At 37.3% G+C, this 72,089-nt stretch overlaps 1 protein-coding gene and 2 pseudogenes across 1 annotated transcript; 2 read left to right on the forward strand and 1 right to left on the reverse strand.

Moving 5' to 3' along the window:
* Positions 1-25,629: 25,629 nt before the first annotated feature.
* Positions 25,630-26,451, reverse strand: LOC110739697. The gene has a single exon (XM_021920155.1). The coding sequence runs from the start codon at positions 25,961-25,963 to the stop codon at positions 25,754-25,756; it is 210 nt and encodes a 69-aa protein (XP_021775847.1). The 5' UTR covers positions 25,964-26,451; the 3' UTR covers positions 25,630-25,753.
* Positions 26,452-51,870: 25,419 nt separating this feature from the next.
* Positions 51,871-53,245, forward strand: LOC110739632 (annotated as a pseudogene).
* Positions 53,246-58,988: 5,743 nt separating this feature from the next.
* The window catches only part of LOC110739699, a 13,299-nt pseudogene continuing 198 nt past the window's right edge, over positions 58,989-72,089 (forward strand).

Raw genomic sequence — 72,089 nt, forward strand, 5'->3', positions numbered from 1 at the left:
ATAGTATTACCTAGTCGCCAAGGAATTAAGTAAGTAGGATAACAAGCGGCGGGTACCGGTTGTTTCCCTTTATTGCCAATGTTGGCTTTTAACTCGTAATTTGTTAACCTAGCAAGAGTAGTGGTTGAGAGTCCCTGTTTGTTAAAAACAGGCGGACGACTCATACCTTTTAGGCTCCATACTAAGTTTGAGTGACGATTAAGTTAACATAGGAGTTACTTAGTCTTCGTCACACTCTAGATTGAATAGTAGAGGTACCAGGCGGCGGAGGCCGGCTGATCCTCTTGATTTGCCAATGTTTGTTGGCTATTAACTCAATAGGTTACCTAGTAGGAATAGGGGTTTGAGTGCCCTTGTTTGTTAAAAACAGGCGGACGACTCAAACCTTTTAGGTTCCATACCAAATTTGAAGGAGTGACTATGAGTTAACGTTGGAGCTACTCAGTCGCCGTCACTTTTGTTTGAGAAGTAGAGGTACCAGGCGGCGTAGGCCGGCTAGACCCCTTGATTCGCCAATGTTTGTTGGCTATTAACTCAATAGGTACCCCCTGCATTTATCCCAAGTAATACAGGCGGTCATCTGGCTCAGATGTCAACTGCTACCACTGGTTTGGTTAGTGATAGAGTTATCCTTGTCTCAAAAAACGGCTGCGTGGTTGCCCTTGGGGACAGTCGTATAGGTGTCGTGTAATTAGTTTATAGAACAATGTTCCACCCAAAAGGGAGCTGCTCTCTGCGACGAATTTCATCCGGAGGGATGCCGTCGGACGCCTGCTATGATGTTGGGACAGGTCGTATTAGTTTTGTAGATTTGATCAGTTGGCTTGGCGCCTGGTCTGATCATTCGGCCGGTGGCCTTGATAAGTTCTTGGTGAACGTAGGTGCTAAGTAAAAGAAGGGTAGCCGCCTGTTAGGCACAGGGTCGGCCAGGCCCTAATCTTTTTAGCTAAGTACTGTGAGTAAAATACTCAATGGAGAGTAGCCGACTGTAAAGGTACAGACGGCATGCCCCTCTGAAGATAGAGTGAAAAACCCAATGGAGAGTAGCCGACTGTAAAGGTACAGACGGCATGCCCCTCTGAAGATAGAGTGAAAAACTCAATGGAGAGTAGCCGACTGTAAAGGTACAGACGGCATGCCCCTCGTAATACAAAATTGAATAGTAAGTGCAAACTTTATTAAGTAGCTCTTTACTTTACATCATTCAGAAGAAATATTTTTTAAGATTATCTACATTCCAAGTTCGAGGCAATGGTTGTCCGTCTGGTGTTTCCAGACGGTAGGTACCGTCCCTGACTTCCTCATAGATTCGGTAGGGTCCTTCCCAGTTGGGAGTTAGTTTGCCAGACTCATTAGCCCTACCAACTACTTCCATTTTTCTAAGTACAAAGTCCCCTACTTTTAGTGGACGCCTGTGTACTTTTTTGTTGTATGATCTAGTCATTCTCAGGCGATAGATCTCATGGCGCAAAACAGCATTGCCCCTCTTTTCAGGAAGTGAGTCTAATGCCAGGCGCATGGCTTCCCAGTTTGCCTCTTCGTCATATAGCATTACTCGAAGAGTCGGCTCGTAGTGTTCTATTGGAAGAACAGCTTCCGCACCATAAGTTAGGAGGAATGGAGTTTCTCCAGTCGCCCCTTTTTCAGTCGTCCTAATGGCCCAGAGAACATGTGGTAGTTCATCCGCCCATAGGCCGCCTGCTCGTTCAATCTTTTTCTTGAGACCGTCCGAGATAATTTTATTAAAGGCTTCTACCTGGCCGTTTGCTTGTGGACGGCCGACAGATGCAAAGTAGTGTGCAATTCCTTGGTCTCCCAACCAGCTTTTGAGAACAGGCGTCTCAAATTGGGGACCATTATCAAAAACCATAGACATGGGAACCCCGAACCGAGTGATGACATTTTTCCAAATGAATGAAATTACATCTTTCGTCTTGATTCCCTTTACAGCCTCCGCCTCTACCCATTTAGTGAAGTAGTCGACGGCAACAAGTATGTACCTTCTGCCGCCTGTAGCAGGCGTATATGGACCCAGAATGTCCATGCCCCACTTAGCAAACGGTAGTGGGCTGTGAATGGTAGTGAGGTCAGTAGCCGGACGGTGAATTAATTTGCCAAACCTTTGGCACTTGTCACATTTTTTCACCATCTCCATTGCATCTGCTTCCAAGGTAGGCCAAAAGTAGCCCTGCCGCCTTGCCCTTTGAGCAAGCATCCTACCACCTATATGAGAAGCACAGTAACCAGAGTGAAGATCATCTAGTATCTCTCGTCCCTTTTCAGGAGTAACACACTTTAAGAAGGGTTGAAGGTACCCCCTCTTGTGAAGTTCTCCCTTAATCATTTCAAAACAGGTGGCTCATTTTTTCAGTGCTGCCGCCTGTTGAGGATCATCCGGCAGTGTACCGTTTGTTAGATATGCCCTGATTGAATCCATCCAGGTTGAGCTTCTGTCTAGGATTCCAATAGGGTTTTCCTCGATGCTTCTCTTCTCCATTACTTCCCAAAAAACAGTTCGAGGAGTATCGGAGGAGGCGGATGATGCTAATTTTGACAGTGCATCCGCCTGGTTGTTTTCTGATCTCGGCACTTGGATCAGATGGAAATCCTCAAGGGAGCCGACTGCTTGTCGGACCGCCAGTAAATACTTGATCATGGCCGGATGGGTTGCTTCGTATTCGCCATTGTACTGACTCACTATCAATTGTGAATCAGAACAGGCGTCTATTTTTCTTGCCCCTGCCGCCTTGCACATGCGGATCCCGGCTAGTAAAGCTTCATATTCTGCCTCATTGTTTGAAGCCTGAAAACTGAAGCGTAGAGCATACTCGAACCTGTCGCCCTCTGGAGATTGACATACGACGCCTGCTCCACAACCATTTGAAGTAGAGCTTCCGTCCACATATACCTTCCATACTTGGTCTGGAACTTGAGAGTCAGGAGGACGAGTCATCTCTACAATAAAGTCAGCAAAGGCTTGCCCCTTCACTGCTTTTGTAGGCTCGAAAGTAACTTCGAGGCTCTGTATTTCTATGGCCCATTTGATCATTCGTCCTGACGACTCCATGATGGTAAGGGGCCGCTTGATTGGTTGGTCTGTATACACGACGACTGCATGTGCCAAAAAGTAGGGCTTCAATTTTTTAACAGCCATGAAGAGTGCAAGACCAAATTTCTCCACTAGGGGATACCTCAACTCGGCATTTTTCAGTACGTGATTGACAAAGTAGACCGGGAGCTGACAGCCGTCCCTTTCAGCAAGGAGCACAGCGCTTAACGCATGATCAGAGACGGCCAGGTACATGTAGAGATCCTCTTTGGGCAAAGGGCTGACCAGCCTCGGCAAGGAATGCAAGTGAACTTTTAATTTCTGGAAGGTGGCCTCAGCATCCGGCCCCCATTCAAACCTTGCCTTTTTCTTAATTGCCTGGAAAAAGTATAGGCATTTGTCGCATGATCGGCTTAGGAATCTCCCCAAGGCCGCCAGACAACCTGTTAACTTCTGAACCTCTCGGATGGTACGAGGCGACTGCATGTCGATGACCGCCTGCACCTTCTCAGGGTTCGCTTCTATTCCTCTCTGATTGATAAGGAATCCGAGAAATTTCCCAGACTCAACTCCAAATACACATTTCTTGGGATTGAGCATGACATGGTGCCGCCTGAGTGTGGCGAAAGTTTCTCGGAGGTCCGTCAGATGATCTTTCTGAAATTTAGTCTTGACAATCATATCATCAATATATGCCTCGACGTTTCTCCCAATCTGATCAAAGAACACAGTGTTTATCATTCGTTGGAAGGTAGCCGGGGCATTCTTAAGACCAAACGGCATGACCGTGTAACAGTATAACCCCTGATCAGTGACGAAGGCCGTCTTCTCCTGATCTTTCTTCCATAAGGGAATTTGATGGAAACCAGAATAGGCGTCCATGAAACTCATCAAGGCATGGCCGGCTGTTGAGTCGACCAGATTATCAATTTTAGGCAGAGGGTAACTGTCTTTGGGGCACGCCTTGTTTAAGTCTGTGTAGTCTACACACATTCGCCAGGTGCCATTCGGCTTTTTAACAAGCACCACATTTGCAACCCAGTCTGGGAAGTAACATTGCCGAATGAACCCTGCATCAAGTAATTTTTTAACTTCGGCGGCTGCCGCCTGACTTCTTTCTTCGCCATGGTTCCGCTTCTTTTGCCGTACCGGCTTCTTTTTCGGATCCACAGCGAGTTTATGTACCGCCAGATCAGGACTAATGCCTGGCATTTCATGGACTTCAAATGCAAAGATGTCCTTGTATTCTTTCAATAGGTTGTGAAAGTCGTCACCAAGGTTTCTCAGAGCAGTCGTCCCAACTTTGACTGTTCGGTCTGGACGTGAGTCGTCTAAGATCAGGTCCGAATGCTCACCAGCCGGCAGAGGGCGGAACTCATCCGGTCGCTCCTCTGCCAATGATTGCTATTTTCTCGCTTTTCTTGCGGACTCTGTCTGGGACGCCTTTCTCTTTTTGCCGCCTGCTTCTTGAACAGGCGCACTCTCCTTGACATTGTCAAGGTCTGTTTTTTCTCCACTTGACCCAGTGGCCATAACAGTGGGCTTGACATCCGAGAGATAGCACTCTCGGGCCATCCTCTGATCTCCCCTTAGGGAGCCGACTGTTCCATTATCCCTCTCAAATTTGAGCAACATAAGAGACGGGATTATAACAGCCTTGGATTTATTCAGGGTTGGTCGACCCAGAATCATGTTGTAGGCCGAGAGTTCCTCTACTACTAGGAATCGGACTACCATGTGTCGTCCTTCCCCTTTTTCGCCAAGGCGAATGGGCAAATCTACTCGTCCCAGTGGGTGAACGACTCCTCCTCCAAACCCTATTAAAGGGTGGGAGGCCGGATGTATGCAGTCCGTCTGATATTTCAGTTTTGACAGACATTTGCTGCTGATGAGATCTGAGGAGCTCCCGGTATCTATGAGGATTCGGCCAACTCTCTGGTTGGCCACTTTACATTCAATAACGAGAGGGTCGTCATGCGGCCCCCTTATTCCTCCTAGATCCTCTTCAGTGATGACAATCTCAGGAAATGTATATTTGGACGGCCGTTCTTGGTGAACGGAATTTACATCTAACCGCCTTATATTATCTTTGTTGCCCCTAATAGTGGGGCCGCCTCCTGAGAAGCCGCCTGCAATGGTGTAGACGACTGCATCATCTGTATCGGAGCTGTCGGCCTGTTGATTCTTTTTGGCCGACTGCTTTTTTGAGGAAGTGTTCCCCGTAGATTTCTTGACATAAGTGTCAAGATCACCTTGCTCAGCCAGGCGGTCTAGGTACCGCATGAGACTGATGCAGTCATTGGTGTGATGACCAACATCATCATGATAAGCACAGAATTTATCTTGGTTCCGGTTGTTTGCAGAACCCTTCACGGGGACCGGCTTCTCAATTGAGATCCGTCCCTTTATTTCTTTTAGGATAAACTGGTTATCCTTGTTAAACACATACTTTGGGGAGTATGGTTTGAATTCTTTTTTCTTTTTCTAGGCCGGCTGTTTAGAGGAATCAGCCGCCCAGACCTCTTTTCTTTTCTCATCTTTGTTAGACGACTGTTTCTGTCGTCCTTCTCTTTTGTCGAACCTTTTCCCGTCCGACTGTTTTATCGTACACAGATCAGTCGCCTGTATATAGGCTTCTGCTTCAATCAAGGCCTCTTGAAGAGTCGCCACCCTTTTTCGAACCAAATCAAATTTGAAGGTAGACCCGTCTTTGAGACCTCTAAAAAATTCAGTATAAGCTACCTCATCCGGTAACCCTTGAATCTGTATTCTCATCAGGTTGAACCGCCTGATGTAAGAACGAAGCCCCTCCTTCTCGCCCTGCTGAATTGTTCCCAAATCAAGGGTCGTTTTCTTCGCAGGGATGTTCATGGCGAAGTTGGAGGCAAATAAGTAAGCAAGCGTCCTGAAGCTGTTTACACAACCAGTCGGCAGGTTGCCGAACCATTGCTGTGCGATTCCCTTGAGAGTCGCTGGGAAACACTTGCACCAAGTGGGATCATCCAACCCTTGAAGGTACATCAGGTTGGTGAATGCCATCAGATGGTCTTCTGGGTTAGTAGTGCCGTCATAGGCGCCTACTAGTACATTTTTTACTTTGGCCGGCTGAGCGGCTTCAGTAATTTCCTTGGAGAAGGCCGACGGCTGTTCACCAAGTCTAAGCAACCGTAGCTGCCAGTCCATAGGTTGGACGTTTTTTGCTGCAGGTCCACCAAATGGAGGTGGCTGCATAAAATACTGTTGTTGCGCCACAAATGGTAAGTTTGGTACCGCCTGGGCACTATGAAAGCCGGACTGACGGGAGGTGCCGCCTGACTGACTCTCATGGTACGACTGAGTATGCCTCATCGAGGCATTTCGCAAACTGTCTTGAAAGTCTGAAGTAGAAGCCGACTATGACAATCGGTCACTCTTCTTCTGCTCTAGCAGTAGCCGAGCATCTGTGAACGTTTGCTTTGACCCGTCCGCCTGAATATGACGAACCGGTTTCCTATTTCCTGTAGGATAACGGAATTTTGTGAAATCAAGGGCAGGTGGCTCCCGCTTCCTAGATTTAGGATGAGGAGTCGCCTCTCGCCCTTGAACTGGCTTCCTCTTTAGTGAAGTGGAAGGTTTCTTGGCCGACTACTCCTTGACTGAAGCAGGCGGCTTCTTGTTGATCAACTCTTGAATCTCTCCCTTGAAGTCCCTCATGAAGGTCATGAGTTCGTTCCTTGTGATGGGAGCAGACCCATCAGTCGGCTGTTGCCGAGCAGGCGGTGCGCCTGCTGGCTCGCTTCCTGTTTGAAGATGCTCTCGTTCCCTCCCTTCGGTATGACGGGTACGTCGGGCCCTTAGGGTCCCGTCTGGAGCTGTATGAGTTTCAACTTCAAATTCACTTTCGGTGTCATGGTCCGACTGAACTTGAGGGTCGTTTAGGGGACGCCTCTCTTCAGGAGTCGGTACAGACTTGGATGCCATCTCTGAAGTACTCTCCCCACAGACGGCGCCAAATGTTTCGGGGCTTTCTGATGTCTTGCGGGAGAGTTACAATTCCGAGACTGGAACCGGACGCCTGTACCTGCAAAATAACGGAGACTCCTGAGAGCTCCGCCTCCAACGGTCAAGTTAGTACCTGATTAAGGAGTAATTAATGCGGAAATTAAAGTAATAAGGTCTCTCTAGGTGAGAGTGTTTAATGTTGGTAATCTGCTTTGTTAGCGAGATTAGCCGGTTATTAGTGTTCCGTAATGTTTCTGTTCTTCTCTGTTCTTCATGTGAGATTAATTGCTTGCCCAATTGCCTCCTCTCCTTTAATGAGGATTAATTAAGTATTTATAGTCTTGAGAAGCGTGCCACTCTCTAGGTTTAGGGTAAACCTAGGGCTGACCGGGCCTCTAAACAGGATTGGGCCTTGTTGGCCGGTTTTCCCATTTGGCATGGGTGGACACGTGGCGTGTCTCAATTGGTCCGTAGAGGACGTATCTGTGATTGACACGTGGCAGGCTCCTATTGGCCTACGTGAAGGACACGTGGCGGAACCTGGTTGGTCCACTTGTCAAACGGTGATTGGAGGATAAAAATCCCCTAATCAGAATGCATTTGTATCTTTCGTCATATGTTTATTTACTTGTTTCTTTGAGCAATCTAACTTGTTTTACTTCCTTTGGAAAAGCTTCCTTATTGTTTTGTTTTACGTTAACAATGTTATCAATCTTTGAAACCGGTAACTCGAGGGGCAGCCCCCTAATACTCTAGAACAAGATAGAGTATTTAACTTATTGGTAAAGAGCAATATTTACCTCAACAAGTTTTTTTGGCGACCACAGTGGGAGAAGACTAGATTTAATCCATTTAACTTTGTTAATTTGGAAGTTTTTCCCATGGCTCCTAAGCGTTCAGCACGTAAAGGAAACACTCAAGAAGATGTTAATTCAGTTGAACACAATCCTAAAATTATTGTAGAGGATCAACCAGATCTAGAGAATCAACTGCCAACAGAACATCTGGCACACCCTTTAGAACCATTCGAGGCTCATACACAAAGGCAAGATGAATCGGTTTTGGAAGGAATAGAAAGTCAGTCTCTTACCAGACACTTACTCAACATAATTTACACTAAATATGTGGAAATCGTGAAGAGTCTGATGGAGGATTTAAAAGAAAATAATAGAGAGCAGTATGATAACTACTATCATGTCATGGTGGAAGAAACCGCTAGAGTGGTAACTGTCGAGTTGAAAACTTTTGACTTTATTACCCAACAAGCGGTTACCAGGTAGGTAGATAGAATTATTCTAGATATTAATGATACTCTGAACGCTACTAACGTGGCATTATCAAATAGTGTAGCAACCGAAGTGGTTACAAGGATTGAACCTTTAGTGGAGAAACATCAACAACTCAATGAGAAGTTGATGAATGTTTTAACCGTTTTATGTAGTGGGAATACTGAAGTAAATCAAAGGGATAACGTCCCTCTGGGGTACCCTAGAGTAGAAAATATGAAAAGATATCATGCAAATCCGCCCCCTCTAGCCAAGGGAGAGTTAATGGTTCAGGGCCAGGTTATGAGTCAGGCTATAACCATAATGGCTAGGGTCCATCTTCTTCTTCCTTTCCTCCACCGATTACCACACACCCATTAACCTCTTCAATGGGTAACATACCTCCACTAGTAGAATAACACAAATGCGCAGCGGTTCAAAACCCCCCTAACGCACCGGTTTTGAATCGGTGCAGATTTGAGGGATGCCAAAATAAAACCTTTAGCACCGGTTTAACCGGTGCTAAAAACTTGTTATTCGCACCGGTTCTTACTGTGAACCGGTGCGAATAATGGCCCAAAAAAATAAAAATAAAAACAAAAACTTTTAGCACCGGTTCTGTTTCAAAACCGGTGCCAAAAATGCCCCAAAAAAATTAATTTTTTATTTATTTATTTTTTTTTTTTGCATTTTTTTCACTTAAATTGATATAGAAACACTAACATATATATAAAGTTACATATTTTCATTAAAAAAGGTTGTAATATTACAATTTTCGTCCAAAAAAAAAAAAACAAAATACAAGGTGACACACAAATAAAATAAAATTGAAAAAAAAAACAATTTACAGTAGATTCAGCTTTAAGCTTTTCATCATCATCACAATCATCCCCTCCATCTCCAACAGAATCAAATCCAACACCAAGAAAATTTCCCAATGCAAAGACAGCAGCAACTCTAACCTGAAGAGTAGGCAAATAGGCAATGTTTGTCTTTATACATGGAGAAGATAGTATATTTATTTTAGAATGACAAAACACATAAATTACTATGGTGTACGATAGGCTTACCTAAAATTGGGGCTTAGACAGTAGAGATGCTGATATCACAGCATCACCGGCGTGTAAACCTACTATCTGAGCCTCTTTAAAGCCCTCCCACATTTTTCCAAGACAGAGACAAAGCCACTGAAGAAGTAAGGGCTCAGATTGAGCACCATTTGGGGTTGAACCTTGAAGCACACATCAAGTAAATCGGCTTCCATACAAGCCTCTTGTCCTCGTTTATGCCCATCTACAATGATGGCTAAAACAAATATAGCCATAACACGATGCTCAAGTTGGGCTTCTAAGCTGTCAAGATATCTAACAAAAGATGTATGACCTTCAACTTTCACTAGATCACCCTGACAAGACTGACATTCCAGCAAAAAAAAAACATCTTCTGTAGTACAAATCCAATATGAACAGATAACTCAGACAGAAGTACAGAACCTTCAAACGTATGTAGAGGAAAGAAAAATGAAGGCTGTGAACAGTGGCGAATCAAGGATTTTCAATTCGGGGGGACAAAAAGCTTAACTTAAAAAAAGCTTAACAAAAAAAAAACAAAAAAAAAAAAACTCAAACACGCAAATTGGTTAATACTTAATATTAAAATTTCAAAATAAAAAACATACTTAGTCATACAATTCAAAATGATGAAAAAATTTCATGGAGTTTCTTTCTTTTAAACATGAATTGTCGAAGATCGGGTTGTTTTCTAGTAGCCTTGGATTTGTTTGAATTAGGTGAATCATTTGACATTTCCTAATTAAATTGAAAAATATATATCAATTTCCACAATTCACATCATTGCATACTAATAAAACCTAAGATTAAAATTGCAATTAAAATTAAAATTCAACAAAGATTGCAATTAAAATTAACAATAATTCAACAAAAATCTAGAAATTAGGGTTAACAATTGGGGATTTCGAATTAGGGTTAGCAAGACATACCATTGATGGATTTGATGAAGCGAAGACGACCGAGGCTCGACGGTCAGACGATGAGGGCGTAGGCAGCGCGCAGGCGGCACACGCAGCTAGTGAAGTGCCGAACTGCCGATTTGCCGAAGTGGTGACTGGTGACTGGTGAGGAACTGAGGAGCAGCTACTGGTGAGAAACCCACTCACCCAGGGCGGTGGTCGGTGGAGCAGCGACGCATGCCTCGACGGTCTATCTCAGTGGACTAATGGAGGCAATGGCGAATTGGAGGAGTGAAGACTGAGTGCTGCTTCAGTTCTTCGTTCTGTCGCGTTTTGCTTTTTTCTTTTTTTTTTTTACTTTTTTTTTACTTTTTTTTTAAATGGGGGGATAGCTGTCCCCCATGTCACTTAATTGGGTCCGCAACTGGCTGTGAACAGTTCAAGCACAACTCAAGACTAAAATACACAACTCATCCAATCTACCAGTTCATGCAAAGAAGGCTTATTGTATTATAATTATAACAAAAACACTACATTCCTGATGAAGTATTCTGTACAACGCGAGCAAAAAAAAAACAGTCACATAACTTAAGACAGCCATATATCTGCTCACACAATCTGCGATCAAGATACATGAAGCTCATTACATTTGCAAAATAAACAACACATTCCTGTTGTACTGTCTTCACCACATAAAAAAAATTTCCCACCCTCCAAGTTGACAATTTATAAACAAATCAATCATTGATACGTACAAGAAGATTACTTAGTGTCTTGGTTAGCAAGTTGTTCTCATGAAACAGTCTGAAACTATTAGTAAAGTGTGTGCTTTGATGTTTCTTTTTTATTTGATCATCTTTGGCAGTTTGGCCAGCATAATATATGGGATATATAATTCTGAGAAAAGATGAATAAATAAGATAAATATTAAGATGCCAGAACTTTACAAACTAATGCAAGAAATTATGTATGAGAACAATGTGCACATTTAAAGGTCTCAGATGTCCTTATGCATCATTAATAATAAACCCATAAATCAGTTCACAAATCTGCCTAAAAGTCTCATCAAAACTGCCCAAAACTCAGGCCACACACCAACATCAATAGCAACAACAACATATCACAATCATACATCCCCTGGCCAGCAACAGATCACAGTTGCTGGCAACCATTTATCAACAAGCAACACACAATCCTCCATCTCAGTCAACAATAAATCAGAACAACAACAATAATCCAGCATTTCATAACCAAAACAAGCTAACTTCATCACACTCCAACATTTCATAACCAAAACAGAATAGCCTCAACAACAAAATCAGAGGAAAAAACCAAAAGCTACCTGCATTGGTCTTTGCTGGTGAAGATCCGAAGGAGGAACCCCACCAGGCCGTATCTGAGAGCCTATTATCCCCATGCTCGGCATTCCAAGCATTATAGGCCTTGCCTGCAAAACATTGCCACAAACAACTGAGCATATGGTGATCACAAAACATGAAATGAACACAATTAAGCATGATCAAATATTCCTTCATCAATTTCGATTTCTAACATACAAACCAATTCTAGCTCGAACTACAGCAATCTGTAAACATCATATATCTAGGCTTTCCTCAGCAAAATATCAAATTTCAACCAAAAACCTAAATCAACCTTCAACTTAAAATCCCACACAAATCCAGCATCGACCCATCAACAACAGAAACCCGAATTCCAGTATTCGACATCGATCAATCAAAAACAAATCAACCCAATTCATGAAATCACAAAACATAAATCAATCAAAAACACAAACATGAACAAATTACCGGAGAGGGGAGGAAGAGGAGACAACAGAAATCACAAACCCCAGACGATGAACAACAACAACAATAGCGAGGAACCACAAATCTCTTTGAATTTCGAATATCAACTCAACAAATCAACTTGATTCACAAACATTAAAACCCCCAAAATCAGAATCAATTCCGAATCAAGCTTCAACTCCGCGTAACCCAACGTAAAATCAATTCGTGAAAACAACAAATCAACAGATCTTGTATGAACAGAGAATACAAAGCAGCAGATTAAAGAGGAAGAGATAGTAAAAATGGTGGGATTTGAGCCCTCAAAATCGGTTCAAAATCGCAGCCCTCATAGAAGATGAAGAAGAATGAAGGAGGAGAGAGAAGCTAAGGTAGGGCAAAATAAAAACAAGTACGAAACAGAAAGAAAGAAGAGGGGAAAGAGAAAGAAGGAAAAGGAGATCGAAGGAGAGAGAAGGAGTTTGAGGCTCCATTGTTGTAGATGAGAGAGATTGAGAGAGGTAGATGAGAGAGGAGGAGATATCGAGGAAAGAGAAATAAAGAAGATATAAAAAAGACCGTTTTTTTTCTTATAGCATTCGCATCGGTTTGGATCGAACCGGTGCGATTAACTCATTTTTCGCACCGGTGTGGTTCAAACCGGTGCGAAAACTCTTTCCCTCAATCCTGCCTAATTTTTTTCGCACCGGTTTTTAAAAATCGGTGCTCATTTATTTTTTCTACTAGTGTTCCTTCAGGAGTTGAGATTTGTGTCAATTATGCCAACTATAGTGTTGGAAATCTGCCAGATCCAGCATGTCATACAAAGGATATCCTCTCAACCTATTGGCATGAATTAGAGTTCGTGTCTATCGTCCAAATGGGTTTGTCCTTTCCTATCAGGAATAAGCTTGAAGGACAGTACTTCCCTAATTTCGTTGCTTTGTCTAGCACCGTAATGGCTTATAAGAGGTGTTTAGAAGAAGAGTCTACATCTAAACATAAGTATTATGCTAGTATGGCTAAGGAGTGTGATTAGGAAGATGACATGTATGAGGCAGCGATAGCTGAATTTGTATAGGGTCTTTCATTTAAATGTCCTCCTTTAACTAACAAGAAGTTCACTTATAAAAAAGATTTAAAATCTGATCAAAAGAGAGAATACACCTTCGACATTAGGAGATGTGATGAGATCTTTGATTGACTTTTGAGTCATAAAAAGATTAAGTTAGCAGGGAGGCATAAAACTAGAAGTCTCGATGAGGTTAAAGGAAAGAACTATTATAAATGGCATGACACTTTTACTCATAAGACTAGCAATTGCATAATATTTAGAAATAAGATTCAGGATGAAATTGATAAAAAACACATAAATTTCCCTGATGAGAAAGTTAGCTCTTGCGAAGTAGAGTCAGAGTCTGCGTTAGTTACTGAAGTCTATGAAATGAATTTTTTTATGGTAAGCGCTGACATGGATATTGTGCAGGATAACATACAAAGACTGAAAGAGGTTACTATTGCAATCAGATTGTATGAGAGGCTAGTCAAGGATGGAGTAATTGTGTCACTTCAATGTCAGGACGATGATTATAAAGATATGATGATATGTAGATGGCACTTTAGTTCTGCTCATGCTACTAATGAATGTTTGGCCTTCAAAGGGTTTCTGAACAAAAAGATCAAAACAAATGCAGGAAACATTTCAGAGCCAGAATACCAGGCAATGAATCTTGCTGAGTTCAATCCTAAAGGGAAGAAGGGTAAAACTAAGTCCTCTGAGAATGGTCAAAGGGCTCATAGGTCACCTAACAAGACAAGCAATCACAAACAAAAGGCACAGTCTTACAAAGAGGCAATTAAGTTATTTCCCTTGCAAGTTAAAGTGATATAGGGACTTAAGAATTTGCGACACAATCTTTGTCATTCTTATGCTGATTTATTGCATTTCGAACTGGTCAAGACTGAGACCATCCCAAATGATCCTGATTGGATACCCAGACGCTAAAGAATTCATAACAGGAAGAGGACGGAGTAATCTGACTCCTTCTATGAAAAGCAGGCTGGGTTATCATAAGGTGAATGAAGGAAAAGAGAACCTTTTACCCATAGCCAAAAGAGACAACTATGTGAGCCTGAAAAGGAGAACAGAAGGGGTGTTGAAAGAAAGAGTGACGAATAATGATAATCTGAGCTTAAGGAGAAAAGGAAATCCATAAAAAAGGCGAAATCATTCAAAAGAAGTTTAAGCAGCCAGATTCAAGCGATGGCAGTTCAACTGGATGAAGATGCTTTGAAGAAAGTTATCCTCAGAGTCGTTCCATCACCAATTGTTTAAACTGGAGTTGACACATCCCAAACTCCAAATTTTCCTTTGGCTAATTTTTCATAACAGTATAGGTGTTCGAGACACTCTTCACAAACGAAACATATTCCCGTTCAACATATGCCCTTTGTGCAATCAGCAGAATGAAGTAGTTGATCATCTTTTCTCAACTGCACTAGAACCAAAGAGGTTTGGAATCTCCCCTTATCATAAAAGTGGTTAGATTGCTCAACCTTGTTTCTAAAACTAACAGAAACATTAATATATTTAAGAAAACACCCAAACACTTTAAGAAAATTTATCTTCCTCATTTGAAGTATTTTGAAAGAGCGTAATGCTATTATCTTCCATAATGAAACTTTTGACATTTTTAGGATTTACCACCGAGCACAATTTGTGTTCAATGAGCGGCACCAAAGAATTCTCATAGATACCTTTTCCTCCATGGGATCTCCCATTCCGAGATCCCATAATCATTCTTCTCATGCTCAAACCCATCATCCATTCTTATATCATGGAAGACGCCTCCCAACAACTTCTTCCAGCTCAACTTTGATGATTCACGCGGTTCGTAACAACTCAGCAACAGCTGCCGGAATCATCATCAGAGATTGCACTGGAGCACTCATCATGGCATCTATGGTATTACTTTTATCCCTACCTTTTTAAAAATATGAGCAAACTTTATGAATAGTGTTGAGACTATTATGCTCCTAAAGATGTTTATTTACATATTTACCCCTTTTAAAAGTATGACCACACTTTATAAATAGTGTTGAGACGATTATGTCCCTAAAATGTTTATTTACATATTTGCCCTCATTAATGTTAATTGTTTATTTTATTTTATTTATTTAAACTTTTAAGAATAGCGTGTGGATTTTTATACCCCTAAAAATATTTGTATACATATTTTCCCTAATTATAATAAATAATATATTCCTTCAGGTGGCTCCGCCCTATCTATTCATCTGTTTTTTCAAATGAATATATTTAATTAGGGGTCTCTCTTGTTCATAGAAATAGATCTTGAAAATAGAATCTAAATATAGAGGAACCAGCAGTTAAAGGGCGCAACCAATGGAAGGTTTCCCCCTGTCCCAAGGTTCACCGACGATGTCCCCTGGACGGAAGGGGCCACCATTCTCTTTCTTTCTTCAATCGTTCCGATCAGGACAAGTGGGTTGTTCATTTCCTCCTCCTATTTACGCTATTTTCTGTCTTCGTTTATGTTTACCATGATTGGTACGTTAATAAACTTGGTAGTTTGGTTCCTTCCCCCATGGAGCCCCTATTAAATGACCATTTTTCTTTATATATTATGATAATAATCCTTATTATGATAGCTATTCTATGTATGTGTATATTCTAGTGCAAACAGAAAAAGAATAGAAAGAATTTGAAGTGTGCTACTCACCCTACTAGGAAGAGTAAGAGAAATGGATTGACAAAGAGGGGACTCGAATTTGAAGTCAGAGAGTTGCTTACTTGGGAAGAATTCCCAATAGAAAGGAATTCTTGAGCCAAGAGGCTGTAAATTGATTACAATAGTTCTTAGCTGGAGTGTTATTCGCTGACTGAATTGATAAGATCTAATTGTATCGATTACAAAGACTTTTCTAGGGAAATTTTTGTGGTGCGTGCGCCCGAATACATAAGCCGACTGCTGAGCCCACTTTGGCTCAGCCGCACCACCCTGGGTGTAATGTTCAACCTCGGCAATGCCAAAGTATTTATAGCGGAAGCTAAGGCTCTTCATAAAGGAGTCCAACTAGCTCTTCAACGCGACATTCAAAACATTGAAATTGAAGACGATAACCTATTATAGTCATCAACTCAATAAAATGCATTTGGGCAATGCTTTGGCAAATCGAGCATATTATCAAAGATACTCGTTCTCTCCTTTCTCGATTTCACAATTAGAGTATCCAACACGTTTACCGAGAGGCACTACTACATTTTCTATCAAATGCAACGCCAAAAAATAAGCTAATGCGACGCCTTATTCAATACCGTCGCAATAGATAACCTGATGCAACGGTAGGATTAACTAATACAACAGTCAATTATATATCATATCTAATGCAACGGTCCCTTATATGCCATTGCATTAGATTGGGCCAATACAACGGCAACAAGAGCTAACACAACGGCTGCTAAATTTTCAATATTATATTCTTTTCCTCCGTATTTTATACCCAAAATTTTGAAATTCGAAATTAAAGACCCCAAATATTTTAATCCTCGCCATTGTTGAGTCCCAGTTTTCTCACCCTCTTTCTCTCACGAATTTAATCCCCCTTCACATTGCAATTTTCGCGACAAAGGATGAGATCGAGCAGGGGATTATTACTGCATTCTTGGATGAATTTGAATCAGACTCGTTCTGGTCTTGTTCTTTGTACAATTCCGGCAAAAGGTGAGACATTATGAGTCCCAAAATATGGCAAGCGCTCGGTTTAGTGGTCAGATCTATGGCTTCTGGGTCCTCCTTTGTCGTTTCCGGTGAGGGTGAAGTTGAAGGCTTTGTTTCTGAGGGTGAAACATCACGCATAGTGGTGTTAGGGTTAGGGTTCCACCACGAAACCACTCCAAAACCCACCTCCGTTGACGAATTAGGGTTTCAGCGAAGAAAATTGGGCGCAAACGAGGAATTAGGGTTTGGTTCCGGGTTTGGGTCATCACTTCCTATCTTGAACAAGCCCAGATCTGTGGCCAAACCCCCTCCAGTCCGTAGGGTTTCATATCTATCTCAATTTTGAAGGATTCGAGGTCCTCCTAACAAAATCACTTGCGATGATGATGATGTGAACGTGGAGTCCCCCCTCTGAGCTCGTTAAACGGGCTTAATTTTGCCGTTGGTAACTGTTTCTATGAAGCCCCAACTCAGTTCATTTTATATCAATTTTTTTTAGGATCCTGTTTAGGTGGTGGAAGAATTAATCATGCTTGTATACCAGTAACCTAGGTTACTGGCGGAATGGATAATTATTGGTGAAATGCGTGTGGTTGTTGTTGTTGAAACAACATTTGTGTTATGCTGTTTAGGCTATAGTGGGTTAGTTGTTGTTGTTGTTGATCCAGCATGTTGTGGTTGTTGATACGTGTGGTTAGTTGTTGTTGTTGTTTATCTATTGTTGTTGTGTATGGCAGGTTGGGTTAGAATTTAATTGGGTTGAGGTGTTTTTTGGGGCAGTAGATAGTCGGTTAGGGTCGTTTTATGATGATTGTTAAGCTATTGTCGCTGTGATGTTTTGTGTGTTGTTTTGTTATTGACACTACCTCTATAGTGGTTGTTGCCCTACTGTTAGTTATTGTTGTCTTTCCCCCTCCCCTGCTTGCTGCCCTGATGTCTTCCCCCTTAGCTTGTTGGTTACTGCCTATGGTTTCCTTTGAAATCACCCCTTATGCATTGGCAGAGATAAAGACATGTACTAGCAACTTTTCTATGAGTTAATTATTCGAAAAAGGACCTATTGAATGTGTTTATAAAGCCAATTATCTAGATGGCAAGGTATCAGTAACTTGAATACTAACTCACTGCAAATATGCCTTATAGAATTAACATGAGTTTAATGCTCATCAATCTGATAGACATACATCCTACTAACATTTTATTTAATAAGGATAAGACATCTTAATATCCTCAAAATGTTGGTCCATTGCAGATGATATGTTGAGTTCTTGTATCATACCATGTGTCAAGCTTTCTTTTGGTGATGTTGTTGAAGTTTGGACAATATTCTTTTACCAATTTTCTTCGGGTGTTAGTGACATCAGCATTATATGATTATGAGTAGTAAAGGAGCTATGTTGGCACATACTGCTAATGGATGTATAAGCTATGTAATAACATGTATAGACAGGAGTTAATGCATTACCCTATATAAGTATGACTTTGCACCTACACGAATTAAACTTACAAACATCATTTTCTCCTATAACCCTCTTAAGGTATAGTTTTTGCTCCAAATCTAGCAGCCATTCTCACACATTCAGACCTTTCTTTCGAAAGTATAGTAATTGATATTCCTCACCCTACATAGTTTATTATATATAGATTCTTAATTGACGTGTTATTAACTTTTCTTATTATACTCATCTCAAAGTCGTAAATGCTTTTATTGCTACTCTATATGTGTGTGCAGGCTGCTGGTGTTTAATAGGCTTGTGCATATGTTTTCACCAAGACTAAATACCATATATAAAATTAGAAACACCTAAATTTCCAAAACATAACTAGTTTGCCAGATTTGAACACTAATAATGTATTTTCACTTGCTAAAACTAGCTAATTCAACTGTTGCATAACATTATGAGTGATAATTGTTTGCGTTTTTATGTGACTTTTGAGGTTAGAGAATTGGTATGATGGACTTATTGCATAACATTATGAGTGATAATTGTCATTCTATTTCCTCGAGTTTGCATATTTTGATATTTATTATATTTTGCTTGTAGGAAGTTAGCATATACAACGCCATGTCCAAGGCGCAATCTCAATGAACAAATATTCGGGTTGTATGTAAAATGCATCGTAAGCAATTTTGAATTCTGCAGGTATCTACTTTGCATGTTAAGGCCCTTGTCTATATATATCAACTGAAAATTTGTCAAACTAGTTCTTTCTTTCTTACGAATTTTGAATGGTAATGTTTTCAGTCCCTGTGGTGGTGATTGTTGGAGTAAAAAAAGATCCGAAATTTGTAGCCTTAATGAAGTAAGTTTTTGCACTTTCTGAATATGCACACTGCGGTAATGTTTAGCATATGTTATATCGTTTAATATTGTTGTTTTTTTTTAGGATTATTATGTTAAAGAGTTTGCTAGGAAATCCCTTGTGAGATACAATTATTATTTCAAAGAATGGGAGATCTATATTCGGGTATTAGACTAAATATTACTCATTTAGGACATTTTATTCAATAATTTTAAAACTGCCATTGAATTTAGATCTCTTTCTTGTAGTATAGAGAATCTGCGCTTGCAGACTTAATGTTGTTTCAAGATATGCAGGTAAGTATTCTTAGCAGGCCATGTATCTATATATATACTTGTTTGTGCGGTAGCTAATAATCATTTACTTTGTGATTTTCTCAGTTCAATTTTTGTGTGGCATATACAGCCTTTCTCCAAAACAACTTGACTTTCTTGTTGAAGCACTACTATAACTAATATTATATATGTTCTGGTGGTTTTTCTTAGGTTGTCGATTGTTGGCAACTCTTGAAATTGACATATGTATATGGAGACTTTCTGCCCAACGATGAGCACATCAAGAAGTGCCTCTTTGAGTTTATGCAAAGTATACAAACTTTTGTTATGATAGATTGTTAATGTTATCTTGTTATTCCTATACAAGTTAAAATTGTTCTTAGTTGCATCCTTATACCTCAGTTACGATGATTTTGTACCACAGAAGATAAATAATCAAAATATTGTTGATTTTACCGTGCTAGAGGTGGATAACACTGAAGTTGAAGAAGATGCTTCACGAATTGCTTTACGAGAAATTGGAGAAGCAGGAGAAAGAAATGATAATGCGGTCCAAAGAATTGCCGAAAATATTGTTTGGCAGACAAAATGATTTAGTTTAAACTTTTAATTGTTTTTTTTCTTAGTTTAACTAGTGATAATTTAATTTAGTAATTTTCCTTATAGATAACAATGTACAAACTTTGAATTCATATTAATAAAATTCTAATCTTTTTTTTATTATTATTATTATTGGTTTAATGATAAAAATTTTATTTTTATTTGTACTAACGAATAATAAGTAATAGCTAACTAACAATATATATATATATATATGCAAATGTTGCATTAAGTCTCATTATGATGATATTTATTAGAGAGTAATCTAAGACAACGGATAGATGATGTCGTTGCATTAGGTATTGCTCTAATGCGACGGATTATATTGGCCGTTGCATTAGGTCTAAGGCAACGCCAGCAGATGCAACGGTACGGGGCCGTTGAATTAGGCCTAACACAACGGTTTTTGGTGCCTAATGCAACGGATTTAGGGGTTGCATTAGATCAAAAATGTAGTAGTGAGGCAAATTGCGCAGCAGATTGAATAGCTAATGTAGGCCATTTCATATGTAGTAGTATGGATATTGATGTTTGTAATAACTCTAGTTTGTTTTCTATTCTTTCTTCTGATACATTAGGAATTCCCCTCGTGAGGGCTTCCTAATGTTTATTATTATTTTTTCTTACCTTAACCACACACACACACACACACACACACAAAAAAAAAAAAAAAAAAAAAAAAAAAAAAAGGTTATATTTCATTTTGAAGCATTAATCACTAATACCATCTTAAAATGGTAGTTAAATTATCACTTTTCATTTAATTGGTCACATGCGCGCATAAGAGAAGGGTGACATGGACACATAGACTTATTAGGAACACTTTTTATTTTTTAATATATATTAGTATGAATATATGGCAGAGTCATGGATTTGAATCCGGTTGAATGTGTCCAGCTAGACAATATATAATAAATTATAAACAAGTAGAATATAAGTCCATCCAACTCCAAACTTGAGAGTATGTCTATCCAAAACTTGAGGACTACCTACATCTAGAATGGTTATATGTTTGCATTTAAAGGCCATGAAAATTAAATGCTTGTCCAATTAAGTGGGGCTAGGTTTTTAAAATCCTAGAAAAACAAAATGAAATCATATAATATGAGTACTCTATAACAAAATAAAAACAAAATAAAAAAAAATAATTAAAAAAAAAAAGAGAAAATTTGTTACCACACCAATAATAACATCCATTAAAACAAGAGCCAAAAACAACCCGCTTCTCTCTCACCCTTTTAGTCTTCCTTGATTTAGGGGGGAGAGAGAAACCTATCTTAGCGCCTACCATCGTCTTCATTGAGAGAGAAAATTTGTTGAAACACAACAATTTTACCATAATTCTATCTCCATCAACAATTCTCCTATGCACATCTAACCTGCTTAATTAATTACTTCTCATTCAATTTATTCCTAACTTTATAGAATTTTAAGATCTTTATTTTTGCCCATTTTCTCATGTATCAAGGATGAAGAAAATGGGCCTAAAATCAAACAAACATCAAATTTTATTTTCCACACGTTAAAAGTAATGAAACCACCCTTAATAATCTCCATATTTTCTTCTTCTTATTATTATTTTTAAGGAGCGATAAAAACCACCAATGTCAGCAATCACTCTTACGCCAAGATGTTACATATGGGTCATTACAGTATTTCTTTTGACCTGCATTCTTTCCGGAGGCACCTTCTTGGTGCTCTACATGACCCAACCTGAAACTCCTGCCACATCTTGGTACCCGATCATCGGCATCACTCTAGTTTGTCTACCTTGGTTTTTTTGGGTGATCACCGTCCTTTATCGAATCTTCTCCCGAGCCCTCGGCTTTAGGATGGTTTGTTGGGGAAAGAGCGTGTTACCTAACAATAACATGCGTAATGATGATTGTGGCAACGCCGAAGCTACTGGTGAAGGTGGTGTTAACTTGGAAAATGGTAACACAAATGACGCCACAAATAACTATTTTTCAAAGGGAGATACCTCAAAGCAGGTCCATTTTGGTGATTCAGTGGCCCAAGGCGAGCACCACAATAACCACGGATCCTATGGAGGCTCGCTCTCATCCATGGCTTCTCATGAGAGCGAATTGCCTTTGAAGATGTCAATGGTATGACCATGATTAATGATTATAGGAGATATTGATATCTTGTGTATAGGCAGCTTGGTGAATTCATTGAATGAAGAAAAATATTCGTCGGAGCCTATGTAAATGATGCGGTTAAGGCTTTTGGGTATGGTCATGTATAATTTAATGAACACCAAAGGTAGATAAATTATGATCATGTAGAGTAGACAAAGAGCTTGTTTTAATCACCCTATTCATTTAGAGAATCCTTCCATTATAATCAGTCATCAAAGATATCACAATCAAATTTTCCTAACGAATTAATGTCATTTTGCCCATTAACAAAATTTGTGGATGTTTGATAAACAGACATAATGCTATCATAAGATTTCATAAGACATCAATATAAACAATTTTTCATGGAGAAAATTGAGAAACTTGGGGTCAATAAGGTATACACATAAAATGATATAAATAGTTTTGCATTGCTTTTTAGTCTATATAGTATTTATTTTTTTATTTTGAATTTTGTAAGAGTTGGTTTTGAATTGTTTGTCTTTGATTTTAGCAAAGATAGTTGGACAATATCATGACATTTATAGTTGCTCTGATCTAGTATATATATCAATGGAATGATGGCCTCTTCTACTAGTGGTATGATACTGTTTTTTTTTTTTTGTTTTTTTTTTTTTTGGGTCGTCTTTATTGTAAATTTAGCAAAATTTAACATGACATAATTCTCTATACACCTAATTATGCACCATAGAGATAATGTTTTGGGCCTTCTGCCGTAGGAAATTCTTGAGCTTCAAAAGCACGAACTATCGTGATGAACACTAATATCCTACAATTGCATACCCTAAGTTTGTAAGCAAGCGTTATATGGATGTTACTTAAAATAATGGAATTATTGATGCTACACTCCCATAGACCATAGTCCTATGTTTTTGAGATATATGAACACTTTTGAGATATGACCCCGTCTTTGAAAGAGAGTATCAGGCCGTGCGATATCTCTCTCTAGCCATGCTCCCATATCTAATGCATGTTCCATACGCAAGTAAGGGAGTCAATAAAAGGGACAATGAACGGAGAGTTAGGGATCCAAAGCATGGGAGGGTTGTTTACTTGTTATATGTGACTGTCTGGGGAAGAGGGATACAAATATACGGTGAAGTGCAGGGGTGGCTAAGTACTTCCCAAAGTGATACATCAGTGGAACTTTAACATTCATCCATCAATAAGCAAGTCAAACTTGTACGTTACCCCTATAAGAAATTTAGGCTAGTTCAACTTATTAATGTTGATATTAGAGTATTTCAGTAATAATCAAATCAAGATTCAAGACATATATTATCGATTTTTTATTTTCTTTTTATTTATTGTTATATACCTTTAATTTCGTATGCACATGTCATATTTGAAAATTACATACGGGTACATATTAATACAAATCTAACGATGTTTCTTTTGACAGCTTTTATGTTATGGATTGATGTACAATGGGTTAAAGTCTGGTCAAATTAAAAAATCAGATCAAACAGATGTTTATAGTTCGGATTAGTGTATGTGCAAATAGGGTCAAATTATATGTTATCTAATACGGAGTATTGAAAGATTTATTTAAGTTATTCGACATATATATCAACTTATGGGTGGATTTACGGTGAAACGGACTCATCCAAATGATCCAATATTTTATGATAGCAAATTATTGCTATTTTATTTTTCATATATATTTTTTATTCCACTATGAAGTATTAGTGTATTCATAATTTGTTCTTATAACTACTCTTTATCTCAGTTTTTTTTAATTTATTTTTATTTATTTATTTACTTCCATGAAAAATACAAATGCAAACTACAATACAGAGTATGAGACAATAGGAGTCCTATGTTTAACTTGTTCATATCATCACCATACTATTAGTAAAATCAATGTATTAGATGATTAGTGAACATCTTCAATAAAATATTACAAGTATAAAAATCATTGGTAGCCAGGTCAGACAGGAATAATCACTCTCCATATTGAAATTTGAAGCCACCTTGTTAATCTAAGAGAATTCACTCCAATTAAGATTCGTAATTAGAATATTCTATCATCCTATCTTACCCTTTCGTCGTATCATACGTGCTCTTTACATAAAGTTTCTTTCATAAAAAGTTTCTTTAAGATAAAAGATATGCTAATCCAAAAAAAAAAAGTAAGCTTATTCTTGTTTCTTACAAGTTACAAGTGATACACTAGACAATAATTCAATAAGTATGAAAAAGACTCATTCTCACGGCATGTTTATTGCATGATGAATATGAGAGTGTGACTCCAGAATAAATAAGCACAACTACTGGCATTACCTACACGGCTACACCATAGTAGAAATCGTAAATATACTTATTAACAAACCTCATGGATTGTTATCGTCAAGGAACATAAACATAAATTAGTCCCTGAATTTAGCATACGGAGTACATTTGACTTTAGAACTAAGGTGGTGTTGATGTAGTAGATCTCATTTAATTTGTAAGCATTTTTGTCACTTGATGTCCAAATATAAAATTTCCTATGAATATAATGCTCTGATGGTCTGATCTTACCAGGACAATAATTAACACAATTCCGATAAATTTCAAATTATGGTCAAATCGACAAATTGTCATCATTGACAACCATATGCAAGATTAGTTTCTTATTTTAAATGGAGTATCAGATTGAAAGTATCCTAAACAAATTTGAAAGAATTCAATTTATGTATAATATCGGGTGAAGAACTTAAGATTCATTGATACTTTGTTATTATCACATCCTTACATAATAATTCATCGTTATAAATGATTTAATGTTTACTCTGTATTTGTGTATAAATTATAGACATTTTTTTATTTTTAGAAAATTATAGACAAGTTCAATTCACAGAATTAAGCTTAAGTTTTCTTTTCTTAGAAAAATCACACAAGAATAGTGTTATTGCTTATTCCAAATTGATTACAACTTTAACCATTTTCTAAGATGTACAGTCAATAAGCTTTATAGTTTGACTATTTCAATAATAGTACTCCCTCTTTTTCTTAATGATGTTCCTATTTATGTAAATTGATATAAGTTTTTATCCGTCCTTAACCGCAAATATCTTTAATCTCACAGTAGAAAAAATTATAAAAGTTAGATATTAATAATCTACTCATCAAGACGAATAAAATTAGATCCCACGTGACTATATTTACTCTTATAGATTGAGAGAAATTTAGAAGATTCTCTATTATTTTTTAAAAGTCAAAGATTTCATACAGGATAATCATTGTGGAACGGGAGTACCAATTTAACGCTTCCCATTTTCACAAACAAAATTAGATTCATTATAATAACAAGTTAACAAACTAACCAAATGCTCGGAAAATCCGTTAAAATAATCAAAAAATACCCCCAATTTCTCTCTAATATCAAATCCCTTCAATGTCAAAAACCAATTAAAAAAACCACAATAATTACCTAGAATCATACCAATAAAATACGATAATAAAACAAAAAAACTAGAAAACACAAAAGCAACTTTCTAGATCCAAAAGCATAATAACAATACATTTAAATCTTTCAAAGGTACCAATAATAATAATACTTCTTTTTATTTATTTTTTTGAATATTCAGTGGAATCAAATCCGCTTTACATGAAATCAAACCAAGTAATCCCACAAAACCTAACAACAAAAAGTAAAGTAAAGCTAACCAGCGTAGATGTGAACACCAATAGCAATAAGGAAGATGGTAATCAGACCAAAGTAAATGATCCCGTGTACGACGATGGCGGCGCCACTGGTTTGCATATTACCAAACTCAATGACACGGCCGCGGCCGGGTATTTGAAAGAGTAAGCCTGGTGTAAGAAGAACGAATAACACCACCGCTATAACCACCGGTCCCCAATCTGCCATCCTTAGTTTGTTTTTGGAGAAACTGTTTTTTTCTTCTTTGTGTTTGTGTTTGTATTTGTATTTGAGAGTATATTTTGAGAAACTTCCGGTTTTGTTTTGATTTGAAGTAAAGTGGGAAGTTAGGGTCTTCACGATGTGTTATTTAAAGAGTGTCCCGTAGGACACATATGATATGTACAAATAAAAATAAAGGAAATAAAAATAAATGGAGAGGAGAGAGTGACAAGGATATGTGAGGAAGGAAAGGGAAGTGTAAGTCATAAGATGAGTCAATCAATGGTATATTTCGGAGCACGTGTAAGGTTAAGATCATCGTTTGTGGGGGTTTGTGGTTTTTCGTTTTGTGTTTTGTGTTTTTTTTTTCCCCAAAAAGGCGTTCTTTATGTAGCCTAATAGGCCACATCGTGTGGCCGGAGTTACTTATTTAAGGATTACTCGATCGGTTAAGAATTATTTATTTAGGGGTTACTCGATCGGTCAGGGCTTACTTGATCAGTCAAGGGTTACTCGGCAATAGGTTACTTGGTAAGAGCTTACTTGGTCAGGGGTTACTCGATCGGTTAGGAGTTACTCGATCAGTTAAGGGTTACTCGATCAATCGGGGGTTACTCGATCGGTCGGGGATTACCCCAAAATAAGTAACCCCAACCACACGGTATGACTAGCCACATATGAAGCTTTTTTTTTTTTTAAGTTTTTTATTTAATCAACAATTGTACTCCCTCCGTTCTAAAAATTTGACCAAACTTTGACTTTGACTTAATTTGTACAACACTGTAGTTCGTAAAATAAAAAATCATCAACTGAGATGTTATTAGATTTGTATTAATATTTCCGTTATCTCTTTTCCCTCTCTTAAACCTAGCCACCATAGTGAAACTTAGGGGCTATCGAATTTTAGTAATGGTAAGCCCCAAATTCTTCTTTAATTTAATGTTTTTCGCCAATAAAGATCACCAACAATATGGTGATTATAGTCAGTCCCTCTATGTAGGTTTTAGTCAATTCCCCAGTGGTGGGATTGTCAGTATTGTTCGTTTGTTTGATTTTCTTGTGTACGGGGATACAAGTTTGGAAAATTCGTCTTGCAAATTTGTGGAATTGCGGGTCTGTTGGTTTAGGGGTGCAGATTTAAAAGATTCGTCTTGCAAATTTGTTGATCTTGATGACCAATCAAGTTTTATCACTTTCGCGACTATACATCAATGGAGCTTCGTCAAGAACGATGCAAAGACATCTAAAATTATTCAGGGGCAGTTCAGAAGCGATGCCATTAGTTTAGATGTGTTAAATACTTGTATTGAGAATTTAGATCTCTTAAGGGATGATTGTAAGTGCCGAATGACTAATATTATTTAATGAAATCACCTCATCCTATTCCATTAAAAAAATAAATAAATAAAAAAATATTTGTATTAATATGTACTTTCTAAATATGAAATTTTTATAATTTTTAATATTAAGAAAATAATGATGTTCAACAATAAATTAACGCAAATAAAAATTAGGATAAGATCTGATATTATGTAATTTGATTAATTTTAAAATAAGTTGAACTGAACATAAAAGAGTATTAAGATATAATAAGTACGATTGTTGATTTCGATATACGAAATTAGTTAATGTGATAGTGTGTGGTTTAATGAAAGGGAAAAGTGACAATAATAGCCTAAAGAGAGAAAATATAAATGTTAGATATTTGTTCAAAAAAAATGTTATATATGACTCGTAATCGAGCAATCACGTGCACATTTAGGTGTCCACAAGGAGACATGCCCACGGCATTGAGAGGCACGTCTATGCACCTCATCAGAAAATTCGCATAATGAAGTTTCTGCCTACTCGTTTTCAAAGAGGTGCGCCTCGTGTCCCAAAGTGACATTGCACGTCCGTGCCATGATGAATGTTGGAGCATCACACCAATGCCAAAAAGTGGCACGCTAGTGCTACATCGAGGTGAAGTCTTTTGTACTGTGAGTCTGCCTCAACCTTTTAAAAGGGGCACACAGGTGCTTAGTCGAGTGAAGGTTGTTTTAATGTGAGTCTGCCTCAACCTTTTAAAAATGTACCTCATATATTTCCAACAACCTATTTTCTTATGATGCATATGGGTTAATAGGTACCAATAAAGTGAACTAGAGATGATAAAAACTGAAGGCATTGACACTCCCTGCTAAAGATGTCGAATTAGGTGTGTAAATTGTGTCTTGTCGGATCAGGTTTAGGCTACGCTATGCTAGTTTTTCAGTGCTGATTAAATTATGATTCAGTTCACTTAACTCACTTTGGGTTGGGTTCTTTAATTTTAGCATGGGTGTTAATCCTCATCTCTTGCCTAATATGTGACTAAAGAGAAATTAGAGCAGTTTCTGCTTCATTTAATTGATATGGCCATACCGGCATTACTTCTGCCTATTATTAGCCTCATTTTTTACTTAGGCATTACAACCACCTCAAGGTTCTGATACACGAGTTTCTTATTCGTTTTATTTGCCTGGGAAATGTGCCTTGCTATAACATCTGTTTTGATGACATCTTGGTAATGCATGAGAATAGCCATCTGATCTTGAAATTTATTTTCTCCCTTTGCATCATCTTGCTCCAGCTTTCATCCCTCTTTGATGTTTACTTAGTTAATTACTCGTTTTCAGGCTGTTCTGACTTCTGGTATGTTTTGACTTTTGGGATTCATTGGTTTGTTCTGACTTCTGGGATTCATTCTCCTTTTTGCTCTCTTGTGAGCAACTGTACATCGACATCTCAAGTTCTGAATTTAATTCATATTATGAGGCAGAAGTTCAGTGACATCTTACATGTGTACATCGGATATTGTAGCTTTGGAAAGTTTTTCTTCATGTCTGATGTAGATGTGAGTTTTTCAGCAATATAACTGTCTTCTTGGTCAGCTTAAACTTTTATGAAAGTTGTATTGGTGATTTTGCTTTTTCAGGAGTAAAGGTCACTGCACTCGACTAATGCTATGATCGCAATGCTTCTAATGCCAGCTTAGTCTGCCTGAGAGCCTTTTGCATGTCCATATTGTTTGTGCTTATGTAACATTGTATGTTATTTATTTTTTAACGAAAATTGTAATATTACAGCCTTTTATAATGAAAATATGTAACTTTATATATATGTTAGTGTTTATATATCAATTTAAGTGAAAAAAAATGCAAAAAAAAAAATTTATTTTTTTATTTTTTTGGGGCACTTTTGGCACCGATTTTGGAACAGAACTGGTGCTAAAAGTTTTTTTCTAAAATTATTTTGGGACTTTTGGCACCGGTTCAAAGCAAGAACCAGTACGAAAAGTGAGGTTTTTCGCATCGGTTCTCACCCAGAATCGGTGCAAAAAGTCTGATTTCGCACCGGTTTTGAACCGGTGCGAAATGTATGGGGTTTTAGCACCCCCCAAATCAAGACCGGTTAAAAACCGGTGCGAAATGGGGGGTTTGAACTGGTGCGGATTACATGATTTCGCCTAGTGGCGTGTAGTACCTCTTGGAATGTTTTCTAAAATCAATTTTCTCAATATGACGATTACTAGAATTATATTGGAAGAGCAATATAAGGTTTATCATGGTTTTCTAATGTTATAAAAGGACCCGTTATGTGATCAATTGGATTACACCTTTAACCCATTAAATAATTATGACTCCTTGTATATTTCTCCTATTTGCTCTATTATACACGAATCTCATCCAATAAAATAGGTCTAATTGACCGAACCACGTAAATGTTTGTGTTCTTTGTTGCAATCTAGTTCTTATTATGGTATTGAAATTTGTTTCACATTAATAAAATTTTACACCACCTATTTCTCAACAATAAATTGTATACACAGTTTTTGTTTATTCAGTCTGTAAAATTATTTTGATACTAATCTTTTTAGTGTTATTAAATACTTCCTCCATTTCGTAATAATCGCAACACTAAGTGTTGCACAAATTTTGGGAAATTTATAGAATAAGATAAAATGGAAAATTTTATAATATAAAATACAGAGCGTGTTTGACAAAAGTAGTTGTGTAGGTAGCTGTTAGCTGTCATAGTAGTTGTTAGTTATACACCTAGTTGTTAGTTGTACACATAGTTGTTAGCTGTGAATGTTTAAATTTTTAGTAGGAGTGTTTCGGTAAATTATTTGTTGAGTTTCTAAAGGTTTTTAATTAAATAATAGAAAATTATAATTTCACTATTAAATAAATTATAATTATATTATTAGTCAAATTTTTACAACAATTTTTTTTATAACATACTACTGATACAAAGATACAATAAATCTCAATTATAATAAAGATAAAATAAAAAATAGAACCATAGAGTAAAAATCAACAAAACAATTCATGTCAATTATTTAAGTGTCCCAAGTTAACTGTCCCACTTGTCAAAGCACAAATTTGACTAATGATATCTTTAATTATCAATAAGTATAAATTATAAAAAGTTGATGTAATCCCCCGTATTTTTAAAATATTTTATAAATGAAATGTTATTTTATTTATAAATTTATTTGTATTTCTCTAGAATTTATTTTTAGAAGTTTCAAACTATTTTTTTGGGTGAAAATTTTTTTTGGTAAAAATAATTTTATGTATCTACATTCTACAATTCATAACCATCAAAATATAAATCCAATCCAATTTTATTAATTAAGAGGCCCATCATTTTTATATTCATGAGGCCCAATCTAACTTTTCCTACCCTACAATTTTCCTCCTATAAATACTCCACTAATTCCCAAATTTTTCCCCACATAAAAGGTTAGTTTTATTTTTCCTTCTCCTTTATTTTTATTTCTTTTCTTATCCTTTATTTTCTTTTTTTTCCTTTTTCTTTTCTTTCTTCCTTTTTTTTTCCTTTCTTACGTGAGAACTACACCCCCTATGCTTGCTACCACCACCTGCCACCTCTGGGTCACCGAGCTCCGGCGACCAACCAGCGGCCCAACCGTGGCCCACTCTTCTTCCTCTTCCTTTGTTTTCTTTTTATTTTGCTTAATACTTAATTAAATTGTTTTGTGTTTCATTTTATTGTTTGAATTATTTAGTATCAAAACTATATTTTGGTGCTTTAAAACTTGTAATTTCATATTATAATGTTAGTTTTAATTTTCACATTTTGCAATTATAAAGCCTAGGGTTTTAATTTATTGAAAGTGGGATTTTAGGGTTCTTGTAAGCAATTAAATTGGGGCTTTTGTTCCTATTAAATTTCTAATCAATAATTAAGCATAAAAACATGTTTTTAAGAAAGTTCTTAGGAGTTTTAAACCAAATTATATTGCTGATAATTAGTTTGGGTATTAGTTTATGATTTTTGGTTGTTTTCTAGGAGGTGATTATTCCATAGGAGTTTTTTTTACACATCAAGTCGAATTATATCTCTCTCTAAAGTTGAATGATCTCTCCTCTCTCTAAATAAAAACCCTTTTCCTTTCCTCCTCTCTGCCGCCAGTGGCCTGAGCATAGCTGCTCATCCTCGGTTATCGGCGAGCATCCTTTTACTTAGTTTTCTTCTTGTTTCTTATCAAGAATCTGTTACTGTTGTTTTAGGGTGGATTAATCAAAGCTTTTTAGTAGAGTTTTGTTTCAAATATAGATTGAAGAAGCTCTTATGATCTTTTAACCAAAGCTAGCTCTCAAGCTACGCACGACCTAGTGGTTTCTAGGGTAAAGTTAGGGTTAGGGTTTCCTGTTTAGGGAGATTGCTTTAGTCTTCTAGTTGTTTATCTCATCTAGATATGAAATTAAGAGGTTTTCGGTGATGGTCATATCAATAGCTAGCCTTATCGCCGCCGTCCAGTGGCCGGTAAAGGTGAAGATAAGGTTAGGGTTTTCGATTTTGATATTAAAGGCTTTAAGTTTAAGTGTGCCTTCACCACCGTCTACGGGTTCGCACCACAGTAAGTGGATTCCACCCCTGTTCCTCTTATCGCTTCTCTGGTTTTGGTTATCCTGTTGGTTGGGATTTTGTTTATGGAGTACTTTAGTTGTCTTTTAATGTTAATTTCTCAAACTTTGTTGTGGGTGGTTTGGGTGTGTTTCTTCCTTATGGTTGGTGGTTTCCCTTTTGAGTTTTGTTGATTGTGAGTTTAGCTTTATGTGGTTTTCCTTTTATGGGATTTCTTTTGGATGTATTGTATGGATATTTCCAATTTGGAGGTTTGAAGAAACTATTTGGGTGGGTGTTAGTGGTCTTGCCTTGTGTTTGAATACTCTTTTTAGGGGGAGTATTATAAGTGTTAGGGTGATGAAAGGAGTTATGCATAGTTGGAAGGTGTGGCTTTCGTGGGTCTTGGTTGTTCGTACCGATTCTGTAAATCGGTGGTATTCGAGATTGACTTATGTTATTTCTCAATTTATGCTAGCATTGAGACCTATCTTCTTTGCTTTCAAAAAATCAAATCTGAGCTCTGTTCCCCAAATGAAAATTCTAGGGGTTAATAGCATGCTAACCAAGTCATAGTGACTTCTGTTGCTTGTGAGCAATCTGATTTGCCCAGAAGTTCTTTCGAGCCAGACCGTGAGATTACCACTCTTCTGCTTTCGTCTTCCTCGTTAAAGTTTCACATGGTTTCAAGGGATACCCTTTGTATTTTTGGCCCCAACTTCAAGTCCATATGCAATTCGAAAATCACTGCCAAAAGTGGTGGCACGCTATCTCTACATTGTATTCAAGGTTACTTCAACAATCGAGGGCCAACTGGAAAAGAATCTACTACCTTCATAGTTATTTTTATTTCGTTTTTAAGATGATTTGTAACTTATTAAGGGCTCTAATTAGCCTTAATAGTTTAGGTTGCCTTATGTTGTATTTGCTTACCTGTTTTTAATTAAATGCATTCTGCAGTTTAAAAAAAAAAAAAAAAAAAAAAAAAAACCAGAGATTATTCCCTAGGAGACTTGTGATTAAAAGTGGCACAAAGGATTGTTTACACGAGGTACATACGTACATGTCTACTTCATTGTAAGTAGTATCATGCTTAGGTACCAAAATGAAAGAACTTAGTTTCATGTTTAGAGAACTCTTGGATAGAAATTGTTTGGTTAAACATTGAATTAACTCATGTGCTTATATTTATGAAACATTTTTTAGTTGAAGCCTTCACAAGCTAATCTCATACGGCATAAAAAAGAAGATTGAAAGGTCTGGCGGTCTATGGGCAGAAGAGTTAACTCATCTCCTATGGGCCATCAGAACAACAGCAAAAGGGGCAACCGCGAAATCCCATTTCTCATGGTGAAGTCGTCTTGCCCATTGAACAATATGAGCTGACTCTTCGAGTCATGCTATATGATGAAGATGCAAATTGGGAGGCCATGCGGCTAGCATTGGACTCACTTCCAGAGCGTAGGGGCAATGCCACCTTACGTCGTGAGATATACCGTCTGAGAATGACAAGAGCCTACAACAAAAGAGTGCACAAATGGCCCCTGAAAGTGGGGGACTTTGTGTTATGAAAAATGGAGGCAATCGGTAGGGCCAATGAGCAAGGCAAGCTGACACCCAATTGGGAAGGCCCCTACCGGATCTATGAAGAAGTAAGAGGCAGCACCTACTGCCTAGAAACTCCAGACGGCAGGAAGCTAGCCAGAACTTGGAATGTAGACAACCTCAAAAAGTACTACTTCTGAGACTTGTAAACTTTTGTAAATGAAAAGCCTATCAATGAAAAATTGCCTTTTGTTTTCAATCTTAACTATTTATGCTTTGTTAGATTTTTCTCCCAATGGGAACACCGCCTGTACAATGTGCAGACGACCAAATCTAAACCAACCGTCTGCTCCAACATGAGTACGACATCCGGCGACGCCCATTCGAGTGATTTTGTCGCAGAGTGCATCTCCCATTTGGTTGGCACATTGCTCTATAAACTCAAAAAATGAATGGCCCAACCAATTGTCTAGATAAAGACAAGCTCGTAGTTGTTTGACTTGAATAATCTAATATGAGACCTAGGTACCTAAAGTTTACTGCCTGTTCAAAAACAACCGGTAGCCGGCTATTATTTCATTTAGATAAAAGAACTCATTTTGGGTGCTTACACCATTAAGACTCCTGTTATTGCTCAGGGGCAATATAGACGGCCAAATTTAAAGATATAAGCTAAGTCCAAAACTTAGCAGCTAAACATTGCTCGTTCGGAACGATTTAATACGGCCAATGGCCGTCTGCTACTAAACATTTACCCATCTGCTCTAACAAGAGAAAGACATCCGGCAACGCCCATCCGGGTGATTTCGTCACAGAGAGCGTCTCCCATTGGGGTGGCACATTGCTCTATAAACTCAAACACAAGCGGAAAAGACTGATTGACCCAATAAGGGCTAATTCACAGTCGTTTTACCTGAATAATCTAAAATGGAACCTAAATGGCGTAATAAAACCGCATGTCTCGTTGACTCCAACTAGTAACCGTCCGTCATTCCAACTTAGATTAAAATCCCATAATAATTGCGTAACTCAAAAAGTCCTCCCAATGGGGCAAAAGGACACTTGAGTATATCTATGGAAAATAGTCCAAACTCGAAAGATGACCCAAACGGCAAAAGAGTGTTGACCCTAGCAACTTCGAGAACCGTTTGGGTGTTCAATTTTAATCCGCCTGTATGATGAACGGTTTTGTACTTGGTTTAGGGCAATCACGGTAGTAATTGATTGACCAAGGAACCCCTCATACTCTCTAAAGTATCAAAGTCCCCCGGTCAATCAATCTACTTTGAAACCAACCACGCGACCGTCTAGGGGCAAGAAACAGCCGGTTCATTAAGTGTCGTATGCAATTAATAAGTTGGCTAAAGTTGCAAGCATATATATATATATAGCAAAAAAATATAGCATAAAAATTTTTTGCAAAGAATTTGTCAAAACCGACTCAGCCGGCTATTTCATTAAAAGCTCCCGACATAAAAAGGCTAGGAGGGAAAGACTGTCATACCGGATCCACATCCTGGAAAAATAAAAATTGTTGGAAATACATTCAAATACTCAGCTCGCAGGCCAGAAATACAGACGGCTCAAGACCGAAAGAGAAATTCTTAGCTCTGCTGATTCTATTGAGGTGGGGGCACCGATTGGTCTTGGCCGGGGAGAAGCTCATCTTCAGTTTGTCCTGGATGACCTTTGTTAGGGCCAGCCGGCATCTGGTCTTCCTGATTCTCAATGAGCTCATCCTCCTCCTGCTCCTCATCAGACGGCACAATGCCAGCCCATTCATTAAGCGGAGCCGACTCTAGCAGACCTAGGCTCTGGGAATCGTACACCTGAGTGGCATACTTGAACCTCATACCGAAGTAGTCCTAGTCAAAGTCCGGATGGATGAGGTTCCACGCTATCCTCATGCGTTCCTTGCAATCTTTTTCATTCTTCTCCACCAGCCGCTCTTGCTCCGCCTCAAGCTCAGCCTTGTACTCGCTTCGCATTCCGGCTAACTTATCCTTGAGCTGGCCAACATCTGCTCGGAGCCCGATATTTTTCTTTGTCGGCTGCCTCCAAAGCTTTGAGGTCCGACTAAGCATTCTTAAGCTCGAGCTCGAGGTCAGACATCTTCTTGTTGGCCGTCTCAAGGGTAACCGTCAGCTCCTTGATGATCTCCTCCTATTTCATCTCCTTGGCTTTAGTCTTAATATCATTCAATGTAGTTTGATATTGAGCAGAGTAAAGGGCCTCAGTCGCCCGTTTATTGGTGGCTCTTACCTCCTCTTGCTTTTTATTAAACGGAGTCTTGAGCCCGTCTACTCTAAGCATTTCCTGTAAAGGTATAGGCGACAAAGAAATAAATTAGCCGGCATCCAAGAAAAAAAAAATTACCTCAGCCAATAAGGCGTTGATGCGTTCCAGGTTAACCTGATGCAGCCCAGGAATTAACTCCTTTTCAGAGCAGGTGATAGTTCTCAACATCGTTTGGAATACTGCTTGAAATTCGGTCTCCTAGGGGAGGCATCTGCACCATAAGAAGGGGGTTGTAAGATAGCAGCATAATCGGCACCTTTAGTGTACCAGTTGCAGGGCGAAACTTCTGACTGAGAAGAATGAGTTTTGACTCGTGTAGACCCAAACGGCCATGGGGGTTCAAAGGCAATCATACCTTGAGGTTCGTGCTAAAGGGTCTGCTCACCCCCAGCCACTGTAGAACTAGTTGCAGCATCGAGTGGCATGCCACTCTTCGGCGCCATAGGGACGTCCGGTTCTTTGCCGACCACATCTAGGCTCAGGCCAAGATCCTTAAGGCTCTTGCCTGCGGAAGTGGGTCGGTCATCCCGAGACGGCGAGGAAGATGCTATCTGGGTTTGATGTGCTTTCCTTGCTTTTGGGAAGCCTTCAGTAGACTCCTTAGGCTTCCGTTTGAGCATTTTGGTGATGGATTTTGGGATGTTCTTGCTCCCACCTTGAAAGCAAAACACATGGATTACAGCCGGTGATATGCCGTCCTAGAATCATAAAAATATATATGCAAGAGAAAAGGGGCAGGCGGAGCTTACCCCATCATTTTTTGGCCGCCAGCTGGGCCTTTTCTTTTCAAGCCGAGCCTTCCTAACCTAGGCTGCAGACCTGGCGGGCATCTTTTCAGCATCAACCATTGTAAGAGCTTTTTCTGCAAAAACACTGGCTAGTTAGACAACTTGCAAATAATTTACACAAAACAATAGAAGCGACATTAAGGTGCCAGTTAGGTGGCCAATGTACGTTTCTCAAACATGGTACTTAGGCCACAGGGAGAAAACGCTGCATCCTTAAGCAAGTCCAGATGGGGTACCCAATTTCTAGGTACGATTATTTCCGTGCCATCATCCAAGGGCATGGTGGCTGTCTTAAAAAAATCCTACTCTATTATCTGACACCAACCCTTGTCAAGGACAAGCGGCAAGGTGCACTTCTTCCCCAATAGATCCGGTTTTTTGTTATACCGGCGGAGTAAATGATTTTGACGTCTGTTGGGAAAGGAGACCATATAGAACTTGCTCTTCTAGTTGCTCCATTTAGATGGCTTGTCAAGCGTCACCAAATACTCCGGATGTGTGGTTAACGTATACCACGCTCTAAAGCCGCCTGGGGCACGGCTTAGATAATGCATGTGAGCAAATGCCTCCCAACCGGGCTCTATGTTTTGCAGCTCACAGGCGGCAATATAACTAAGGATGTTCACCCACGAATTAGGGGTGAACTGCCATATGCCTAAGTCATAGCCCCTTAATATGGCTTTTATTCCTTTAGGGAGGGGGAACCGGAGGCCGGCATTGAATGCCGCCTCTTAGCAGCCGAAATAGTTATCGGCATGGTCAATGTCATCCTCCCAAGAGACTGTGGCCTCTGCAGGCAGCACAATTATCTCCCAGTCGTCCCCTACGGGACGTCTATCTACAAAGGCTTGAAAGCCCGTCTCTAGGGCAGCCCTATCCCTAGTAAACATATGGATCTCAAGAGGGTTGCCCCTATCCGACCACGAGGCCGACTCGTCTTTCTCATTGTCGGCATCCGCCTGCAGTGAGCTCGACTCAGAGCTAGATTGAACGGCCTCTTCGCCGTCTATCTAGTCAGATTCCTCCAAGATGTTGTCACTCGGAGTGCTGAGTGCACCCGGAGGATGGTCTTGTCCCTCCTCAGCCGGCGCGTCAGATGCGCCGTCTGACTTATAATCTAGGGTCTGGTGTTGTCCGCATCATCCAAGCCATATTGTCCTGCACAGACACAGAGACGGTCAGATTCGGGGAAGAGTAGGGGTGGACCAAACACCCAGAGACGGCACCCCCAGTCCTAGACTCAGCCAAACCTGGAGACCGGCTGACAACTGTCCTAGGCTGTGCCGTGTGTGTAGTTGGTGAATCCATTTATTCAATACAATATACACAAACGGTAAAAAGCTTGAAAGAGCTGAGAGGGGGAGAGACGGTTACCTTGATGAATATTGCTGGAACAAAGAGGTCTCTAATGGTAACCGGCTGTGTCAAATGGATATAGCAGACGAAAATTTTGTGAAAGAAAATATAGAAGGTTATCAGAGTCTCTCTCTAAAAACTTCTCTTTCTCTCTCTAGACTTTACAGAAGGGTCAAAGATGAGGGGGAAGGGGGGTAAAACCCTATTATAGAAGGGTAAAAATCAGGGGCATCCCTGTAATTTCCCCAGAAGGTGAACGGTTAAAATCATTCACTAATGCCTGTGTGGCAAGTGTCACAGGCGCCACATGGCACGCCGCATCACCCCTATGAGAGGCAAATGTTTAGGGTAAAAATACCCAAGTCACGTGGCCCATTCAGAAGGTGACACGTGTCACCCTAGGAGAGGTTCTAAATGAACCAATCCCCAACTGACACGTGGCACCTCCAATCAACAGGGAAAAAGACGGCCTTCAGGGCCCAATTTTTCGAGGAAAAGCCGCAAAATGGCCCAGCCCTCCAAATCTAGGTCAGAATGACCTAGGTAGGGGCACATTTACTAACGACCCTATATATAGGGAGATTTCCCCCATTTTGGGACATGTTCAATGATTACAATACAATCAATTCTCTCACATTAGAGAAAACACCTGATCTCGGAATCCGAGAAGATCTAGATTTACCTTTTTCGCACCTTTTTACTTTGTCCATACACTTTCTAACTTGATCGTCGGAGGCGCAACTCCACCCAACCGGAGTCTCCGTTGTTTTGCAGGTACAGGCGCTCAAAATCCAATCTTGATGACGTAACTCTCCCGAGGGACAAAAACCCCAGAACAACAACAACAACAACAATAATAATAAAATAATAATAATAATAATAATAATAATAATAATAATAATAATAATAATATAATAATAATAATAATAATAATAATAATAATAATAATAATAATAATAATCAATATGGCAAATATTTAATAAAAGTTTTGCCATAATTTCGTTTGTAATTATAGCAAACCGCCATAAATAATCATAAACTTGTAAATTGGTGAAAATAAATAATCCAAAACTTCACCATTATATACAACCAACCCAATCAACATCTTCAAAATAATTAAGTAATCCAAATAATGCACCAATTAAGAGGACATTAACTAGTTTTCTAATTTCAAAATCCCAATTTAACCACAACATACAAATATATGTGTGTGTATCAACCAAAATAATCACATTCGATATTTAAAAGAAGGCATAAGTAATGTTTCAAAAAAAAAAAAGGCATAAGTAAATAAGTACGTAGTTGATTACACACAAAATCATTCGGCGACATCATCCAAAAAATACTTATCCCTAAAATACTTTGCCCATTGTTCTCGAACTTGGTCCAATTCCTCGTTAGATTATGGCTCTTCTCTTTGAATGTGATCCTTCAAAATTCAAAGAGAGCAAACAACAAATTTAGTTAGTAAAATAAAAACTTAAAAGCTTATAGTATTAAATATATATATGTATGCCTAGACAATATTTTTTACCTCTAACAAATCTTTGTCACCGCTATATAATGTCACGATCTCATGCATGTACTTCATCACATAATACCCACACTCGGAAGTTCCAACTTGTTGAGCATACTACAATGACAAGTAACCATAGTTACCACATAGGACAAGGTAGATTCAATCATTTATACAAAATATTGAAGTTACAAAAGAATGATGCTATAGATTTCATTACCTTAATCCGGGTAAGTCTCATCTTTTGAGACTTCATCTTTCTCTTCGTGTGGTGGTTATTCCAATAAACCCTATAAACCCTTCATAAGGATACATCCACCGCATCCACACAGGACCACATAGCTTTATTTCTAGAACCAAATGCACCATTATATCAAAAAAGGATGGTGGAAAATACATCTCGAACTTGCATAGAGTTTCAACAATTTTATTTTTTTTGCAAAGAATCTAGTTTTTTCCGGGTCAATCACTTCGCTACAAATTGTATTAAAAAAATAACACAACTCAACAATGACATGTCTCACATGCTTAGGTAAAATCCCACGAATAGCAATCGGCAAAAAGACTTGCATCATCACATGACAATCATGAGATCTCATACCAATTAATTTCAAGTCTTTCAACGAAACAAGTCTCTTAACATTAGCAAAGTACCCTGTAGGCACCTTAATGTTATAGAGACATTCGCAAAAAATTATTTTTTCTTTCCTTGACAATGTATAGCAAGCTGGAGGCAAATATGTTTTTTTCTTTCCTTCCTTATTCACGAGCCACAATTCAGGACGGACATTTTTTTCCTTCATATCTTTTCTTGCTTGTTTAGAGTCCTTTGTCTTTCCAAGATGTTCAACAATGTCCCAATAATAGCATCACAAACATTTTTTTTCAATGTGCATCTCATCAAGACAATGTCGAACGGACAACTCTTCCAGTGCGGAAGCTCCCAGAACTTTGAAAAATTCTTCCAAAAAACACCCTTCTTCGTTTGTTGTGCATTATCTTCTCTTCCATATATGGTTTCAATGTTTTTTATCTTCTCATAAATCTGATGACCAGTCAATAGCATGGGGACTTGTATTTCCTCGGTACACCCATTGAATTGCTTTTTCATCCTATGAGAAGGATGAAATCGTGGGAGATGTTTTCTAAAATGTCTAAACACATTTTTTTTAGTAATCTAGCCATTCAGGTTCCATCTCATCTATAGAAATTGGGCAGGCTTTCTCTCCTTTCGTCTTGTAACCCGACAAGTTGCCATATGCTGGAAAATCATTTATGGTACAGAAAATCATGGCACATAAAGTGAAGGTTGTCTTTGTATGTACATCATACATTTGAACACCCTCATTCCATAACAACTTCAAATCATCTAAAAGAGGATCCCAGTAGACATCTATGTCATTTCCAAGTTTCTTAAGCCCTGGAATTAGAAGCGACAACATCATGTAATTGCATTTCATGCACAACCAAGGAGGGAGATTGTAAATAGACAATAGAACAAGCCATGTGCTCCATTGACTACTAAGTGTACCATATGGGTTTATTCCATTTGTACATAACGAAAGTCTCAGATTTCTAATATCCCTGGAAAATTGTGGATAAGTCTTGTCAATGGTTCTCCATTGCGGAGAATCCGCTGGATGTCTGAGTTTTCCATCCTTCTTCCTTCCGTCATCATGCCACCTTAAATTTTTGGCATCTTTCTTTGTTGCAAACAAACGCCTAAACCTTGGTATTATAGGTAAATTCCGTAAAACCTTTGCAGATGGGCCTTTCATTTTCGAACATGACTCCTTTCTCTTGAAGCGAGATGTTTTACACTTTGGACACTCGTCCAAATTCTCATACTCCTTTCGATAGAGTATACTATTATTTGCGCATGCATCTATCTTAATGTAATCTAACCCGAAGGGACACATAAACTTCTGTGCATAATAAGTAGATGTAGAGATATCATTCCCTTCTGGGAGGATGTCACCTAACATTTCCAACAAGTAAAGCTCGTATCACTCCAAGCATATCTCACCTTGAGGTTATAAAGTGTTAGCACACCAGACAACTTTGAGTGCTTTGTATACCCTGGATACAAAGGCGTCTTAATCGCCTTATTCAAGTTGTCTAGTACTTCTGGTCGTCCTTTGATATGATCTCCCATACCATCTATCATCTCGTCCATTTGAATTTCTTCTTCATCATCGTCATCATCTAATTCCTTTCCATCGTTGCCAAAACTATCAAGGTCACTACTCTCTGCATAATCATCATCATTCTCAGCCATAAATTTCTCACCATGCCAATACCACACATGGTAGTCATCCTTGAAACCCCGACATTGAGTGTCGCTCGACGTCATCAACATCAAACCACCTTTTCATATTTTTGCAATCAATACAAGGGCAAAATATTGTGTCTGCCCCGGTCTCATTTGGTGTTCAACAGCATGTCTACAAAATTCCTCAACCCCAGCCACATATTCAGGAGTGGTGCGATTTCCAAACATCCATCGATGACTCATTTCTAATAAAATACACATTTCAACCAAAAATAAAAATCTATTCATAAGTATATGATATTTGAATTTATCAACCATTATAGTTTAAATTGAAAAATGTCAAGCCACAACAACTAAACCATCACTCAAAATACCAACATATCAAAAAACTGCAAACCATGTTATAATCTCCTAAAACTCAACTCATACTATATGAATACCTAAATTAAGATCCTGAGCCATTTTCATGAAATTCAAAAGATAATAAAATTTACATAATTTGATGCACAATAAAATGCATAACCAATAGCTCATAATCGTTTGTTATTATCTTACATAACTTATGTAAACTTGGATTGTGACCAAATAACCAATTGTTCAATAATTGACATTAGAAGAATCATAGATAAAAGCTATATATATTGACAAGTGATTTAACAATAAAACCTCAATATTTTATTTTAAAAAGAATTGTTACCTCAAGAGCAATTAGAAGTCGCTTTAGTGGAGAAATCAAAAGGCTTAGAAGGAGCAAGTTAAACTACTATAACCTGCAATTACATCCATAATTATCTATTATTCTCAAAACAATAAAGATTCCATCAATAGCACATACAATAAATTAAAGAGTATAACTACACTATTTATACAACAAAGAAGCAAAATGTCCAAATGTTCCAAACAAAGATACAATAATCTCCAACATAGGTTACTTAGAAAAGAAAAAGGTTTGTCCATATTAATGCAAAAATCAAGTCTGAAATCATCATAATGCCACAACCGATTAAAACCACAACAAGCCAATTAATGAGTATCCTAGTACATCCACAACTAGCTAAGATAAACAAAATTAAAATCTAACAATCAGAAACTTAGTAAACTAATTTATTTATAACCAGGCAACTAGTTTCAAAATCCCAAGCAAAAATACTTCAATAAAAAAAAAATCAACTGATTGATGTATAACAACAATAAAAACATTAAAATCACTATAAAAATCAACTACAAACCTAGAAAATAGGTAGAAAGATAATAATAAGAACAAAACCCTAAACTCCGAATCAAATCCCGCCTAGTTGAAAGGGAAAAACTAGACCGAATTTCATCATCAAGTAAACTATTACTACCACAATCATCAATTCTGCAAGAAAATAAACCAAAATCAAAACAAATTCAAACCCACTAAAATTGTCGAAATTGGAAGAGAGAGAAAATAAAAATCCTTTGAGAAGAAGAAGAAGAGTGGGAATAAGCATCTCTGCGACTTAAGCATTTGGAGACATTGGTTGTTGGTGAAAGGAATGGTGTCCTTCCAACAAGTGTATTATTCCGATAGAGGGTTCAGAATTATTAGAAAGCTAATTCTTCAGTGAGGTCAAGTGATCGGAAGCCTAGGTGAAGGCCGCTTCTGATCAGTAATATTAATGTGTAATTAATATTACAGCTTAATCTTGACTGAACCCTTCGGGTCACACCCAATCGAGTAACCGATCCGAGGTGACAAATCAATCCGAAGGATTAGATGAGTCGTTAGAGTATTACGAACAAAGACGTCGGGTGTCGAGCTTAGAGTGTCGAAACCGAGTGTCGCAAGTCGAGTCGAGTTTAGAATTCGACGAGACGAGAAATCAGCAAATGGCAAGTTTAAGCTAAGTCGTAGCTTCGCATTGGCCCAGCCATGCGAAGGCTAGGCTAGCATACGACACCAACCGCATACATGGCTATGCCGCAAGCCAAGCATGCATGTGCGTGCTAGACTTGCTGGCCGAGCATGCTTGCGGGGCTACTACGCCTAATCGCATGCTAGCTAGCACCAGCACGCATGGCTGGGCTAGCAGGGGCGTGGCAGCAGATGCCTTATGGGCAGCGAAGACCTAGCAAGCATGCTAGGCCATGCAAGCAGCAATGCCGCACAGCACAAGGCCCAGCACGCAAGCTGGCCTGTGCGTGTGCTGGTTGTGCCACACAGCACGGCTAGCAGCTAGCCAAGCCTTGCGTCAATGCCCATCATGCGCGTATGTTGTGGACTATGCGAGCTGTGCAACACATAGCGCAAGCAGCACTAGCTAGCGAAAGCTAGCAATGCCAGCACAGCGTGTGCGTGTACCGCACAGCGAGGCTGGCAGCCAGCAATGCAATGCGCCTATGCCCAGCCACACCATGTGCATGAGCCAGCGTATGCGTGTAGCACATGTGTGTGTGGTTGATCTTGCATGTGGTTGGATATGCATGTGAGAGGCATGTGAGTGTAGGTTTGCTTGGGGAGCAAGGGGAAAATGGTCCCCCCTTGTCGTCCTCATCTAACCCCTTGCTCACCTCTTGACACTTGGCATTTGTTGATGCACTTGCATTTCAATTTGATTTTTGAATTAAAAATAAATTAGATAAAATTCATTTTACCAACTCTCCCACATGGATGGGAGATTGAAGTTCAAGAGCTCCCTTCCCTATAAATACCCATCATTTGGGATTGGGAAGGGACACTTGAGTTGAACTCAATGAGGCATCTTCCTTTAGGTGAGAAAACCTATAAGTTTGTAACACTCTAGTCTTATCTTGGTCTAGCCCCTCCGGGGTAGAGACCGTTCGGGTCGAGTCTCGAGGGTGGACTCCGTCAAAGACTCTCGCGCTTGCGGAGCTAAGGCTTTGAAGTCCGAGCTCTATATGAGCGAAGCACGCGTCGAGGGTAAGAATGTCATTTTTCTTTTAAGTTGTTAATTATGTGATTAAATATTTAGTTGCTTTAATTAGTGAGCGGGTCTTGGGTGGGTTTCTCTTCCGCGTAGCGTTTGACGCTACGAAACCCAACAGTTGGGGAAGAAGGAATGGTGCAACAAGCTGAAATTGAGAGCACATTCCCGCAGCTTCTGAAGAACAATTAGGGTGATGGAAAAAAACGCAGAAGAAAAAATCTGAAGAAGAACAATTAGGGTGACCAAATTTCTCATTTTGAAGAACTAGATCTGAACGGCTGAATGGCGACGAAGGGCTAAACGGCAACGAATGGGTTGAACGGCGGCGGCGGATTAGGCGAGGAAGAAGAAGGGCTAAACTTGCCTTTTTCTTGTTATTAATGTTCTGATGAAATAAAATGGGGAATAAAAGATGGGAAAAGATGTTGTGTCAAATTATTTACCTTTTTAACATATTTGTAGCGCCCCATAATATAAACGTTGCAATTACTACATTTTGCAGCGTTCTAAACTATATAACGTTGCAATAAATCATGTTAGGTGCAACGCAGATAACTTACGAACGCTACAAATAATTTTCTACAAAATTTAATAGCTTTTTTGCAGCGATTTTTAGCAAAGAACGCTGTAATTAATTCTTAAAATGGTTTACCTGCGTTGACTAACCATTATTTGCAGCGTACAATATATGGATTTACTGCAAATAGTGCACCGCAAATGACGTTTTTTCCACTAGTGCTTGTATTAATGAGGAGCAGTATTGCACAAGTTACCTTGATGATGTGAAGTTCGGGGATTGACAAACGCATTGTCAAGGGCTTTGTGTGATTGAGAGTATTCGTTCTTGGTGTTTAACTTCTTTATGTTTTGTTGTTTCGTTTATGCTTCGGAATTTTAATATTAGTTTGGTTTTAAATAAGGGCCTTATATCGTTCCAGTTTGTAAGCTTTGACTTATGGGTTTTCTAAACTATATTATTTTAAAGACTTAAGTTTGGATTTTCCGCTGCGATATTCTGATAAAGCCTTAATGTTTTAACATGTGGTGGTAACATGTCAATAGTTCTCCTCTATTTTATTTAAGGTAAGTGGTTTGGAAAAGGGAGAACTATTGGGGCGTTACGATTGATACTTGAAAGTATACTTTGAAACGATTCTAACAAATATTTATTGATTACATTTTGTCTCACGTATAAAGCACAAACAATGAATAAAGTAGTGCATTTGTATAGTGCCAAAATTCAAAGTAGGACACTTAATAAAAACAAAGGGAATATAAGATTATTCCCTTTGAAACACATATGCAGAGCTAGACTTGGCAATCCTGACCCGACCTGTGACCCGAAATTGACCCAAAAACGTCAACCCGAAATTGACCCGAATACGAAACTGACCCGACCCAGAGTGGAGTTAACCCAAACTTGACTCGATACCCAAATTGACTTGACCTGAATTGACCCGACCCGAAACCCGAATTGACCCGACCCGAAGTTGACCCAACCCGATCTTAATTCGAATCGATTGACCTGAATAGAACCGAAACCCGAAGTGACCCGAACTATACCCGAAATGACCCTAATAAAAAATAATTGATACTCAAAATGACCTAATTGATTTATGGCTTAATTACTTTTACCCAAATAAACACTTATCGAAAATAACCTTAACCAAATCGACTTGTGCCTTTTAGTTGATAACTTGATTTATTATATAATTTGCATGTTTAGAGTATTGTTTTATTTTTTATTTTTCTTTTGTTTTATCTTATTTTATTATATTTATTTATTTTATTTATTTAAATTATTATTTTTTTGAAGAAAGTCCCAAGAAGACTAAGAAATGAAATTATCAAGCCACACCTTCCTACCCATGACCCAAAGAGACTCATGATAACCATGTTTCTACCTCTACAAAAATATAATCTAACAGCAAGTGGAAAGAGCTAGCAGCTCCCCACTTCTGCTTTATTTATGGCATTAATAACACTGTCACGGTATTAGGGATTCAGGGTAACCAACTCTATTACAAGCTACATTCCCTACAAAATAGCCTTAGCTTCATTCCCTGTTCCTTTTAATTTCTCTTCTTTTTAAATCATACAACTAAATAGTCCTGAAAAGAAAAACGTTATTACAAATAACAAAATATTCAATACCAAAAGTGATACAAGTTTTAAAAGGCAAAAGATAACAAACTAAAGTCTTAAAAATCAGTGTCTAATATTCCATCATCTAAATTCAACCCGACCCAAACATGACCCGACCATAACTTGACTCGATAATAATAACAATAATAAATTTAACTGTTTGAGCTTGATGCCTTGACCCAAAGTTTCGACCCAAAACATGACCCAACCATAACTTGACTAGACAATTGTACTCGAAGATTGACCTGACCCAAATTGACCCGACCCAAACTCAACCCAACCCGAATTTGACCCGACCCGAACTGGACCCGACATTTGGACCCGAAGGCTGACCCAACACGAATTGACCCGACTCGAAATGATCCGACCCAAACTCGACCCGAAGTGTTGACCCGATACCCGACCCGACCTGACTTGAATAATCATTGACCCGAAACTAACCCAAAATCCGAATTGACCCGACTCGAATATTGATTGACCCGACTTGTACCTGACCCGAACGACCGTTTACCAGGTCTATGCAGAGCTACGTCTTTTGTAAACGAATTCAATTTTTTTAAAATTTAAGATGAAATCAAGAATGCCAAAAAAAGAAAAATCAATAATGTAAGTTATTTTTTAATTTATGCATGAGATAAGTAAAATAGTTTTATTTTAAAAAAAATATAATAATAAATTTAAACGTTATGCTTAGATAAGTATTAAAACCATAATTTTCAATTTAGATAGATAAAAAAATAAAACAACAGAAATTAGATTTTTATTCCCTACATAAAATTTTGGATAAAATTTCTAGCGCTATTCAAACATTTTTAGTTGTAACTTTTGGCAAAAGCTACCTTGAACACTAAAAGCTACTTTCAGTCTTTCACCATTATCTTGCCGAACATGCATATTTTTATCATGTAGTGGTTTGACCAAGTCAAAAGCTAAAAGTTACCTAAACTCTATTGCCGAACACGCTCATAGTTAGTGGTGATATATTTATTTGTTAGTACAAAAGAGAAATAATACTACCTCCGTTTTTTTTAGTTGACACATTTTGACTTTAGCACTATTCACTCACTCCCCTTTGACCATGTTTTGTGCTTTATACATAATGAAAAATATAGTCATGTGGGATCTTGTTAGATTTATCACGATATATATTTTCAAAATATCAACTTTTTATAGTTTTTGTCTATTGGTAATTAAAGATATTAATGGTTGAAGTTGTGCATTGGCAAACGTGACTAAAGAAACGTGTAAACTAAAAAGAAACGGAGGAAGTACTAATAAAAAAAGTAGTGCAAGTTAGGTTGGTAAGAGAGAGCAATAGTAAATAATAGTGGGTCCTTACCAAACATGAAAGTGTTATTGTAATTAATTATTATACAACGAATATAGAAAAGTGTTGTGATTATTACAAAACGGAGGGAGTAAATTGTAATTTTTTAAAATAATATTTATATATGTATTGTAATAGGACGTATAAGTGTCCTCTAATTTGTGACGACGTTTTTCTTGTATTCGTTTTGTACCCGCACCCTTGTCCTTATCCGATCTCGTGCATCTTTAGCATATAACACTAAATTTGATTCATACTTCGTATTACTTTCATTTCAATTGTCGAATCAATTTAGATTTAACACATATCTAAAATGGGCTATTTACATATAAACCCTATTTAGTGGGCTAGTGGCCCTAGTGTGTTAATTGTCAAACAATGGCCATGGTGTTTCTCACATATCTAAAACTAGGTTAAAACCCGTGCAATGAACGGTTGTTAACTATTTTTGATAATAATATTATAAGAATGGTATAAATATAATGGGATATAGCTCTTGTTTTCCATCTTCAACTAACTTATAAAACTTCTTAGCCTCATCATTGGGCTCATCTCCAACCCCTTCCTATCTATCTGCCACATCTCTATGATCATCATATATCAGACGTTCAATATCATCATGCATGTCTTCAACATCCCTCTCGGTATTTGATGTTGATGACATGCCATTTTCATAACAATGTCATCCTTTAGTGCCAGGCTCGATCCCGTTTACAATCATGTGATTGAACACTGTCTCTCTACGATGCCAAAAGCGATGATAGCACACCTTACACGGGCAAGTAATCTGATCTCCAATTGCTTGTGTAGAAAACACTTTCTAAATAATCCTCCACACCTTTCTCATACTCATTACTAGATTGTAAGAAGTTGGTCCAACTACTCATTTTGTCTCCTTTATGAAAAGTTAAACATACACGAATTGAGAGATTGAAAACATTCACGTATAATTTTAACATGTCTAAAAGGAACGACAATATCCATAGGCACATACACCCATAAATTAAGACATGTAGAAATAATAATGTTCCAATGAAATTATTTTATACACTATTAAACAAATTCTACTCTAGGGACTTTGGAAGAAGCCAAAATGAGTTTCTCACTCATTATCACATTACCACATACTATGATGTATACAGTGAAAAATTAAGGAAGAAAAATAACGTAAACAGGTTCAGAAGTTCTGCACACTATCTACATGAAAAAACCTCAGTTCATACTTAAGAAAACTGCAAATTACTCTAATTCAATGCTTGCTCTTCTTCTTGCAATTATCAATTCGCTTAATTTTTCAATGAAACCTCTACTTTTATCTCTGGTTTTCTTTATAAAATATAATTTCCGTTTTTTGTAATTGTTGCCTCATTTTCTTTTCATTCTCGTATATGGTGGTGGCAATTATATTTATGCATCAGGTCTCAACTTTTCATTTACTGCAGGTAGCACGCATACATATATACCAAGTATAAGAACAAAATTTGGTCCTTTTCTGCCCAACCCAATGAATATTATTAAGGAATACAAACAGCTAACGAGTAAAAGACTGTCATGTTGTGAGTGAAAAACAAAAAAAAATGAAAGAAAACAAGAATTCACTCGGACAATGCAAACAAGGTTTAGAAGTAGCAACTAGAATGCACTCTACGACATGCATGAACTCCCAAAAAAAAAACAAAAAAAGCCAATAACACATAATTAAAATTTAGAATCAACAAACCAAACTCGAAATACCCAAATAAAAAAATTCAATAAAAAAAAAAACAAAAAATAGAACCACGTCAAACACAAAGCCAATAACCGTTCACAATTCAATCGAAAAATAAACGCTTTAATTCATACATTCTTGAAAATTAAAGATTAAATAACCAAAAAAAATTAAAAAACATCCATCACAAATCAGAAAGTACCTGAAATTAGAAGCACGAATACAATGAAACCCAATATCACGATGAAATTGCCCGAGGTGACTTAGGTAACATCTATATTAGTGTTACCATAAAATGCTACCTATTTTAAAAGTGTTATTTTGAAATGTTACTTATGTTAAAAGTGTTACATTAAGTGTTACCAAAGTGTTACTTATAAATCTAATATTTTGCATTTCAAGAAGTGTTACCAATTATGTGTTACATAAACTCAATTATGCACTAGTGATTAAATAAAAACATGCAATAGAATATATTTAAATTCTCATCCGGAGCGTATTTGTATATAAACTCTTTCCCCCCAAAGCTTACAAACTTAGGCGGATCTCGGTTTATCTTAATTTAATCCCGCATGTTTTTCTTACAAAAAAAAAAAATAAATAAATAGAATTAAATGTAATAGTTAGGATTTTTTTGACTTATGACATAAAAAAAAGCACAAAAATGAACTCCACAAAAAACAAAATTTTTATCACAACACCATAAAAAAATCTAAAAAATGGATTTTACCACCACTTAACGGATTCTTGGATGGAATCTGTTAGTGGGGCCCACCACACACATATGTCAATTACCTATTGGTTTTAAAAAGTAATAAAAAAATTTAAAAAAATTTAAAAATATAATAATAAAAATAAAAAATAAAAAAACCCTAAACCCTAACCCAGCCACCACTCTTACCACTAACAACCCTAACCCTTACCCCCACCACCAGGTGCCAAACCCCTCGTTGTTGGCACCCCCTACTCTATCCCACCTCGTCGCCAAAACCCCTCCTTGACCGGCGACCACTCCCTTTTCCCCTTTCTCGAAAACCACCACAACCACCACCCCCTTACCAACCCCCAAAATCGACTCCTTTTCCTCTCCCTATACCTGGCATTTTAGGCTCGTAAAGGGTTAGCTTGGGGTGGGGATTTCACCGTTTAGGGTTCGTGGTGGAAGGGTAGGATGGAGGTTTCAAGTCTTTCGACCGATTGGTGGGAGCTTGGGTGGAATTGGCGGGGCTGTGGTGTAGTGGGTGGGGGTGGAGGTGAAAGTGAGAGTGAAGGTCAGTGATGAATTTCGATGGTTGCGGTGGGTGGGGATGAAGGTTGGTGGACGATGGGGTTTGTCGGGGCTGGTGGTGGAGGGTGGAGGTGACTAGGTGAGGGCTGGTGGTGGCTTGGCAGCAGTGGGGGTGTCAGCGATGGGATGTAGGGTTGTCGGTGGTGGCTGGGTTAGGGTTTAGTATTTTTTTTTCTTTTTTTAATTTTTTTTTAAAATAATAGATTAGTGACACATGTACATGATGGGGCCCACTAACGGTTTTTTTGGATGACATCTGTTAAGTGGTGGTAAAATCCATTTATTGGGTTTTTTTTATGGTGTTATAATATAAGTTTTGTTTTTTGTGGTGTTATAATCCATTTTGAGCTTTTTTATTATTGTGTTATAAGTCAAAAAACTCATAATAGTTATAATGAACAGTTTAATATTTTTGAAAAGGAATTATATTTTATATAAAACAAATGTCATAATTTATGATATAATTTATTTTTTGTAAGTAACAATAAATTTTATCAAGAAGGTAAATTTTAGAGGAAACTTTTTTTAATACAACATTGATGGACAATTTAATATTTTTGGAAAGGAATAATATTTTTATATAAAACAAATGTCGTAATTTAGATATAATTTTTTTTATCTAAGTAACAATGAATTTTCTTAAGAAGATACTTTTGGAGGAAAGTTTTTTAATACAACATTAACAAGTGTCCTTTTTGTTTCGCTTTTTTTAGTATGTAATTGATAAGTTATAAAAAAAAAATGATTTATACCAAAGAGTTAGACCTCACACTCTTCCATTGGTCACTTGTCTCAAGTCTCAATTGCTCCATATATAAGAAGTCAATTGATCAAGTGAAGTAGCGTTTAAATTGAAAATAATGTGGAGTTGGAAGAACATTATTTTTATGATAATCATGGTAATCGCTTAATTAAACTTGAAAGTCTTCGTGCAATTATTGTGTACCGTTTGTTTTTTGCTACTCTCCTTTATCCCCTATAATCTTCTTATATTAAACGTAAATTGATCAAACTATCATTACATAACTATGGTTCCTTATATCATGCATGCAAAATTTCAAGAGGTAGTCAATTAACATATTTTACGTACAATTTTGAACATGAATTTAAAAGTGATGCTAAGTACTTGAAAAAGAGTACACCCAATGAGGATCAGACCGCTAGTCCTACACTCACCTGGCATGTCATCAGGTTAGCCTTTCTTTGCGATTTTTTTGGGTAAATTCCGTAAATAACTCTTTTATGCCTACTTGAACTTCCTTAATTAATTATCAAAATTAATATAAGTTTTCTTTAACTTGACGTTTTTTGTGTTATTTATAATTTTATAGTGGAGTGGTTAGCTATAATCTATTTGTATTGGGTTTGGAACTTTCTTCAAGTACAACAGTACGTAGTAGCAGTGGCAAACCTAGCAATCTTTTAAAGTGGGTTCAAATAAATTAATTCTAAATCCTAATTCAACTCAAATATATTTATTATACTATTGTTGTACACATATTGTACATATATTACACATATAGCATCCACACATTAATTAACTCATTTAAACAAGTTTGGGTACCTTATATTTACCGATCAAACATTAATTGACTCATCTAATTCAATATGTATGATTCGATGAACATTGTAGGGCAAGTTATTGGAACGCTACCCGGATTCAGGATTAATATTGGGAATGGGAGCGGTCCAATGTGTTATATATGTCGCAATTATGGATCATAAGTGGGAATATTGGCATATCGATTTCACCATTAGGAGCACTATGATGTTCTACCTGGTAAAATTTTAAATTTGATCTTTTTTAATTTATAAGTTACTAAATATGTTTCTTTGATTTCTTACAATAAAAATTTATATTTATCTGATGATTGATAATCTAATTGAATTATTTTTTTTTTCTTAGGCAATTACCTCTTCCGGTTTGATGGTGATTTCGACTACATGGTGCATTGGGTGGAAAACAACTCTTTTTTCACCGCAATGTTTAAACCAGCTACCCTCGTCATGGTTGCTATACTTAGCCCATTTATTCTGAATGAGCTCATGCAATTAGGAAGGTACATAGATTTTAATTATAGCGATATTTATTAGAATAAAAAAAATAGAAAATTTCTCATAATATTAGTTCATGTTTTTTGCATCTTGATAGGACTTTTTGTAATTATTATTGGACTCTATCTTGTGATTTGGGGTAAAAAAGATGAAAAGCAAGGATATTTCCCCACTAAATGAGGATGAGGAGAGTGCGTAGAAAACAACATATTCCTAATTAATTTGTTTCAAGTGATATTCCAAATGATATTAAGTCACTTTGGGTCAATGACGAACCTAACAATATTTTCCAGTGAGTTCAAATAAATTAATATTAAATGCTAATTAAACTTAAAAATGTTTATATACTATTTTTGTACACATATTGACATTTTGTACATATCTTACACATATATCATATATAGTACGTGTACATATATTGCAATATAGCATCCGCACATTAATTGACTCATTTAATTAAGTTTGGGTACGTTATATTTGTCAATCAAGTTTGCAGATTGTTTCTCCAAGATAAGTAATTTAATTGTTTTCTCTTCTTTATAATTGAATATTTAGCAAATTTTTACAAGAGTGAGTTAATAAGTGGGGTTAGCTCACCCCATTATCTTGAACATGACTCAACCTATGAGTAGCAGCCATATCATTACTTTTATCTTTGTCATCCTATTCAGATAAGTATTGTTGTATATTGCACAAACAAAAAAATGTAAATGTTGCTTAGTTGTTTTCTTAATTATCATAGTAAATATTGTTGTGTTGCCCCCAAAAAAAAAAAGGGTAAATGTTGTTATCAAACAATTGTTTCTAATTTTATTGCCAAAATAATAAAAATACAATTATCAAATCATTTTTTTTTATTGTTTTTTATGTTATACGACACGTAGAATTGATAAGTGAATTGGGTATAACTGTGATAAACAACTCATTTTGTGTCAATACTCAAAGTTGAGTCTCACATTTAGAGATGGTCTAAAAATTTACTAAAAGTAGGAAAAAAAATATGAAAATTGAAAATAGAAATCTTATGCCCTTCATCAATGCAATGGTGGCTCAATAGTTGGTGACATTATATGATTAATATATATATCAATGGGACATTTGATGATGATTGTGACATTGCGGTTACTATTGAATTATCATTGCAATTTTGTCAATTAGGAGATAAATTATTGTTGATTTTTTTTCCAATTGTTAAATTAGGATGGAGAATTTGAACTTGCATACTCGAGCTGGAATGCCAAAGTACTAGATACAAATAGTCATAGCCGGGATTATGCTTCTTAGCTTCTACAAGGGGATAGTTATAGAGTTCGCAGGTAATAAATGGAAACAAACTCAATTTCCCCTTCCTAAAGGGAAATCAACTCATATGCGCGATCATAATGCCTTTCTTGGCATTTTATCTACATTTGGAAGTTTTTTTTTACAGCAACCTCACCTCTTATTGAGGTAATAAGACTAATAACATTATTTCTCTACATTAATTTGTTATAATCTATTATTAATTAAGCTCATTTATATATACTAGCAAAAGTCTCGTGCAATGCACGGATTTTACTAAATTATATACTGCAACATTAATTTTAGCAATTATGTACTTAAAAAAATTCGCATTTACTAAATTAATTAGATTTAATTATTTATTTATCTCCATTTTTCTTGTATTTGTATTGTACTCGCACCCTTATTATTATCAAATCTCGTACATCTTTAGCATATAACCCTAAATTTGATTCAGATTACATTTTTTTTTAATACAGATTGGTTCATAATAAAAAAATCATACGTGTAGACACCTGATTGTGTCTCCCCAAAAACCAAACCTAGTGATGAGTACCTTTCACGTCTTTGATTATCCAGTTAGGTGAAGAGTCGAAGAGTCTCGTGAATTTCCCTTTAGCCTTGACCATTTCTAACCTTTCCTTAAATGTTTTAATCCAAAATCATTCATTTCGTGTCCTTAAAATCATTCATTTCGTGTCCTTAAAATCATTCATTTCGTGTCCTTAAAATCATTCATTTCTTGTCCTCTTTATAAAAACATCCAAACCTGATTATTTTGGTCCATAATTCTGGTCCAATTATTGTTTAGTTGGATGGGGTTTGAAAAGAGCTTTCCAACGATATATTATAAGCCCAAATCCGACTTAAAATGAAGAAGTTATGGTCAAAATACTAAACTGAGCCTTACCTACGACCCAATGACCATGTGGAGGGTCCATTAACCTTAACCTCACTCCTAAACCAATTAGGATTTATTATGAGCTTCTAAAATCCTTTATAAGGTTGTTTTCAATCTTAAATCCCTTAGGATTTATTATTAGCTTCTAGAATCTTGCAGAAGGTTCTAATTTATCCTGTTTATGAAAAAATAAAGATTTAAGAACTTTACATCGGATAAAACACTTGTTTTTCAATGATTTTAATTCTGATAAAATTAAAATACGTACGGATATTCGATTAACCCAATTTGATTGGAAGTCGGATTTCGTACGAATTCTATCTTCTAAAAATATCGATGAGCGATAGAAATATCGTGCCGCGATAGCGCCTGTTTGACTCCGAGTCGGATTTTGACTCTTTTTTTATCCTTCAACTCTCGTTTTTCCCTATAAATAGAGGTCGTTTCTCCCCATTTTGAATCATCAACAAGCTTGATCACCAACAATCATCATCTAATTCCCTTCTCTAAGCTAAAAGTTTTTCTCTCTTTCTTTCTTTCTTAGCCTAGCCTAAACACATCCCAACACCTTCTTGATATCATACACCATACTTCCTTCACAAGTTTCGAATACTCCAAGCCCTTCTCGTAGTTGCCTTCAACCTCGACGTGAAAGGTTGATAGTTCTGAGGGTTTGGTCCCAAATCTATATTTCAATTCTTATTTGATTTATTTGTTTGATTTAATTTTTCTTGAAGTTACTAACGTGTGTAATTGTTTTGATAGAAAGAGATACAAGACATCAAAGTGAGTAATTTGATCTCCCTAATATTTATTATTTTGATTCCTAGTATCATGTTAGGATTTTGATTTTGATTACTAGTATCATGTTTAGGGTGTTAATTAATATTTCTAATATCATGCTTCCTAGTATCATGTTTAGGCTAATGCTTTGATTATGATTTGTTAGTGACATGATAGGGTTTGTTGTTAATCCGTTTAATATCATGTATACGATCTTGCTAATATTGTTGTGATGATATTATGATGTTTTGATTATGATGATGATTTGTTGTGTTAATAATTATATGTTGCTTGATTATTCATGATTATTGTTATTGCTTGATCACGTGCTTTCTTGCAGGTTTAAAGGGAATTTGTACTTGAAATCACGCCTAATAAGATAATTGTTTTAGGCTTAATATGATTTTAATTCAAGTGAGCACCAATAATAGATTTATTTGTGCATAAATAATCAACCAACGTAGATTAAACAGGTTTAGGGCTAACTCGTTGTATTGTTAATCGGAAAGCGCACATGAATATCATAAGAATTAAGTAGAGGCCGATTTAGGGCAGGTTCAATCTCTTTTAGGTTGGATTCATACCATCATCTCCGTGATCGTGAATGGGGTGTAACTTTCACACCCGTGAACGGTTTACAAGTTTCTAAAACTTGTTGGTGACTCTTTTATCTCTAGTTTCTTTCCCTTTGGACGCCACCATGTTTAAAGGCATGATCACAGTGGGGCTCAAAGTTGATGTTTGAAATATTCCCTACAATATGACATCTACAAAGAGATTTAGATCTAATAAATACATAACAATAGAATCAAATAAAAACAACATTTCAGCAGAGCTACGATCGTTATTGCAAACAGTACATTCTTCATATCCTCTTTCATATCGCTGTTTATAGCTTTCTTCGACGAGGGGGTCTATCGATCTGTTGTAGACGTGAAGAAAATTTTCGTCTGATTTATCTGATTGTAAACAAAGGATTAACCTCTTTTTCGATCCCGCACAAAACTTTACCCATGAAACAACTTGTACCATATTAATCTCAAAAAACAAAAACAAAACTAGAACAAAGCCCACCATAGGGGCACTTACCACACTCAAACCCACTATAAGGGTACTTACTACCTTAAAAAAGTGTAGATTTATTGAATTCAATAACAAAAACATAAACAGACTAAAAGAAAAGGGTCGAAAATAGCCAAATTTTTGGAAAATTTGACTATTTTCGGCCTATGAAAACATTTTTTTTAAGAACAGTAGAGAGAAAAAATAGAGAGGAGACGGCGAGGGTTTTTTTTTTTTTTTTTTTTTTTTTTTTTTTGTATATGTTCACTTCTTGGTGTGATTCAGATTACTTTCATTTCAAGTCGAATCAATTTAGTTTTTAATACATATGTAAAAGGAAAAATTGATTTAAATAGTCCAACATTTGGCCCATTCAAATCTATTAATCCAAGCTTTGGGGTTCTTCAATTTTATTAATTAGGTCATGTTGACTTACTACCTGTTGTTCAAGTAATTTTTTTCTATTACTTTAACAAAAAAAAAGCTTTTCTCTCACCTGCTCCTTCCCCCTAACCCCAGACCACCCAAGGGACCCAACCACCTGAACATTGGAATCCAGCCACCTCTAGCCACCAACCATTCAACCCCTGAAACCCAGCCACCCCCGAAACCCTAAAACCAATGAAACCCAACCACCCAATTACCCAACCCATGACATCGTAGTTGTTAAAAGGCACACCAGCGTCACCGAAGCCCAAAGGAGGTGGTGGTGGGCTGGTGGACATGGTTTAACAAAAAAGGGGTAATTTGGGTTGAGAAATTGAGATTGGTGGTGGTGTTGATGGTTGTTTTAGGTGGGTGTGTGTGAAGGAAGGGGAGGGGAGGGAAAGGGGTCGTCGGAAAAGTGAGGGAAAGGGGGAAGGGAGAGGTGGTCAGAATAGTGAGAGGAAGGGAGAGGGAGGGCGGTCGGGATAGGGGAGAGGAAGGGTATGGGCGGTCGCGAAAGGGAAGGGGAAGGGGGTGGTCGGAGGTTAAGGGGTTGTCGGATTCAATGGAGGTGGATGGGAAGGGGGCTGATTTAATGAAGGTAAGGAAGGGGAATGGGGGCTGATCTAAGGAGGGGGATGGGAAGGGGAGGAGGACAGGAAATCAATTAAAACTTGATTTAATTTATATTTTTGTAATTTTTTTATTTAGATGAATTAAAACATTACACGTAGCTAGGTGACTTGATATTGTATGTTGGTGACCGGTTTGGCTTAATAAAATTGAAAACCCCCAATGCTTGGATAATTTAAGAATAATTCAAAGGATGGATCAATAGATTTGAACGGATTAAAGGTTGAATTATTTAAATTAATTTTTCGTATCTAAAATGAGCTAGTGGCCTTAGTGTGTTAATTGTCAAGGAATGACTGTTTTGGTCAAAATCTGACTGCCAGATAAGATCAGGTTCAATTGGACAACAACAAGATTTATAGATATGCAAATGATAATGCAGATTCAAGAAATGAAGATGAATGATTTAAAAGAAATGAACAAAGGGGAAAGGGAAAAAAAGAGGCGAGATGATGACGTAGAAAACCCCAAGAATAAGGGTAAAAACTGCGGGAGGCTATGAGTCCACCAATCCACTAGTTTAAGAATTGAATACAAGTATAATATAGGTTTAAAGTGAATCTGTGATGTAACTAATGATTGCTAATTGCTATGGAATGTAAAGCTTAGAGATTATACAATGATCCTTTACAAGGGTTTTTGTTATATTTATAATAGAAAAGCCTTTTGAAGCTCAGCAACGACTCCCTTCCTGATACAAGGCTAGTTGCTAGATTTTGTTCCGAGTTTCATGCCACTCCATGCTTTATCCGTTGTGGTTTGACTCGTTCCTTTTGAGTTAGTTGTAGCTTACTGGCTCCGGTCTTCTTAAAATAGACTTTAAAAAGACTTTCATTTAAGTTCCTTTGACTTCTTGGAACCAAGTCATTGACTTCGTGACAATCTATAACCTGCAACCTAACAACCTGTAGACATATGAACATGTAGCATTAATTTAGGCACAACAATGACTATGATGTTTCTCGCGTATTTTTTAAAAAATAGAATAAAATAAAAAAAAACGTGCCGGCTTGCCATACGCCAAGTATTCGAACAATTGCAAAAATTTCGATTCCCTTTCCCTAAGAAAACTAAAAAGAGCAAAACTTTGTAATAACAATCATTCTATGAAATTCTCATAAAATTCAAACATTTCTCCAATTTATTAGGGCCTCATTTTTTTTCCTCTTCCCTCCAACACCTCGTCGGTCGGCATCTTCTCCGGGACTTCTTTTGAACTTTCCCGACCATTTGCCGGCCGTCGATCATTCGCCATCTCTCTCTCCTTCTTGTAATCGGCGCATTTCTTCGTTCTTCAAGCTGGTTGATTTCCAAATCCTTTAATTTTTTGGTGAGTTTTTTTTTGGATTTTTTTTTATTTTTTTATTTTATTTTTATTAATTCATGCTAATTTGATCATGCTTGAATGTGAATTTGGATAAATACGGCTTGTTTGGTAGGCGGTAATAAAATGGTTGAATTGGAAATGAAATTAGGATTATTGTTTGGTCTGAATGTTTGTATTGACACAGGAAATTCGTGGATATGTTGTTGAATTATTGATTGAATTTCGTAATTTATGAAGAAATCAACTATGTTTTCAGCTATTATTTTATGTTTTAATGCAATTTTTGCATAATTATGGCTCGTTTGGTAGGCGATAATGTTATTATTGCTATGTATGATTGGATGAACAGGAGATTAATGAAGATGTTGAAATTTTGATTATGTTCTGTTATTCTTTAATGAAATCAGGAATTTGTGTTTTTGGTGTTGAATTGAGGGGGGATGACAAGTCAAGGTAGGAAAAGTATGTCATCTTTACATGCCAAGAACAAAGCAGCGGAAAATGGTGGTCCTTCAGACCCTGTTCGAAAGCCTGCCCCTTCTCCACGCTCAATGTATGAGAACTTATTCTTCCTTTGTATTTGTTTTCATTGCGTTGTTTTGTTGATTGAAAAGATCTTGCTTATTTTCTATGTATTGTTGGTTAGATTATGTTGTTAGTTCTATCATAGAATGTTAAAATTGTAATTTAGGGCGTGTTGGGTATTACTAGGGTACTGCCAGTTTCCGGTTTTTGGTTTTAACGGTTTATGATATTGGTTGTAACGAACTTGAAAGTTGAAACTATGCCAAGCTTTATTACATTTTCATGTTATCAAATGATACCCTAAAGATCTAAAACTTTGCCAAGCTTTATAATGTTTTCATGTTTTCAGATGATACCCTTGAAATTTACATTTATTTTAGGTATTAGATGTATCTGACCAAGTGGGGGGTGACAAAGGTTTTATGTCATTGAAGGTTAATGATATATATTTTTTTTACTTGAGAATTCTTCTCAAAATGCTGATTTGTAGTGATTGTCATTTTTGAGCTTATGCTCTAATCAATTGTACCCATTCTAAAGAATCGTCTTGTTCAGATATATAGGTTGTCTTTCAATATATAGCATTTAGAAATGGGTTGTTTGACTATATGATACGTTTAAAGTATAACAGCTGTCAGATAAGAGTAGGGAAGTGAACAAATTTTGAGAACATCTTAGTATAGATCAAGAAGTGGAATGTGAGTTTGAACATCATGGCCTTGGCTACTTGCTTGCAAATTGGTTTATGGATAAATTATTAGATTTTTAGAGGCCAAACATAATTAGATTATGATGTTTGGTGCTGATTGATCTTAGAATTAAAGTTGTCTTTGTTGCCAATCTTGCCATCATAATCTACTCCATTATCAATTTGATTTAATATCATAATTAGAATCAAGATGCTGTGAACGGTTCTGACTAATTTCTTGGCGTGCAAGTTCTTCATTTCCAACACGTTCTTGTGACTTTTCTCCGTTTTTCTCTTTCTAATTTGCTTACGTGAAACAAATATGCATTTAAAGAGAAGCTTCAATTTGCAGCATGAGAAAATCCTATGTACAGTGTGTATTGAAAACAAATTAGTCTTCTTGCTCCATGTTATTTTTTTGTAGATTTGTAAATCTTGCATTTACCTTGCTTTAAGAGATGTGGTAAATTTCTGTGCTTCAATAATATGTCTTTATAAGATTTATCTCCATTGTTTTCTTTAAGGTGGAAAAGTTATTTCAAGATGTTTGGAAGGGTTTTTCTTATAAATTACTAGCTCTGAAATTTCCAGAATGTTCAATAGTCAAATTAAGGGGAAAATTCTTGGAAAATTTTCTTTTTTGGCAGGATAATGTGGATAGGCTGATAGGGTGTCTGTTGGACAGTTGTATCTTTGTGTCTAATTTTCTTGAATAGGAAAGCTAATATTTTGGGAAATGATACTTTTTTTTTTTTTTTTTTTTTTTTTTTTCAGAAAGTTTTGAATAAAATGGCTGTATAGTGTATAGTATAGACACACTAAAAGTCACCCCAATTGTAATGAAAAATCATCCCATCTATAGGTAGAAGTCTATAAGTTACCATATGTCCATATGCCGTAAAGACCCTTTATCTGATAATTGGGGCTTTTGATTTGCCAAACACTTTTTATGCTTATATTTTATGTGCTCGGCCTCACTTTTCACCTTCATGCATCTGTATGTATATCTTTTATGCTGACTATTTAATACAGGAATATTGTATATTGTTTGTTTGGTAAACAACTGAACATCATAAGTTAGGTGGTTTTGTAATTTTGATGATTTTTATTTGGCTGCCTTTACTAATACTTTAGTCATACATGAAAATGAAGCATGTATTTATCCTTGCAGATTGGGCTGTGTCGTCACCAATATGTCATAGTTGGTGAATATAGGTTTCATGGTTTTGTTGCATATATTTTGTGTACTTTGTCCTCCCCTACTGGCTTGCACTCCCTAGTGAATGGATTGAGTCAGGATGACTTTAAGTCTAGAATAACTTCTTTTGCTCTTAAATGTCCATATCTTAATATATGTGTGCACATTGTGTTGCTTGTTATTATTCTATGAGCATGTATTTGGTCCTAGCTTTCATAATTACAGCTTTTGCTATATTGATACTTCTATAATTTGCTCCAGAATTTAACATAGACTTTTATGCAAGTGTTTAAATTGTAGACCATATAATGAACATAATGTGTGTGATAAGGCAATTTTAGCTGCATAGACTTGAAAAAGTGGGCTTCACTGATTTTGTGGTTTCACTTGTAAAAGAAAACTAAATGCTTTTTTATGCAGGGGATTGACTGGAGAACGTACAGTGAAACGCTTGCGACTATCAAGAGCACTTACAGTTCCTGAAACTACAAGTGTTTATGATGCTTGTCGCCGGATGGCTGCTCGCAGATTAGATGCCTTATTGCTTACTGATTCAGATGCTTTACTCTGTGGAATTCTTACAGACAAGGTAACTATTTTCTTTTCTTTTCTTTTCTTTTCTTTTTTTTTTTTTTTTTTTGGTTTGTTTTGTTTTATTTTATTTTATTTATTTTATTTTAAATATTATGGAGTCACCCAAATAAAATAAGAGGGTTCATCACGTGCATGTCAAATTTCTGTGTAAGAGTTCTGGGAATTCTACTTAATACAACCTTGTTGTGGTTCAAGGATATTGCAACAAGAGTTATAGCTAAAGAACTAAAGCTTGAAGAGACGCCAGCTTCAAAAGTGATGACCAGAAACCCTGTTTTTGTTCTTTCTGAAACTCTTGCCGTGGAAGCCTTACAAAAAATGATCCTAGGTATTTATAACTCTTCTAAGCTGAAACTATGGCTTTTTTGTTTTTTTAAAAAAATCTTTCTTTAACTTTTTTTCTTTCATAAGAAATCAATGAAGTATATCTAATAGTAGCTACTTCATTCCAGGGAAATTCAGACATTTACCAGTTGTAGAAAATGGAGAGGTTGTAGCTTTACTTGACATTGCAAAGTGTTTATATGATGCCATTGCACGTATGGAGAGGGCAGCTGAGAAGGGGAAGGCCATTGTTGCAGCTGTTGAAGGTGTTGAGAAAAATTGGGGTTCATCAGCTTCAGGTCAGCGGAGAGTGTGGGGCATTGTTAATTTCTCCTGCTATCTGAAACAGTTTATAAGGCTTTGATTGATTTATAGTATTGTTTGGATTCCAGGCCCTAATACATTCATCGATGCATTGAGGGATCGTATATTCAGGCCTTCATTGTCTACAATTCTCGCTGAGCATTCAAAGTAGGTAATGTTTCTTGTTTGTTTGGAAGTTTTAATTGGTAGTTTAAGGTTTTAGGCTGCTTATCTAACTGACTTTAAGAATTTCTCAGGCTCCTAACTGTATCACCTACTGACACAGTCTTGGAAGCAGCAAAGAAGATGCTTGAATTTCATTTAAGCTGTGCTATTGTTACTGTAGAAAACAAACCAAAGGGCATCTTGACGTAAGTCCTATTCAGAGTCTTTTTTATTTTTTAATGGTAATTCCTGATTAGATTTATTAAGTGGAAAGTGATACATTGATTTAAGGACTTGACTCCTCGAGTTTATGCTGTCTCAGTTTCCTACCAGTTGTTTACTTTCATCTTTGCATTCTGTCAGGTCCAAGGATATATTAATGCGGGTAATTGCACAAAATCTTCCTCCAGATTCAACACTTGTGGAAAAGGTATGTGTTGTCGAGGCAGAACCCTTGATGTTCCTGTATTTGCTGTCAATTAAGATGGTCAACGTTTTTTTGTTACTATCTGTAGATCATGACACCTAATCCAGAATGTGCAACTGTTGATACACCTATAGTTGATGCTTTGCACACAATGCATGATGGCAAATTCTTGCATTTGCCAGTTGTTGATAGAGGTATATTTGTTTAGAGGAGTAAATTTATGTTTTGAGTTACTGTTTTGCATCTGTTCTCATGGTTGTGAGTTTTTTTTGGAACAGATGGGTATGTTGTTGCTGTTGTTGATGTGATTCACATCACCCATGCTGCTGTTGCCACTGTAAGTCAGCTCTTCTAGTTTATAATGCTACCGTATGTTATGCTTTAGCTCAAATTATATTTATAACTATAAGCTTATAGGTCATGACATGATTGCATATCAAATGCAGCTTCACCATGCATCTGTTTTAGTGTGAAATATGTGTCCTTGCCATTTATCACCCCTGCAGTCCTGCATATTAATTGAGTTGTTTTGGGGATGGGTGTTTTTTCTTACATGCATCTATATATGTGGTGATGTTTACATGAATCCTTGTTCACTAGATAATGGCCGTCACATGGTTCCATGTGACAAGGCATTGTTATTTGTGCTAAAGTATTGTTGACTGGTTCATATATGCAACTTTCTGTTTACTTTCTTTTTCAAAATTGAAGGGCATTTTTTATGAATGGCAGAAGTTCATATGAATATGATTTCCATATGTGTCTGTGGATGGAACATTTGTACCAGTGTTTTGATGTATGTGCAGTGGCATCTGCTATGGCCTGCTATTGCCTCAGTTTGTTTATGAGTAATGAGTTTTCTCCTGTTCTCATATTTGATAATCAGGTTGGTAATACTGGTGGAATAAATACTGAGGCTACTACCAATATGATGCAAAAATTTTGGGATTCTGCCATGCAATTGGGACCTGCAGATGATGATGAGGATTCAAGGAGGTAGGAGTTGTGATCTTGTGTTTATTTAAAATATTACTGAGATATGCTGTAACTCTTTGTATTATTTCAGTGAGGGATCCCTTAAACTGCATCTGAAAGTGGCGATACAACAAAATCCTTTCTCACTTCATCAGCTCAACCAAATAACTTTGCTTTCAAAATCGAAGTCAAGAGTGGCAGGATGCACCGGTTTATTTGTGGTAGGTTTGTCAAGATCAGTTATTTGCAATCTAGAATATTATAGTCAAACAATGATATAGAACAACGAAATAATCAAAGAAAATAATAAGCAAAAGACAAACAATTTTGGGAAAAACCTTCTTTGCCAGAAAAAGTTAAACCACAAACTTGCACTATGGAATCCATTATTTTCAGTGACAGTTTACAAAAGCTCTCAAGATCTCTCTAAAGCTTTCTCTCTCTTTATATGAGAACAATGAATTTATTATAATTGTGTTTATGCTATGGCACAAATATGATATATGTAGTCTAGTTGGAAAATTATTCTTCACACAAGGAAAAAAAGTGGCTCCGGTAGTTGGTTCACTTAGAGCCACGCTGTAGGTAGCCTGGGGTTGCTTTTCTCCTTGCCATGCTGTAAATAGCATACTCTACAGTCTATATGTGGCTTTTTTTCGTTGCCACAGGTAGTGGCCAGCCTTAGCACTTTTTCTACATCTCCCCAAACCTTATGCGTCCAACATACATTCACATACACCATCTCCACACCATATACCCAACAAAGTCTTATACTCAGACATCTCATGCCACTCTTTAAATTCTTTAAGAGAAGAGGGCAAGACTGAGCTTGTCTAGCAACATTTTAACATTACATAACAGAATATTACTTTGTGAATGCAGATACTCGAAACTTGACTGATCTCATTACTTGTATACTTCAAAGAGTGGGCGATGATATCGATCGCAACCGTCTTCCTCAGATTTTGGTAAAATGAAATATTCTTTGTTCACCATTTTGGGTTTTATAATTATGATTGCATGATTTGAGTATGTTCTTGAACATATATTTACTGGTTGCCGCATGTTGCAGTATGAAGATGAAGACGGCGATAAAGTTGTCCTTGCTTCAGATAGTGATCTTGCTGCAGCTGTAGATCATGCTAGATTAGCTGGATGGAAGGTAATGCTTACTTCACCTTTGTCATCCATGTAGTTCATCTCCTCAAATATCAGCTGTCGAAATTGCTGGTATATTTTTGGCTAGAGAATTTTGTTTGGTACACATCCTGATTTTGATTGGAAAGCTAGTCGCAGCAACGATCTTTCATTATGGGTGGAGAGAAAGTTCAATATCAGAGTGAACTCTGAATTTTTAAACCATGTAAACAATGAATCTTTTTTTTTTTTTGAAGAAAGTTAAGCATAGCATTAATTAAAGTGAGTCCATGAGTACATAAGGGCCTATCTCTTGAGGAAAGTGATTCACCCAACTTTGTTCTACTCCAAAAGGGAGAATTTTAGCGATGTTATGGGCAACACAATTGCCGTCTCGCTTTACATGAGAAAAGGAAATAGATTTAAAACTAGTACAAAGCGATAGGATATCCCCGAGGACTGTGTCGATATCATTTGAGTATTTAGCTCCCTTTGGACAGACGCTCGACCACAAACTTGCAATCAGATTCGAGTATCACCTCTTCCAAACCACCTCTCTTACCCATCTTCAAAGCCATCAAGAGAGCCTTTGCCTCTGCTATATCTGGGGGCCAGCAGGCTCAAGATCGCCTAACAGCAGCACTCAAGACTTGACCTCTACAATCACGAGCAACCGCGCCAAGTCCCACCCATCCCTCGTCAGCCAGAGAAGCGTCAGCATTAATCTTAACAACATTTGCAGTAGGAGCGATCCATTTATTTGGACTGTGATTGGAACCGAGAGCAACAGCCTTACTAACATGAGTAGCATACTTCCCAAACTCATCCACATACCTGAACAACCTTTCAACAATCAGCTCATTAGGGGTGATTTTATTCTCAAAAACTTTGAGATTTCTTTCCCCCCGAATACACCAAGCGAGGAGCATTCCTCTTTGCCTGGTTTTTGTGTCTAGGTGTTTCCAACTGACCACCATGTCACACCACGAATCAAAGCTCCCCCACTGTTTCATCGCTGCACATTGACAGTCATCCCACAAAGCTTGCACTCTCACACAATCAGCAAAAGCATGAGCAACTGTCTCTTCTTCAGTGATGCACCAAGGACAGCATGAATCGTTGGACATATGCTGATATTTAAGAAGACTGCGCACAGGCAGGGTGTTCGTGCATAGTCTCCAGAAAAAGTGCTTACATCAGCCTTCCAAACTTCGATCCATGCTTGGTGGACTAAATCCAGATCACAGCCTTTCCCCAACTAATAAGTGGGTTTTACAGAATAATCCTGAAAAGGCCCGAGTTTGCTCATCCTCTTTGCCACTCTCGCTAAGTGGAATTGCCATAGTACATTGAGCATCCCTGTCAACAAAATGCTTCTCAATCAAATCATAATTCCACTCTCCTCGGTCTGCATCAATAATGTCACTCACAGTGGTTAGATTAGGAACTTCCTCGCTCACAATAAAACGTCCCTCCGCATCTGCGACCCACGGATCCTTCCATAGATTAATATGCTTCCCATCCCCTACCTACCAGATTACCCCTTCCTTGACAAGACTCTTTGATGACCAAATACTCCTCCAAGAATAGCTTCCCGCATATCCTAGACAGGACTCCAGAAAGTCAGAGTGAGGGTAGTATTTTGCTTTGAAAACCTGGCCAAGAAGAGAGTTCGGAGCTTTCACTAGACGCCAAGCTTGTCTTCCCAATAATGCATCATTAAAAACTGCGAGGTCTCGAAAATTCATACCTCCAAGACACTTAAGCGTACATATTGATGGCCAATTTTTCCAGTGAGTTTTTCTCCTCACCCCATCTGAGCCCCACCAAAATCTTGCCATTGCCGAGTGGATTGCTTGAATGACTGATCCCGGTAATTTGTAGACACCCATCAAGCCTGGATCACAGCTTTCAAAAGAATTTCCTTTCCCGCAAGAGAAAAGAGCTTCTCCTTCCAACCTTGAAGCTTTTTCCAGATTCTGTCTAATAAGGCCCCAAATACAGCTTTTTCCGAATGCCCGAAAATAGTAGGGATAACCAAATATTTCTCATGTCTATCAACAAGTCGCATTTTAAGAATTCCCAACAACTCCTCCCTTCGCTCTAGACTCACACCTTTACTGAAAGAAACCTGCGACTTATCATAATTAATTTTCTGATGCTTTTTCATAGTGGTTGAGGATATCAACTACATTTTCGCATTCCTTACGGTTGGCTCTAGTAAAGAGTAAGCTATCGTCTGCAAAGAGAAGATGAGAAATTTCGTGGCCATTACGACTTGCTTTGATACCATGTAAACTCCTTTCCCGAATTTTATTCTGTAACATACTCGAAAAGACATCAGCAATCAGAATAAATAAATAAGGCGAAAGGGGATCCCCTTGCCGGAGCTCTCTAGTGGGGGACACTGATCCACAAATTCCTTTGTTAATAACAAAAGAATACGACACCGAGGTTACACAACCCATCACCAAATTAACCCATCTTCCATCAAACCCCATAGTGAGTAACAATTTCTGGAGAAAGCCCCATTCAACTCTATTGCAGGCTTTGCTCATATCGAGCTTCATAGCCATTGCACCCCTTCTTCCCTTGCTTCTATACTTCATAGTGTGAAAATTTTCCACAGCAATTAAGGCATTATCAGTGATGAGACGGCCTGATTTTCCTAAACAATTTCTGGCAAAATGTTTTTCAATCTAATCACAATTGACTTCGAAATAATCTTGTAGAGTACATTACATAGAGCAATAGGCCTATATTCCGCTGTAGTAGTAGGCTTTTGCACTTTCGGAATTAAAACAATATTAGTGTTATTTACATGATTAGGAAAAGGACAACCATGCAAAATATTACTAACAAAACTAGTAAGGTCATTACCAATAATATTATAAGTGGCCCTATTAACCTATTGTGCCCATAAGCCCATAAATCATGTTGAAAATAGTTTATAACCATACGTATAGCACTTCCTCAGTTTATTAAAAATTTCAACAATTTGACTATCTGTTTTGCCTACGCATTGCTTTGACTATCAATATGTTTAACTTGTTATAAGTAAAAATTATTAAGATATTGGTATATTGAAATTATACATATAGACTAAGCTCTCACAGTTACATGATAACATTTCTATAACATTAGTAAAATGATGTGGTCAAAGTTATTATGTGGATAGGGTAAATGTGAAACATTGCAATTTTAAGGAAATAAAAGGAACAATAGTATTATAATGGTGTTGCCTTTGGATCATATGTTCTCCATAATTACATTTTAACACACGAACTTTGAATTTAGAATGTGACTAGAAGATATGCATTGAAGGGTTTACTCTTTCTCAGTGTTTACAACATCATGGATGATGTATTTGAACTTTTAACTAATCTAACTTATTTGGTGAGTTTTTAAAAGAAAACCCCCTCTTAAATACCTTTCCTCTTCCGTGCCCTTAGAAATCAATCTTCCATCTCCCTTTTAAATTTTAGCATCTGCTCTGCCAGCCACTATGCTATATTACTGTCATCAATTATTTATTTATCTCCACAACTCTGTCTAGCACTGTTGGCTTACTTTACAAAAATACACTGTTCAAAATAATACTATATGACAGAAATTAAAAGTTATGTCCATCTTATGGGGTCCTATTGCAAATTGGTCGGTGCACCTGGTCAAATGTTCTTTGGTTTTGAGATATATATTCTTAGGATCTTTTACTCTATGTCATTTGAGTTTGAACTGTGTTATATTATCTATGTTCTTTGTATTTTTCCTCATGTGCTTTCGGGTAGTGAGGCATGCACATTTTATGTTGACAGGCTTTATGTTTAAATGGGTGCACAGTGAACTGTTCACCTGGGTGCATAACCCAAGCGTTGGGATCCTATAGGTATTGATAATTTGATACTATTAGTTAGCTAAGCTGAACTGGAAATCAGGTATGATCATAGTTGTAATTACACTTAGAAGACAGGCTGATGCAACCAGAATCTTTCTGGTATTGGGGTTTTGTGGTCCCACCTCATTAGGCTTTTAAGCATCCTTTATTTGCAAAAGGATCAAAGCACAAATATTTGGAGATCCCCAATTGAACTGCATGTCAAATCTAGTCCATGTCAGCCAAGGATCAGGCATCTACTTTGGTTTTTATGGAACTTCGTCCTTGAGCTTATGCTCTCTTCTAGGCTCCTAGAGCAAGCTTGCTTCTGTATTTCAACCTGACCTATCACTGAATTTCTGAACACCTGTTGATTTATTGTGCTCTCCAAACCAACCAGGAAGAACGTGAAGTTTGCTGTTGAATTTTGTTTCCATCTATACTTCCTCCTAGAAACTGATATAATCAAACAATATATTTTAATGGCTGTCCACCTATACATTTAGCTGTCATACAGAACACAGTTTTCATACATAGTGCATGCCCTGCAAGATGGGCAGGTGGAGAAAATAATCTGATTATTGAGGCCCTCTCTGTTAGAAGACGTTTTAGCTTTCTGCCAAAGGTCTCTACTCTTCTCCCAGGAAGTGTGGGAAAATGTGAAGAGAATTCTATTATTGCAGGTAGACTCCTCTTCTTAGGCAAGCCTTATGCACAAAAAAGATATCTTGACATCATATTGCCCCTGGGAATAGGTATTTTTAAAGGCATTGTAAACAGCATGTTCTGTAAAATATCATCTTTGACTGGTGTCCTTAAGTAGTCTTTCACTCATGAGATTAGAACACACTTCACCATGGGGGTTTTTGACTGAGGAGATATTGAGTGGATGAATTTAACTTTCCATGACGCATTTCCATAATTGAGCACACTATTTCAATTTCAAATGGAGTCAAACATGTTCTATCTATTTAGCTTTCAGGTAATAGTGGGCAAGAAAAATGTTCCATTGAACTACGTGTGCTTCTTAGTTATTGTGAATTGGCTGAGGGTGGTTGTAATTTAAAGGTCAGTCGAAATCAATTTTTTATTTACACAGGGTAAAGACTATGTTCCTTAAACCCCCCTTTACAGTGCTTCAGGTGGGAGACTCTGTAAAGGCATTGTAGTAGTTTCCATTCTGATTTGAATAGAAAAATACTGCCAGCTTCGCCTTTATCTGATGGATCAAATGTGAAAGAATAAAGAAGCTTACTTCTTTTGTGCTTTGGTATGTTTCAAAGCTCTCCACCGACCACATTTTCTGTCAAGAAGCTAGTTGGCTTGAATAACACCCCTGGAAGTTCAGGTTTAATTATAACCTAATTGGGCCTCCGAAAATATCCGTCCTGGTGTTGGAAGTGCTGCAACATTGTGTGGCAATAAGAGCGAAATAGAACAATTGTAGGTCCAAACTCCAAACCTATGCCACCATACTTTCTAGCGTAGGCATTTTCTCTAAACTTGTTGAGTTTATTTTGTGCTTGCTGTTCCCTTGACCCTCCGATTACTAATATTGAGAGAATGCCAATTGCCAAATGGTACTTTCCGTTGCTCTTTTCTTAGGCAGAGATTTATAGGATATTGCTTTAGCAGACAAGAGCCTCCTGTTGAAGCCCCTTTAAATTAAACTGGTCATAATTTACTGAAAGGGATTTATAGGATACTTTTTCATTAGGAAGGTGACTTGATTTATGATTGGACAATTTACTGTAACGCAATGCACTTCTCTGAAAATTATCTTGTTTATTGGTCTAAATTTGATTATCAACTAGTGTGTCCATTGGAACTGACCTGGACAACAAAATTTAAATTTTGGTATTGCCGTGGATTGCTGGATTTTAGTGCTTTCTTTGTCAGCTTGCTATCAATTTCCATTATTCTGCAGGAGACTCACAAACATTGTTGGTTCATTTAAATAGGGATTAAAACTACATTTAGATTACTCTGGATTACCTCGTCGTAGACGCGCTTCTGGGGCAACGAGCCTGGATTATGCTCAGCCTGATGCATGGTCATCTGCATACAGTACAGTTGCAGCTGGTGCTGCATTTGCTGCTGGATTGGGTGTACTTGCTTATTTGAGGAGAAATGGCTAATAACACTATGGCCTTGAAATTTTTTACTTCAGCTGCAGGCATGACAACATTTCATTGGCAGGATACATAGTTGTTGGTTGGCTTCGCGTTTATTGAGGACCAAGGAGTGAGTTGCGCCAGCAGCCTCTTTTTTGTATAGATCTATAAAGAAGGATGCCAATGTGAATTTTTGCTGGCTAACTGAGCGTTAGGCCATGTGTGATACACGATTATACGTAATTGTTTCATGGAAAGCTATAAATTCATGATTGAATTCCTCATAT

The sequence above is a fragment of the Chenopodium quinoa genome, unplaced genomic scaffold (genome assembly GCF_001683475.1).
Source record: "Chenopodium quinoa cultivar QQ74 unplaced genomic scaffold, ASM168347v1, whole genome shotgun sequence".
NCBI classification, from domain to species: Eukaryota; Viridiplantae; Streptophyta; class Magnoliopsida; order Caryophyllales; family Amaranthaceae; genus Chenopodium; species Chenopodium quinoa.

Coding starts and splice junctions, on each gene's coding strand:
- LOC110739697 (XM_021920155.1), bottom strand. CDS start 25,963: ATGGCAGATTGGGGACCGGTGGTTATAGCGGTGGTGTTATTCGTTCTT.